General features: G+C 41.3%; 1 protein-coding gene across 3 annotated transcripts; it reads right to left on the minus strand.

Moving 5' to 3' along the window:
• Positions 1-12,240: 12,240 nt before the first annotated feature.
• On the minus strand, positions 12,241-50,608 carry XIAP (X-linked inhibitor of apoptosis). 3 transcript variants are annotated; one of them, XM_032789915.2, is made up of 7 exons: positions 50,523-50,608; positions 30,176-31,086; positions 27,990-28,089; positions 22,911-22,989; positions 20,542-20,575; positions 18,819-19,019; positions 12,241-16,382 (listed from the first exon to the last, which is right to left on the minus strand). In XM_032789915.2, the coding sequence occupies exons 2-7, from the start codon at positions 31,056-31,058 to the stop codon at positions 16,189-16,191; spliced, it is 1,491 nt and encodes a 496-aa protein (XP_032645806.1). In that variant the 5' UTR covers positions 31,059-31,086; positions 50,523-50,608; the 3' UTR covers positions 12,241-16,188. The 3 variants fall into 3 exon arrangements, with proteins under 3 accessions (XP_032645806.1, XP_032645805.1, XP_074924936.1); XM_032789914.2 differs by having other exon boundaries at positions 18,819-19,022; XM_075068835.1 differs by lacking the exon at positions 50,523-50,608 and adding an exon at positions 42,180-42,268 and having other exon boundaries at positions 18,819-19,022.
• Positions 50,609-72,089: the final 21,481 nt, after the last annotated feature.

Genomic DNA, 72,089 nt, shown 5'->3' on the forward strand with positions numbered 1-72,089 from the left:
GCATTAATTCCTGCTCAGCTATTCGTAATGTCCTGGTGGAGCAGCACTGCTAAGTGGCTGCGTCCTGGTTCTACTCTTCCACCCACTATTTCATATAGGCCAAATTCTGTGGTCTGAATGTGGAAGGGCTTCTTTCCCTGGAGAAGGTGAGAAGAGCATGCATGCTGCTGATAGGAAGCAAACATAAGAGCCATTGCCTTTAACCACTATTCATTACCATTTGAAGGAGAAAAACATAAGATCTAGGATTTGTCTTCATGGGGAAATTGACCAGGTTAGCTGTTCTGGAATAGCTCCCCATGTAGACAAAGCCTTAGTAAACTGAAAACAATTTTCTGCTTGCATTTATTAGAAGTATTTCTGTTTTCCTCACACCACTTCTGTTGCCTTCTGCAACAGCTTATGTATCACAGGTTATTCCTAGTGCACAACTTATTAAAATGTACATACATGTTAAAACATTACAGCATTACAGACACTCACATTAGCTTGTAATATTTTAATATACTAAAAACATGTTAGAACAGATGTAGGAAAATCCATGTGCAGCACTAACAAAATATTTTATATACAATAAAATTATTATAGACAAGGCCTGACTGTTTTCTGTGATAGGATAACCAAATTCTGCAGCAAATATTTACATTCTGTGACAAATCTCTACAATTTCTTCTCTCCCCATTCACCTCCTTTACAAAAACTATAGGTTTTGGATGTTTATTTTCATTATGTTCGGCACAGCTAGTGTCCAGGCAGACCTGCTCAGAAATTTTCCCCCCACCCACCGGGTACTAGAGAAGTGGGGGACTTGGAGGCATCTCCACTGTCTCTTCTCCATAGATCTCTGGGCCATGGCCATGGCGGTAGTCTACAGGCAGCCTAGTCTATGCTTTTGGTTCACTCCATTCCCTAGCTGCAAGCAGGACTACGGTTCTGGCTCCCCCATCTTCAGCTGATTGGCTCCCTGGAACTGTCCTGGAAGCATGTGTTGTAAACCAATTAACTCCTGCATCTGGGGAAAGCTGGACAGCAAGAGGCAGCTATAAGCAGGTCCCAGATGGACAGGGAAACAAACCAAAAACATCAGGCACAAATGACAAATTCTGTAGCAAAAGTGCTGTACTGTGTAGCATCTTGGGAAAATGCCAGAATCCATAGCTGCAGAATAGAGTCCATAGGGGCCTGACTGAGTTAAATGGGGCAGTTAACATAGCAGAACTATTGTTTCAGGCTGTCTGCAAGCTCATGAAGATGCCACCATATCAGTTTATATTAGATTCACATTTTAAAAGTTATCTTTGCTAGAAACAATGTTTTTTAAATGAAAGGATTCTGGAACACATTCTGCTGTAAAGCCTGAATTATTTGGCTAATTCCACAGTTGTGGGTACATGGAATACATGGGGCCCTGATTAATGCATTGTTGTCCCTATGGAAACAAACTTCCATTTTCAGCTCACAGTTAGTCCAATTTCCTGCCCAAAATGTTCTTTGAACCTCCATTCAATATTAAGACAGAACTAGATTCCTTTGTAACGTTTTCTATGAAGAAACATTTTTAAACTAAAGTTTGCTATAAAAAGTTACACCAACTCCTTTTGAATGGTTTCTTCTAGATTCACTCACAATTGTTTTTGTGAAGTGGGAAGGTGGGGTTTTGTTAGTTAATTTGTGGCAGGATATGATTTAACTTAAATATGCAGACTAAATCTGTATATATTCAAGACACTCCCTTTAATTGTGAAATGTTTACAGGTACATGTATGCATTTCCAGTAAACTTGGATTTCCAGTCATTACAATCCTCTTTTTGTAAACCAGATTTTCCATGGTGTTTTCAGTGGACTCTTCAAAAGTTTTTGATCTCCACTTTTGATTTTGTAGACCTCACTAACTAAACTGAGAGTAGTCCAAGTCCTCCTCAACACATTTCCAGTAGTTTCAACAGCCAGTAGCCAAGTTATCCATGCCTCCAGTTCCTGTCGTCACTCCTATTATAGGCTGGGTCAGTATAAAGCAGTGTTGTTACCCTCGGAAGGCAGAAGATTTTCACTTACCTTATCATTCTTGGTACATCACATATTCCCAATGTACCCCCAACTATCTTATCATTGTATTTTTTACACAGACTACTTTTTAAGCGACATGTCCAAAGCATTTAAAAACAAGTACTTTCCTTATCTCCTTACGTAGGCAACGCTAATGTCTCTGACACATCACATTCCCATAGTAGTATCAATAGCACTGATCATACATCTTACCTTACTTTAATTTTGATGCCATCATTGTTTAAATTGGGAATATTCACACCGTCTTGCAGGAATGCTACTGTATCTTTCTGCTGTGTGGCTGTGGAGAATATTCTCTATTATAAGGGGGTGTTTCCTCACCACAGGTAACCAAACAATGCTAATTTTGGCCTTATGAAACCACAGAGCTCTGTCCTCTTCCCAGGGGCACAATGTGACATGTATAATGGCAATTAAGTTCATGGCGAAAATTTGGAGGGATTCTGAGGTGTTCTCAACAATCTGAAGTGCAGGGGAATGGTGGCAAAGTTTGTCCTCTGTCAGACGGATTTTCAGGCTACCCATGGAACTGTGTAAAGGAGATACATGGAATAAAGTCACTTATCCATATTTCAGCTCCATCAATGGAACTCCGCTAAAAGGAGAAGAGGTTAGGCCCATTTGACCAACTGGTCCCCCAACTCCCTGCCTCCCCTCCCCCTTCGCCATCAAAAATAATAATAAAAATGGTAAATGAAGAAAAGGAGATTGGAACCATTTCACATTGAACAGGTACAAGAACAAATGGACACCCAACTATTTTTTCTTCAATAATCTGGGTGGAAAAGCCAGCACCACAGTAATGCAAGATGTATTTTAACACAAAACTGTTCAGCACCTAGCCCTGGTTGGATACAGGGGTTAATCCTGTACATAATGGGAGAGGTGGGGTAGAAGAGACTGGCTTTGAATCATTATTTGCAGCCATGTAGGGTTTCCACATACACGCCCAGTAGCTCTGCAGCTACACAATCTAAGGGGGTTTGGAGATTTGGAGGATTTAGTCTTATACATGCTGGATAGGCTGGCTTTATATATAGTCCACATGTGTGGCAACCATGAGTTTGCATGCCCCAAAGGCAACATATATTTTCTTCTGAATAGTCTTTACTCTAGTACTATGGTGATATATTTCACTGCTTTAGTTTAACTTTCCTGTCAGGACAAAATCATTTCCCTTTGGATTGAAGCTTAGCATATGTTATTAGCAAATGGTAATCACATTTTAGTGTTAACCTCCTACAGTTATATTTCAATTGTAGCAGATCATTCAAACACTTTCCCTATTTCTGGTTACAATATAAATAAAAACCATTTTAAAAACTAGCAGTTATATGGTTTAGTATCCTCTCTGAAAACTAGTGGGCAAGCATAGTGGAAATATACTGGGAATGTTGGCAGTAACTGCAAGATCTTTGTCCAAAAATGCAGGATTGCAGTACTTATTTTTGTTGACTACTTTTGGCCCTACTTTACTGTCAGACCTAATGTATAACACAAAGAAAGTCTTTAAAGTATTTTATTTGTTAAAAGGGCCTTATTCAAAACCACTGAGGTTAATGGAAGTCTTGCCATTGTGTCCAATGGGCTTTGGATCAGGCCCAAAATGAATAAGTTACTAAGAGAAATCTGCCAAACTGAGTATTTGTGAGCTTTTCTCCCAACCTCCAGAATCATCTGGAATAAATGAACACCACATTTTGAACCTAATTTAAAAGGCATTAAGTAGGAATTAAAACAAATATCTAAACCCATGAACTACAGACTGATAAATAAATGGAGGTTTCTTACCTGTAACTGAAGGTTCTTCTAGATGTGCAGTCACTATCTGTATTCCACACGCAGCTATGCCTGAGGACCATATGCCTGAGATTGGAGATTTCTAGCAAGTAGAGTCATTTGCACTGTGTAGTTGTTCTCCTCGTGCTCCGAACCAAGCATATAAGGGGTGGTGTGGACTGACGCCTCTCCAGTTCCTTCTTACCACAAATCCAGTCATGATCTGCAGCAGAGGGGAAGAAGGGCAGGTAGTGGAATACAGATAGGGACCACACGTCTCGAAGAACCTCCAGGTAAGTAAACCTTAATTTCTTCTTCAAGTGCATTTTACACATGGGTAACTAATAAGCAGTAATCAAACAGGATATATAGATGTCAGCAATACTGCTGTCCCCACAGCTGCATCTGCAGAAAAGGTCTGGACTAATGTGTAATGTTTTGGGAAAGTACTTTGTTCAGTATAGGTACATCTTGAAGAGCACCAAGTTGCTTGTGCTGTAGTGGAGTGAGCTTTCACACCATCCAGAGGAGGAATATGCACTAGCTGATAAAGAATGATACAGTTAGAGGGTATCTGAGCAGAAAACACTTGTACTTTTGATTGTGCCACTAAAGGAACAAATAATCTAGGCATTTTTCTATTGGGTTTCATCCTCTGCAGATGAGTGAGTCAAGTCTTCCCTCCTCATCGGAAGTCTGAAGTGCTGAGAAAGAATACCCATAAGCAAATAGGTTGATTCGTGTGAAATTCAGTTACCTTAAGAATGAATTTCAGAAGAAAGTGAAGGGAAACCTCCTCCTTATGAAATGTGTTTTATGTCAGAACTGCCCTAAGCGCTCCCAGTTCACTCACCCTTCTGGCTGATGTGATGGTGACTACAAAGGTGACTTTCATGGAGAAGTAGGACCTATAGCAGGTGGCTAGCAGTTCATAGGGAGGTCTGGTAAGAATTAAAAGACAAAGATTGAGGCCTTGTCTACACTACAGGGGAAATTCGATCTAAGCTACACAATTTGAGTTACATGAATAGTGTAACTCAAATAGACATAGCTTAGACCTACTTACTGCGGGGTCCACACTACGCGATGTCGATGAGAGACGCTCTCCCATTGACTCCCCCTTCTCTTCTCGATCTGGTGGAGTACAGGAGTCGACGGGAGGGCAATCTGTGGTAAATTTAGCAGGTCTTCACTACACCTGCTAAATTGACTGCCGATGCATCGATCCCCTGGTAAGTGTAGACAAACCCTTAGATCCCACTGCAATGTTGGTTTCACCAATGATGGTAAAGTTTTAATGAGGCCCTTCCAGAATCTGGAGTTAGCTGAGTAAAAACAGCATAGCCCTCAAATGGAGGATGGCAGGTGTTGATTGCTGCAAGGTGGACCCACAGCAAGCTAATGAAAAGGCCCACCTAGCAGCAATCAACACCTGCCCTTGAGTGAGCGTAGATAATCTAAAATAACAGGAATTTCCACAGATCCTGGGAATATTTGGTTCTGTTGTGTCCAGCTGGAGAAATGTCTCCATTTGGCTAGATAGCATATTCTGGTGTAGACCTTTCTGCTTTGATTGAAAATAGACTGAATGGCCTCTAAATATGAATGCTCTAGATTTGACACCCATCCAAATAGCAGGCTCTCAGAATAAAAGAGGGCATGGATTGAGATGTCTGGCCTTGCCAGTCTCTTGAGTCAATAGATCCAGAAAGGGTCAGATGCTGATAGGAGGTCTGACATGCACAGAAAGACTGAAAACCATCACTGTCTGGGAAAGTTGAGCAATGAGAATGACCTGAGCTTTATCATGGAAAATATCTGCATAACTTGGGGTATCAGTGAGTTGGGAAGAAAGGCATACCTGAGGTATCTGTCCAAGGAACCAGGAGGGCATCACCGTTGGACCCTCAGCCCAGAAGTGCTCTAGAGCAGTATGAAAGAAATTTCTTTTCCATCTGGGAAGCAAACAGGTCCCAGGATGGCATTTCCCACTAGGTGAAGCTCTTGTTCAGGATGGAATTGTGTATCTCCCATTTGTGGTCTGTGGAGAAGTGTCTGCTGAGACTGTTTGCCAGAGAGAGTTCTGCACACCTGGTAAGTATGTTCCCAAGAGTGTTACATGGTTTCGGATGCACCAGTTCTGTAAGTTGACTGCTTCTATGCAGAGATGAAGGGATTTTGCTCCACTCTGTTTGTTTACATAGAAAATAGTTGTCATGTTGTCTGACATTATCTGGATATAGCGGGACCAAAGTGGAAGGAAAGACTCCCACACGCACTCGTTCCAGGTTCACCCACCAAACAAGAGAAGCCATGATCTTGGTGCGAATTGTACCTCTGATATTCATTTTCTGTCTGATGAGATAATCACACTGAAGCCAGGCCTGTAGGCAACAGATGTGGCAATTGGGGTTACTCAGGTACATGAGGCCAAATCACTTAATAGGGAAAGGCAGACCGTGCCTGTGGTCTGAGGATGACTCGTCTTATCAAGTTGTTCATGGCTTGGAATTTTTCCCATAGAGAGGTAGGTCTTTTCTAGTCAAGTCTAGGGTTGTTTCTATGACTTAATGGGTCTCAAAGTACGCTTCTCTGTGTTGCAAGGAAGATAAAGGTAGGATTAAAGATAGGGTTGCTGACTCTGCCTGTCAGGAGCCAGTTGGCCAGATATGGAAAGATGGTGTAGCTGTTTCATCTCATTTGGACCACCACCATTGAGAAGACCTTTGTGAAGAGTTTGGGTGCTGAATCTAGTCCAAATGGGAATACTCTGAACTGGTAGTGCTCTTGTCCATTCCAATCAGGTGTGCACACGCCACATGCATGGATGTCGGAAAGCTTTTCCTTAGCAGCTCCCGTCGGGTTAGCTGTGGAGCCCCCTGGAGTGGCACCTTCATGGCGTTCAATATATGATCCTGCCGACCTGACCCCCCTTCAGTTTCTTCTTGCCAGCTACTCTGATGGAGGGGAAGAAGGATAAGTATTGGAATGGACGTGAACAATACGCCCCCTTTTGTCTTGGGGATTAGGAAATAACAGCAGAATCCCTTGCCCCTTAGTTCTTGAGGAACCTCCTCCACTGCTCCTATCTCGATGATGGCAGACAATTCAGCTCTAGAATCTGCAGGGATCAGCTCTTCGAACTTCAACATGGAAGTCCATGATTTGAAGTTATACCTACTGAGACTATCTTGCTGGTTAGCTATCCTCAGCTGGAGGCCCTCAGTGGCATAGAACTTCCTACCGAAGAGGTCCATCCTTTTTATGCCTTAGATTTGGGAGCCGTCCCTTGCTGACCCTGACACTCTTTCTTGTTAACTATGAACATGACCAGAGAGCATGGCTGTGGGTGTGAGAATAAGTATTCACATCCCTTAGAAGGGACAAAGTATTTGCATTCCATACCTCTGGCAGCTGGCGGAATCAAGGCCTGGGTCTGCCACAGCGTCTTTATGGTGTTTTGAACCATCTTGATCAAAGGCAGAGCTACCAATGATGGACTTGCAGGAGTGAGAATGTCCACCATGGGATCCTCAGCCTCGACCACTTCCTCTGCTTGCCACCCCATGTTGCAGGTAATCCACCTAAGGAGATCCTGGTGTGCCCTATGGTCATCCCTGTCAGAGTCACCTCGACCACGACCCGAGCCTGAGGGGGCGGTTGCGACAGAGTGGCCTAGGATCCCCGAGGCATAGGCCTGTCCCTGGAACAGTGAGGTGGCTGGTGTTCTGAGGCTACCAATCTTAATCTCCTTCAAAAGGGGCTCTGGGCCTGATGGTAAGCCCAGAGGTTCCAAAAGGGCCATTGTGCTGGGGGCTGTCACTGTGGTTGCCAGGTCAGCGGCACTTTTCCTTTGTCACCTTTCGGACCTATGTCAACTGTGCCTTGAGTAGTACAAGTTGCCATCAGACCCCAAGGAAGCAGAGCCTGATCGTGATGACCACAGTGGTGCTGAGAGCCCATGCACTAACACTCAGTGCCAAGATAAGGAGGGCGACTGGGATCCGGCGATGTCCAGTGCTGGCTATCGAGGACGAGGGCCCTGGTGCCATGGGACAGTGCCAGTCCTCTGTCGTCGGTGCCGGTCCTCTGTCGGTGCCAGGGATCAGTGCCAATGAGAGGGAGTGTTGCATCGCTGGTGCTGGAGGTGTTTTCATGGGGGTTGGTGCTGGGGAGCAGTGTCGCAGCAAAGGTGACTGAGAGTGCCAGGTATTGTGCTGCATCATAGTGGCCTTGCCTCTAGATGGTACCGGTCTTATTGACACCGGACACTTGTCCCTGAGAACCAGGGGCTTTGCCACCGTCATCTTGATCAGGTCTCTGGCAGCTTCAAAAGTGTCTGGAGCGGAGGGTGGCTCTAACACCTTCACCGAGCACTGCCCTGCCTGAGAGTTGCTATGTGCCAGACTCAACAGTCATTTCTGGGGCACTGAAGACAACAGCACTGACTCATGCTCATTTGGCACCAGATCCTTTCTGGGGTGCGCCCATGCATCCCCTGACGCTCCCTCAGCTTTCGGGGCCCGTGAGCACCCCCTTTCGCCCTTCTTGTGTCACTTGTGCAGCATCAGGGAAGTCGAGTGGTGCCGGGCCGCTATTCCTGGCTGCAGTGCCAGGGAGCATCAGTGCAGAGGGTCTCTTGCGCTAGAGTCCTTCCTTGGCACTATGTCACATATGAATGCCGGAGCACTCCACAGAGACATGCTCTGCCAGGTCCTGGCGAGCCACAGCCAACTGTAGGCGGAGAGTGGAGTCCATTAAAAGTTGTTTTAGGCAGAAATCATGCTCCTACTTGGTTCTTGGCTGAAAAGCCCTGCAGATTTTGCACCTCTCCATTTGGTGTGCCTCCCCCTGATGCTTTAAGCAAGAGTCGTGGGGGTCACCGATTGGCATAGGCTTATTGCAAGCCCTGCAGGGCTTAAAGCCTTGGGCTCGTGACATGCCCCGGAGACCAAGGGGGGAGGAGGCTAGCGATTGGGAAGAGACCCTGCTCCCAATAGATAGTATCTAAACTATCTATACAACTATGTACTAAATTAACTATAACACTAACTTGAAACTCGAATGGCTAACAGGAGAATGCTAAGGGAGCACTTGCTGAGTAAGTGAGCGCGGTTCCAATGTCCCAAACAGACAGTAAGAAGAAACTGAAGGGGGGGAGGTTGGCAGGGTCATATATTGAGTGCCATGAAGGCACCACACCAGGGACTCCACAGCTGACCCAACAGGAGCTGCTAAGGAAAAACTTTCTGATGACTGGGCACACGGCGCATGCACTCCTGATTAGAATCGAGGTGAACAAGCACTCAAAGAAGAATCATACTTTGCTAACAGGGCCTATTAGTTAGCAATTCAAAACTGAAGTCTAATGGAAGAAAATAGCTTCCCTGCCTAAACAGACAAGGCATTTAGCACCCTTGCTAGTGGGTGTTGTCTTGGGATGTTATAGCCTAGACCTCAGTGGTTGCTTGTACCACCAGGGAATTGAGTGCTGGGTGTGTAAACAGAAAATCTGCTTCCTTGGCTGGTACATAATAATGCCTCTAAGCCCTTTTTTAAGTGGTGGTGCAGGAAGCAGGAGTATGCCAGATTAGCCTGGTTGATTACATAATGGCCTCATTGACAGGAAAGGCCACCCAAACAGGACCAGAAGACTGCAGAATGTCCAGGAGCCCATACTGAGTATCCTGTCCCTCCTTGGGTTGGATGTAGTGCTCTGGCCATCATCTGGGGATGGCGAAGACGGGGCAACCACCTCATCTGGTGAGAATAAACCCATCAGAATCATCAGCTGCGGCTCAATTCCTTCTCCCTTGTAGTCTGATGGAGCCAGCAAGTATCAGCTAGGAGAGGGTGGGTGGGATGCATGCATGCATGGTTCAGAGTAGAGGTGGGCCACATCCAGCCCACAGAACCGTCATGCCGGACCCTGAGCTCCTGGCCCGGGAGGCTAGGCCTGGCCCCTCCCCTGCTGTCCCCCGTCCCCTGCAGCCTCAGCTTGCTTGGCCACCGACACATTGCTCTGGGTCCAGGGCTGTGAATTCATGGGGCAGCGCAGCTGCAGAGCCAGGCCTGACCCAGTGCTCTGAACTGCGTGATGGCAGCAGTGTGGCCTGGCTCCAGGGGGCTGAATGGAGGAAGGGATCCCCAGGGGGTAATCAGGGAGGGAGGGGTGGACGGGACAGCAGGAGACAGTGGTTCTGGGTGTGGTCAGGGGACAGGGTGTGTGGATAGGGCAGGGATCCCAGGCCCCCCCCCCCCCCATCAGGGAACAGGGGGGTAGATAGGAGGTGGGGGCCAGGCTGACACCCTCCCCTAACTGGCCCTCCATACAATTTACAAAAGCCGATGTGGCCCACCAAAAAGTTTGCCTGCCCCTGGTCCAGAAACTCTAGCATAGGGATAATCCCACTATGAAGGGTCAAATGGTGATGGGTACTCCATAATATTGGGTACCATTAGTCCCTTAGCTGGTCATATCTAAGCTGAGGACAGATCACAGACTTTCAGGAGCGCCGTCTGGGCTAACCTCTCTGTGTTGAGATTCTCCGTCTGGAGCCTCTAATTTGACAGATGAGAAGGTAGGGTCCAGTTCAACTGTTGGAGCTGTCAGACAAATACTATGGCTGGGTGGGCTAGGGGAGTATTCTTGTCTCCTCAAGTTTTCTTTCTCTGGAGTTGTAATGTACCTGAATAGGGTCAGACCTGAAAGGAGAGGAGATTGTGGATAAGGTTCTCCTAACCTAAATATGTATTTCCAGTGTTTTCTAGTAAAATATTTCTAAATATCTAAAATTCTAGTATACATAATTACTTAATACCTGTGAAATACCTGCTATAATAGCAGTGAATGGTTCTGCCCTAACTCAATGGAAGCTATCATTCCTAGAAACTAGAATGAGTGTTAGACTCATTCTTCAGAAATGAGTGGAGAAAGCGCCAGACTTTGAATATTAAATATTTCAAATAGGTTAAATGTAAACTGCTGTGTAAATTAATTTACTGGCAGTTGGGGGCCAGAAGGCATCTGTGGTCTTCCCTCCAATGCCTTTCCCCAAATATCTGTGCTCCTTCAGACTTCCTTGCATCCTTCATTCTTGTTATTTCCCTAAATCCTTCGTGCTGGTCTCCAAGGAATTTTGCTGCTTATTTCAATGACACTGAAAATCACAATAATTTAAATAATAAAAAAACTCCTTAATTCAATCAGTCACAATTTGATGGCTGTTAATTGCATTCTCACATTTAGTTTAAATGCAGCACTGATTACAATTTTTAAAATTGCATCTATAGAGCAGCTCTACTGCAATCTTTTTAAAAAATTAGGTTTTTAACCCATTATTGTCCCTGACAACAAATTAAATTTTGAAACATTTATTGCAAAAAATGATTCTTCAAAATAAAAAAATTCTGAAATAGATGAGACCCACTGTGCCTTTCAATAGTTAGCCTTAGCATGAGTTTAAAATGAGGTTCTTCTGCATTTAATGTATCTGAATAATATTTCAGTAATTCACTTGCTTTACATTTCAGGATTTTAAAAGATTGTAAGGCAATAAATATTAAAAAGTCTCTGTCACTCCCAACCTGCTCTCAACACAGTTCACATACTGTGTAATCCAAATACGCCCCCTTGCTGGGCTTTGGATAAACTAACTGAGAAACTTAATAGTTTTGATAACATTCAGCAAAAACCATCTCCCCAGACTTGGCTGGTCTGAAGGTTCTTCCTTCTGTACCATTCCTAGGTTTGATCCCCTCTCTAGAGAGCCCCTCCTGCATGCCTTTACGTCTTATGCCAAACAACTTCTTCAGCACAACGCATTTCACGTGTTGGCCCTACTGGAGAATATTAAATGAGCCATTTTAAACAAAAGCTACCAATCTATTTGCAAACACTTATTTTTCGTCATTGCAACTTAAACATAATGGGAAAATTTTTCAAAGGCACAAATGGCAGTTTAGTGTTGAACCCCCAGTGACTTTCGACAGGAGTTGGGCACCTACCTGCCCATTGCACCTCTGATCATCTCCCATGATAAAGAATTGTCTATAAACATTTACATTACTAATTAAACTTTCTGCAAAAATAGAGAATAAAAATGGTAAATTAAAACCTAAACAGATGTAGGGAAAAAACCAACACATTAACCAACACAGTTTTCAAGAAGCAGTTTAGTAATTAAAACTAGACCCTGAATTCCTTAGAAGTTGTCATCTACTTCAATGGGCCAAACTCTACTCTCCTCACTCAAAAAAAATTTTTGAGCGTCAACAGGACTAGTATAAGTAAGGTAAGTAAGATCTAACTGTATATGGACAATGAATACTGTGTTTCTTATTTGCAGTGTTGTTGTAGCCATGCTGGTCCCATGATAGGAAGACAAGATAGGTGAGGTAATATCTTTTATTTAACCAATGTCTGTTGGTGAAGGAAACAAGCTTTTGGGCTACACAGAATTCTTCTTCAGGTCAGTTATATTCATATTTACCATGTTTATTAAAATTAATTAGCAATATCCTGTTCTATTACATGTACAAAGCCAAGAAATTACAAATAGTTCCATTTTATGATTGCTCTTTGCATGTATAATCAAAGACTATAACACAAACAATTTAAATTCACTTGATCTATTTAAAAAAACTAACTATAAAGTCAGACTAGAATCACAAAAAACAGTTCTGTGAATTTTATACGATCACAACAAATTAAAAAAATAACCTTAAATTTCAGTCCCTTGGACTATATTTCATGAAAGTTTTAAGACAATGAAAAATCATATTCAGTATTAGGTATCACTAATCAGTGTTCCACGTCAAATACATCATTCAGTTCAAAAGATTTGAAATATATCAACATGTGCAAACACAGTCCAATTATTTTCACAAATTTGGAGCTTACATTGTTTAAGAGAGGCATCAGCTAAGTCTTACTTAAATCCAAAATTCAGGTTTTTAAAACAAGATGGAAAAAGGGGAGGAAAACAACACTTAATATCAACTGAAATGTTATGAGCTCAAACAGATATCTTGAGAGCCAGAAATGGAAACTGACTAGAAGCAAAAATGAATTTTTTATAAAATGAATTTTTTATAAAATGATTTACTGTCAAATTGAGTGAAATACATAAAATAAAGCTGTATAAATGGAGACATGTAAGTTTAAACTTCTTGATTACAGATCCTTCAGCTTTCATAAAGTATTAACAGAAAAAGATAATTTTATGTTGATGCTATATCCCATTATGCCCATGACAAAAATCTTAACGTTAACCACAAAAAAATTCTATTTAATTTTTTAAGATGAGACAACATTGTTAGTGTTCTGAAAACAAAAAGTATATGAAGTGTATTAGTGTCTGTTGATGTATATAGTGAACTTTTAAAAGAAAAAAGGAACATATTTAAATATAGAAACTCTAAGACTGATAATCGTGAAGTAAACAGGGAACACGCAATCTTGGATAGATTTTCCAAATTAAAAACAAAAGAAGAAATGGGCAAAGAAAAACGTAAAACACGAACATCCAGCACTGACACTGATGTGACAAACTAAGACTCCTGTCTGAATTACATCACAACCTAAATTGCAAAAATAAGGGCATTACACCATTTTCAATTATACATAGTGCCTTTGTGAAACCAAAAGCAGAATATTCATTTTTATATATGTACATAAATAGGGCAATTTCTAAATTTACAAGTAGGCACTATATGGGGCCTAATCCTGAAAACACTTTTGCATGTGCCTAATTTTACTCACATGAGGAGTCCCACTGAAGCAAAGCTTTGGAACAGAAGGACTCAGCAATGAGGTCAATGGAACTACTCACATGAGTAAAGTTTTGTATGTGCATAAGAGTTTGCAGCATCATGCCCATTGTCTTAAATTAATCATGATATATCTTTCCCTCTTTTACCAGTTTATATACAAAAATTGGATTGTTAGAAGAATATATTTTAATAATTCTTATTTAAAAATGTATTTGACTTTGAAAGCAGAGACTGAAGATCATCTTATTACATCCTGGGAATACATCAAATATTGAGTATGTACAAATGGGATTATAAAAATAGGTTTGGAAATGGATGTTTGATTATCTAGGAATTCCAAACAAACAATGTCATACCTGAACTATAATTCTCTAACCAGAGTTTGTTAGCCACAGGATCCAAAAACAAGATGAAAATTCTCATCAAGGTACAATAGAAATGAACAAATTTTAAGTACAAATGGCTTTAATGTCCTGAGGCACCTAGGGCCAGCAGGTTTCATTCTCCAGCTATCTGATCAGTTTTCCTGCTGTTGGCAGTTCACCCAAAACTCTCATGACTTGGGGAAAAACTCCAGATTAAATACAATAGTTTTTCAAACAAATGATTTTGTAAAACCCTGAAAAGCAAATTTATCTAGTAAAGGAGTAATACTTTGAAAATTTCTCTCTCTCCAAAAAAACCCCTATGCAACAGTTCTTTAGACTGGAAGCAGATGCTGAATCCTTATCTTCCAAAACTTTAGTAGCATACTACATTGGAGCATTTTAAAATTACCACCTACAGCGTGGCAGGGAAGCCCTGCATAAGATATTGTGTTCTCTTAGGAGATCCGTTAAAAGCATTAATTGTATTTGCTCTTTATTTTTCACATTTGTAATTGCAATAAATCTCTCCCCAAAATGTGATCATGCAAGATGCTGAGAATCTTCAATTTATTCTAATAATAAATGTGAATTATTTGATCTTGTAAGGTGCTGAGAGTTCTCATCGGACTCTGTGGCCAGGTCTATAGTTCTACTGGAAAACCTGGTCGAGAGACAGCTCAAACAATGCCAAGAGAGTTATTTCAGTATAATATGTCATTACAATACTGCTTTAAACAATGTCATTTGATACTATGTATAAGCAATGTTATTTAAAATCTCTCTTATATACAAGTTGACTATGATTCTTCAAAAGGCAATGTAAATGGTTTAGAGTTTATATTCATTTTCAAGGAATTTCCTATGCGTCAATCTAGCAAAAAAGTTCTGGACGACAGGTATCTCTTGCTACACAGTGTTTATATTTGTTTTGGCTTTTTGAAATAGGACCAAGCTTACTCCCTGTTTGGGAGTGGGTTATAGAAAGGACAGGTTACAACTGTGAGTCTGCAAGATGGGAGTGGGGTGGGGGATACTTCTGTGATAGTTTAAGGATCCTTTGAGTTTTGGGGCTAGAAAAGATCAGCCTTAAGGCAGTCAGAGATGGAGAAATAAATGGACCTAGTGTAACTTAAACATGGCTGCTGGAATGTAACTATGATATGTAAACGACAAGAATATAATTAATTGAAATGAAAGGTGGAAGTGAAATTAGTCAATTTTTAAAATACATACTGTACTGGACTAGGGAAGACTAATGTATGCTTGGAAGGGGAAACTGTTTAAAAGAGAAGAGAAACATATGGATGATGTTTTTGTAATTTTTCTGTCGTGAATAATTTTTAAATAATTTGTACATTTTAGTGGTTTAGAAAAGGTCAGGAGATTTTAAAAATGCCATTTTCCCTATAAGAAAAGGAATTTGTATAACTAATCAATATTTTACTCAATTAGAAAGGGGCTTAACCTGTTTCAGAGATTAGATAGTCACTAAAATAATTAACAGAAAAACAAAACTACATAAACTTTTAGCCTAAAATGTCACCATTCCTGAACCCACAAACATCTGCCTTCTTCAGAAACGCTAACCCTTACTATTCTAGTTTTGAATAATATTAAATCTTGCTAAAATTTTATTTAACAAAAACATGGCTGGATTTTTTGTCACCTCCATTTAATAGTTTATTACCCATACCCTTTCTGAAAACTTGTCAGGGACAGAACTAAAGAGTGAGATCAGATGACAAATTCCAATCTACGTTGTTATTAGCAGCGCAGCTTGTACTCGGGCTGATCACTCAGTTTGCCCATGCTATTGTATATGAGTGAATAATATACTTCATTTATGCACTTTACAAGTTAGAAAGGTGTGCATACTCAGACATATACAAAATAGGAGAATGTCATAGTGAAGAATTTCTAATCTGTCACGTCAATTAAAGTGAAGGGACAAACTGGAGAGGAATAAAGAGGTTGCAGTTGAATGTGAGAGCTATAAGTACAAATTTAGCAGCTTCCAATTGTCAGTTCATGAGCTTTTAGGGCACTGACTAAAGCTTTGTTTTTATTAACCCAAAACTTTAGACTCTCCATAAATATATTTGTGTGCTACAGTGCTGAACATCCCAAGTGTTTGCTGTTGCATTACAGTGATTTTAAACAATGGAACAACAAACATTTGCACAAACACTGTACATATGACTAATACATAAATATTTTCTGTCTTTTTGTAATAACCATGCAACACACAGGGCATTTATCAACTGCTTCAGCACATTCTTTACAAGCAACCAGATGGCCACAGGGAATAAAAACAACTGAGATGTCTTTATCCATACAGATTTTACACATCTTTTCCTCCTGTAAACGTCTTAACTTCTCTTCAGTACTCAGATCTGAGGAAAAGGGAAACACATGGAGCAAGTTAACATACTTAATAAAAGCAGCTACTCTCTCAAACTACCGTCCCCATACAAACTAAGTTTTCTTGGTATGACAGGAATAAATCATCCCCTAAACAAGAAAAACCCGTGTTAAAGACTACAAACACTACAATCTGGATTCTCTCCATCATTCCACATGGTGGGAGAGAGATTATGCCCCCGACAGTGGAGCAAGCTGGGAGTTTAACCTTCTCTATATACAGATCTAGAACTATCTGCAGAAGCTTTTCACATGGGTTTCCCATTGGCAGCTGCCCCCAAACACTTGTCAGGGGTGGAAAGAGAGACACTCGTTATGTAGAGGGGGGCCCCCCATCAGCATTGCTGACAGGATAAATTGCCATGAACTGTAGGTCATCATATCATAACACAAAAGAGCCAGATCCCTAGCCATGTTGTGTCCATTCTATAACCTTTTTGTTGTGGTGAACTGGCACAAACTCAGTGGATCAGAGCAGAAGGAGATTCTCTGCATAGGGGGAATCTTCCATGACACACGACTGGCATTTTGGTTTCTACACCACTCTGCTCCTGGCTGATGATTAGAGTCTACGGTTGGGATGCTGCTATTACCTGACTGATTCCCAGCATCGGCCCTGGGTACCAGTCCTAAGCCACAGTGACCATTAGGCCTCCTTAAGGTCACCGTTGCTCTCCTTACTCCCAGACACTAAGCTAGCCTAAAATGTTTAAGTCTTTAAATGTAGGTCTGTATGTGTATGTATTCATGTATCAGACCTTACAACATGTGTCTAGAGTTGTAGAAAAATTATATTCTGTTGCGTTATTTGAGAAATATTATGTAAGACTACATTGTAATGCTATGCATAGGCACCAGGATGATGCTTCCAGATGCAGAAGTTACATACACATTACCCAAATCCGAAAGCTTAACTTTCATTAACCTTTTTTGTTCTGTTTTTGCATTTAACATACTTTCTGAAGTGTGCGTGGGTGCTGGGAATGGAGAAGTAGGTGGAGATGGGAAGGAAGTATTACTGAGATAGGGACAGAAAAGGGCAGTACCTAACTTCAGACTGTGGCAGAGAGCCGAAGTCCTGTGTGCCCTACCATTGCTCACACTAGAAGATTCAGCCATGAGATGGTAAATTCTGAGCTCTGAACTCCAATTCACAAAAAGAGAGAATACAGAGTTCTGAATAATGCTAACAGATCTCAGTGACACCTCTTTCCCCCCCCCGCGAAAAAGTGAAATAGGAAAAAAGGTGTGTGTTATCTAAAAGTTCCTAAGTAGAACTTTTTATTCAACTAAAGATAGGCAGAGAAAATTGTTTTTATTTGGTTTTATAGGCACCAAAGAGTGACTGTTTTAAGAGTTAATTAAAAAACTTGTACTGCCTCAAAGACTGACTATACATGCTATTTTAGTTCTGTATCATAAAATTATGCCCTACTTGAAAAAAAATATCTGCTTTTGTCTGGAATGCTGTCTCCATGCTTGGGAGAAGCTCCCCATAAATGTCCACAAAACTAATGCATTATCCTTAATGGAAAATGCTCCTTAAAACTCCTTTGTTGCGATGGCTACAAAGAGACCTGACAGCACCTAGGCCACGCGTGCACTAATAAAACAGCCTATCATGCTGACCACTATTGTTTCATTGTTTCCTCCGTGTGTCTGAATCCATCTGTTCTCTATTTTTTTGCCCTTTATTTATACTGGACATTTGACAGCACCTCGTGTATACAGATGCCCCCTGTCTTACACAATCGTTCCATTCCAGAAAGCCTTGCGTAACTTAAATTTGGTGTAAGTCGGAAACGTATACCAATACGTTATGCAAAAATTTCCGCAACTCGAAAATCCTATTTCTGGCTTATGGAACTTTTTCCGTAAGTGCAAATTTGCATAAGTCAGGTTTTGTATAACTCGGGGAGTGGCTGTAGTCTAGTTCATAGTTTCTCCCGTACAGTTTCCTGTCTACTGTGAGAAATACTCACCCCAGCAGGAGAGGGAGGGGATGAAGACTTCAGACCCACACACAAAATAATAAAAGCACAAATATTAGCAAAGGAATTTGGGAGTAGGGATGGGATCTGAAACTACTTCTAATACATTTTTCAAAGTGGCTGGATTTCAGGTAGTGTGTCTAATAGTATACATTATTGTAGCATCAGTGGTCGGCTGCTCTTTTCTAACAAAAACCAGTATATTCTTAAACGTGCTGGTTAAATAAAACGTAAAAAAAATAAATTATTTATAGTTGTATATATGATTACCCTATTGAATTATCTAATGATGACACATATTACATGCATTTCTTTTGTGTTGCACAAAGATGGTAACAGAAATATACCAATAAGATATTTAATACAATCTGTTATAATCTTTTGCATCCATGTCTTGTAATTATAAAAAAAATTCACCTTTCGGTACCGAGCTCCCACTGGATACTTCTTCTTGTATGTTTTCTTTTTGAGCATGTATTATATCTGAAACTAGAAGCTCAACAGATGTATAGTTTTCTCCATATGTCCGCAGTTTCTTCTCCATAATGTTTTTAATCTCAGACAAACTGAAACCCATATGCATGGCATTCTGTACCAACTGGTTTTGTAGGAGATCATCATCTTTAACAAACATTGAGGGAAAAAAATCAGTTTAACCAAGAGCAAATTAGAAATAGTCAACAGTGTTCACTGTAATTTTTTGAAGAACTTCATAACATTTAACCAAAAGTTAGGACAATTAAATTTCTCTGACTAGTGATTTTGCACTGTGAAATATAAATCATCAAACAAGTAGGACGCCTCCCAGATTTGCTATATTTCCAACCCTTCCACAGGCCACCCTACTTATATTACAGACTCCTAGATTTTAATCCATTCAGATCCCTCAGTCAATGCAAATTTTCACCATATCTTTTTACACAGAATGTCTCCTTGTGTAGCAGTAATCATAGATCTTATCACACTTGGAGCCAAATTATCTTTATAATTTAGCTTAAATCCCTAAGTACAAGTAATGTTTAATATACTTTCTTTCAATTTATAAAAAAAATATAACCCACTCATACCTAGGCTATAAGCAACTTGCCAATTTATTAAAAGGTTACAAAACCAAAATGCAGTGCAATCAATAGTACTGTAATGTATGCCTCCCTGTCTTATCACATATTAACAGTAGGAGATTATTTTTCTACCATTATATCTCCCCTTTCCTTCCCAGTGGAGGTCTTTGGATAGGTTTATTAGCAAGGCATCTGCTATTTTCACTCATTTTGACTACGTTTAAGGGTTACTCAGTTATTTTCCTTGGCAAAACTGCTTGCAATGAAACTAGAGCTCTCTCTCATACGTGAATATACTTACAGACACTTATCCCCCAGAATATTTTATAACTGTAGGTTGTTGTGGAATCACTGCATAGCAATGGTAGATATCTTTTCCTACCAACTAAATATTTTTAAGTAGCTGTAAGATAATCCTGCTGCTATACTCATCACTATTTTCTCACTTTTTTGTTGAATGTTTAAAAGAAAGAGTGCTAGAACCTCTCATGCAGGTATGACACACAATCAGGCTCTTATTTAAGCCTTCCCAATTATTTTTGTGACATTTTCATTCAAGAAGAGACCCAAACAATTTCAGCATTCCCTGATATTCTTCCTATAGTCTTAACAACTCAGTAAAGTATCTTTATGGTCAGTAAATATATAGAGGTGTAACTATACATTAAATTTACTTCTACTGTGGTCTAAACCTTTTAACACACCCATCCACCCTCCCACCCCGTATTGGCCACTCGCAAAACACTAATTTTTTTTTCCCTAATGAGGTTAGAATTTATTCATTGATTTTTTTAACCTTCAGGTTAATGAAGTGATAAATTTACACTCTAGCTCCCAAATTACATTATCTGTTCAGCAGTTCATCCATGTGTTGTGCTTCTTATTTAATTGTTCAGAAGCAAGGACGTAAAAAAAGCATAATTTAATGGGTTAGCTTCCTTTTTCCTCTATAAAGCATAGCAGGGTCACCTTCAAAATGAGCCATTTCCTTCATTCTCCCCACATACATAAGCCACAACAACAGAACCTGGTGAGGAAGGCATACTAAGAACACATAAATGTAACTGTTTTACTGATACCTATAAGTAGCGATGTCTTCTCAGAAGCTTCTATCTAAAACAGAAATATAAACGTAGATTAAGTCCCCTGCAAACAAAAACATTTCTAAATATTGTTAAGGAAACGGTAAGAAAAAGGCTGTTGCTATTCATCATGCTGACTGTGTGACCATGACTCAGATGAGAATCAATAGGAATCCCATCTTTTATTATTCCATCTCCTTCAACAGGATTGGGCATACATAAATAAATACCTAGTTCTTATACAGCACTTTTCATCAACCAACCTCAGAGCACTTTATAAAGGAGGTCACTATCATAATTCCTGTTTTACACATGAAGAAACTGAGCCACAGAGAGCTGAAGTAATTTGCCTAAGCAGCCAGTGGTGGCAGAACCAAGACATCCTGTCATAAACAAGATGTACAAATCTCAAACCGTCCTGTAATAGGCCACATGTATATGATCACCTCAACATTCGTAAATGATCTTGAAGAAGGGGTCAATAGTGAGTTAGTAAAGTTTGCGGATGATACAAAGTTACTAAAGATAGCTAAATCCAAAGCAGACTGTGAGGAGTTACAAAGGGATCTCACAAAACTGGGCAACAAAATGGCATTTATCGGTGTTGATAAATGTGAAGTAATACATATTTGAAAATATAATTCCCACTATACATACCTAACGATGGGGTCTAAATTAGCTGTAACCACTCAAGAAAAAGATTGTGGAATCACTGTGGATAGTTCTCTGAAAACATCTGCTCAATGTGCAGCAGCAGCCAAAAAAGCTAAGAGAATGTTAGGAACTATTAGGAAAGGAATAGCTAATCAGACAGTCAGTATCATAATGCCACTACACAAATCCATGGTATGCCCACACTTTTGAATACTGTGCAGTTGTCGTCACCCGTCTCAAAAAAAGATATATTAGAATTGGAAAAGGCAACAGAGAAGGGCAAAAAAATTAAAAAGATTAAGGATATTAAAAAGAGAGGGACTATTCAGCTTGAAAAAGAGACAACCAAGTGCGGGATATGATAGAGGTCCTTCACACCACTCATGCTTTGATCTAAGTGCATAAGGAAGTGTTATTTACCCCTTCTCATAACATAAGATCTAGAGGGTCACCCAATAAAATTAATAGGTTGCAGGTTTAATACAAAGAAAAGGAATTCTTTCACCACACAACAGTCATCCTTGTAGAACCCATTGCCAGGTGATGATGTGAAAGCCAAAAGTATAACTGGGTTAAAAAGATTAAAAAGCTCATGGAAATAAGTCCATTGATGGCTATTAGCCAAGACGGTGAGGAATGGAACCCCATGCTTTGGGGGTTTGTGTCAGGGGGCTGCTGCAAACACACCTAATCAGCCCTGTTACAATCAAGAGATAGATTGGGGCTGGCTGAAAAGTCTTGTATCTGCCTAGTGACTGGAAACACCTGCCAGCCTGATAGGCAGGAGCTACAAATGCTGGGAAGGTGCTAAAAGGAGGGAGGCAGCCAGAGAAGAGTGGTTACTGACCCAGACTGCGGTAGTGAGAAATCTGTAAGGACTGTATTTATTTGGACACTGGTGGTGGGAAAACAAAACACTTATAGAATAAAGGACACAGATGTTGTATAGGAGCCGACATTCTCCCTGGACTGCCTGTGGCCCGGGCCGCTTCCAGTAGCTCCCATTTGCCCGGAACAGCGACCACGGCCACTGGGAGCTGCGGGCCCCACGTGTCTGTGGATGGTCAGTGTAAACACTGTCTTCATGGTCTGCCAGTGGATTACCTGACAGGCCGCAGGTTGCCCACAACTGCTCTAAAAAGCCTGCACCACTTCCAGCGCAGAAGTGAATGTTGCAGGATTTGGGGGTGGATTGCCATATGCCCAGTGCTCATGGGCTTTTTGCAGCCAGGGAAGTGTCCCAGAGGTGGGTCTGACGTGGCTTCGGGAGCAGCCTCTGCAGGCGAAAAATAAGTCCTTGTCCCTCTCCCAACCTGGCCAGGCCTAGCACAGCGGGAGCTTGGCATGTAGAAGCCGCGCTGGGGCGCCCCAGCCCTGCCCTTTCCTACAATAAGCCAGATTTCACAGGGAGAGATCAGATTTCACAGTCTGTGATGCTTTTTCACGGCCATGAATTGGTAGTGCCTAATCATATTGCTACACTGTACTATGGCATCCCTCCACTTCCTGTTGATGATCAAAGCAGTGTTAAAAAAACAAAAACAAAAAAAACAGCATAATATATCTAGTGACCTGTATATAGTTGTATTTACATGATAATGATTTCACAAAATTTAAGTTATACAATGTTATCTGTAATTAAAAAGTTATTTCTCTAGGGAAACCAAAACAGAGATGGTGGGGAAAAAAAAAAAAAAAAAAAGACAACTTACTGTGGAATCCCTCCGTAAAGGTGTTAACTGAACACTGTTTACAAATTCTTGGCCCTTTTCTTGTAGCAGATATTTGCATCTATAGTCACAAAAGATTATAATTATAAAGAGCATTGTACACATGGGAAAATAAACAAAGCTGAACACAATTTTCAAAAGAATTTGGGAAATTCTGCATTTCAAAAAATATTTCTGCTCTTGAAGTTCTCTCTCTGAAAATGTAACTGAAATCATAGATGTCATTTAAACATTTTTAAAACATTCTGATAGTGAAAGGAAGGAGCTTTGTCAACAATGCTTATTTGTCACGGACTCCTAACAACTGGAATCACAAAACTTTACATTCACTGATCATGGCAGCCACAATCACTGGTTTATAAAAGAAAAACAAACTTTGCAAACAAAGAAATACAATAACTTTTAAATATCAACTCTTAACCTTTTTGTAAGCAATAAACCACAGTCATGGATAAACAGACATTTTCCTTACCTGTTCTATCCCTCTTTTCAATATCTTCTATGCCACTCCAAGCACTTGGAAAAGACTCTCGGGGCTGATGATAGTCAGAAGTAGAGTACCCTGTACTGGTTGTGGTCTTAATCCAGAGTGAATCTGAGGAATAGTCTGAGAGTCGGTAGGACTGAGATATGAAAACAGACGTCCTAAAGGTCGAGGGCCAAAAAACAGTCACCCTATTCCAATGCTGGAACGATTGTTGTGAGAGTGACCATCTTGAATTTTTGAGCTTTGACAAACATATTGGAACGCTGAGGTCTAGTATAGGTCTCCAACCTCCCTTCCTCTTGGGAATTAGAAAACAGCAAGAGTAGAACCTTTGCCTTGTAGATGTTGAGGTACTGGTTCTATGGCTCCTAACCAGAGAAGATGATCTACCTCTTGTCATAGTAAACAATCATGAGAAGGGTCCCTGAAGAGGGATGGGGAAGGGTGTTGTGGAGAGGGCAGAAAAGTAAAACGAATAGAGTACCCATTACAATGTTATATACTCCCAAGTGCTGGGGAATGCTGCCAGCTCGTAGCCAAACGGATGGATAGCATGAGTCAGCTGTAGCAGTTGGTGGGAGTGGTCTATTGATGCCTCAACCAACAAGTCAAAATTGATGCTTGGACATGAACGTCTTGGATGAGGAAGATTGCAGGCCAGATGGTTTATGCCTTGAAAATTTCTCTTTCTGTGGCTTACAGTAACGCTGAGTCGGTTATTGGTACGTGAGTGGTTTGTGCTAGGGTGGTGGACTGCATTTTTTATTTTGTCCTGGCATGTAGATGCCCAGCAAATGGAGAGCGGCCCTAGAATCCTTCAGGGTATGAAGAGAGGCATCAGTCTTCTCAGTGGAGAACTCTTGTTTTCTCCAAGGGAAGGTCTTCAGTGGTTGATTGTATCTCCTTCAGGAAGCCTGACAGGTGGAGCCATGACATGTTGCATCACCACAGCAAGGATATGGACCTTGCCACTGAACTGGGTGTGTCGAGGGCAGACTGTAGTGTTGTCTTGGCCATTAACTTTCCCTCTTTCCATCTTCTTAAAATGGTTGTGGTGCGACTCAGGCAGCTACTCAATAATAATAAAAAAAACAAAAAAACAAACACTCTGTTCCAAATAGGTTACATAGTCTTATTTTGCCATCAGAGCTTGGTAATTAGCTATTCAAAATCAAAGCATAGCCAAGGAGTATGCCTTACTCCCAAAAAAGTCTGAACACTTCCAGTTCTTATCGCTGAGAGTGGACCTCCTTTGGTGCTGACGGCCACGGGAATTAATAAGGTGGGAGAAGAGTAATTCAGTCTCTCAGACGGTATGGGCGGTCTGGCTTGTTGACCACTCTGCTAAATCTAATTGTGCATGGACTAACTCCAAGGAGGTAACCTGTGTACGTAGTAGGCTGATACTGCTGATGAATGCACCATGTCCAGATCATTTTGAAGAAATTTCAGTATATCAACATTAAGCTCGTGGGTCATCTGTCAAAAGAGTGAGAAAACCTTCCCCCAAATCCTAGCATCCTAACTTGAGCGGGACTATCTGCAAGAGCATATTGTAGTTGTGATGATCTTTACCAAAAGACATTTCTTCTACGGACCTGCATTTTCAAAGTTCATAAAAAAATGAAATACAAGCAAAGTCCTGCATCGACAGATCACTTGTTGTTAGAAGGTGGATCAGCTCTTCTGTTGATCTCTGTCAGTTCTGGGTACTAGGGCAATGTTGGTCAATTCTAGACACAAATGATGAACAATCTGGCTATTGTTTATAGCCCTGTGATGAGGCCTCCACTCCATACTGGCGTGTAAATTGTTAATGGAGCCCTAGGGAGGCTGCACGGAGCAGCCAAATAGAGCCAGGCACGCCCATATAAGAAGAGCTGCAGGAAAGAGCAGGTTCAGTTTCTCCCTGGAGCTCAAGGAGGGAGAACTGGCTGCCTTGTAGGCAGAAGAAAGCCAGCACCCTGGACAGAGCAGTGCTGCTAGTAGGGAAGAGCTCCTGGCTGGGAGTTGCAGACTGAGGCCCTGAGGCAAGGACAAAGAAGGTACTGGAGCTGCGGGGAAGGGCCCAGGGAAATAGACAGATTGGAGAGGATGCAGTGTGGGGCTGTTATTTACAAGGTCCCTGGGCTAGGACCCAAAGTAGTAGGTAGGTCCCCCCACTGAGGAAGTGGCTGGACCATTGGACTGTGGTATTGTCCCCCGGAAAGGGGGAGCACAGAGTGTGGCACAGCCAGAGGGCTGTGTCCTAAAGAGGAAGCCATGGTCCTTAGAACAACACAGGTCCAGGACCATAAGTGATGCGAGCAAGACACCACCGGGAGTCAAGCGTACCGACCTGTGAAGCTGATCCGCAAGACAACCAGCAGAAGGTGGTAGCATGGTGAGTCGCACCCTGTCACAAGCACCTTACCCATCACAAGCCAGAAAGGAAAAATGTATTTGAACAATGGTCTGGGAACCAGGGGTGCAAAACAAAGAAAGCAGGAAGGAAAGCATAAGACTGACATATGGAGATAGATCCAATGAATAAAGGAATTCAACCTGAGTTAACTCCTCAAAGACTCCATTGGGAAACAATCCTTTGAGGAATGAATTACTTTTCTAAAACCAGGACTGGTGTAAGAAAAATAAATTGTTGAAAAGTCAAACTAAATTTTCTTCTATAACCGCGGCTACTGCCACTGATATTGTATGGGCTTCTTCACTGAAGAAGCAGCATGGTCTTCTTCCAATTAAGTCCAGAAGACTGGGGGCAAGCATGTTGAAGGAAGCAGTAGCGTTCAGCTCTGTATGTGCTCTGAGACGCAAACGGATTTATCCTTGTTGAAGGATCCTCTCTTGACAAACTGTGGCCATTCTCCCCAGCAATATGATCTGAGCTGTATAAATCTATTTCTAGGAACAGACACTGAAACTGTAGCCTAGATAGTTTATGGTGAAGATGCCTGAAGTTCTTTCTATTTGCAGGAACTGTTGAATTCCCTGGTGCTCTAGTCTAATGAAAGAAAAGGCTGAGAGGCTTTGATGTTTGGCAAACCAACCATTACTTCAAACCTTAGTGACTTTCTGGTTGCAACTGAGACTGCCGTAGGTCTAGAAGTCTTAAGCAGCATCACACAAAAGTGGCAGGACCAAAACTAGACAAGATAACATCTGGATCCCTCTTATCTTTGTTTTTTTTTTGTTTTGTTTTTTTTAAAATCACTTAGTCCTTTAATTCATCATGAGAAGGCTGAGAAGGAACCCCTCCGAAGGAGTCCCCTTGGAGTGTGAAATTCTGGTGGCAGAGCATATTTCCTAGAATGTGTGAGAGACACAGCCATGCTGTCTTACTGCGAGGTTTGGGGTGTTGGTACCTGGGACCGAGGCTCTGGCTACACTAGCACTTTTGTTGGCAAAACTTTTGTCGGCCAGGGGTGTGAAAAAACACACACCCAACTGATATAAATTTCACTGACAAAAGCATCATGTGGACTGCGCTATGTCGGCAAGAGACACTCTCCCGCTGACATAGCTACCGCTGCTCATTGAGGGTGGTTTAATTATACTGGTGGCATAGAACAGTTACATGAGAGACCTTACAGCAGCGCAGCTGCAGCGGTACAGCTCTGCTGCTCTAAGGTCCATAACACAGACATAGCCTGAGAGACCACAGTCTGTTAGTGTTTCACATGCTGCTGCAGAAGCTAAACATCCTCCTAGAGCTGCTCTGTTCTGTCTGTTGCAAAGGCTGCTGCACACCAATGATCAGGCCTATACTTCTTTCTCCATTGGTTAGGCGTCTCTCCTCAGCCAGAAGGAGCAGGATGCTCATAATGGAGATCAAAACAAGTGAACTCTGGAAGCCAGCAAATTGGGGATCACATCAACATCTCAATGAACATTGGTCTATTTGCCAGCAGGGAGGAACTATATCCAAGCACATGGACTACTGGAGAGAGAAATATATTTTATATTCTTCAAGACATCTTAAGAGGGCTTCATTTTCAGAAAGAAAAAATAATGTGCTCTTTAAAAAAAAAAAAAGAAAGAGGTCCCTTTAAGGTATCACGTTGCCCACCAAAAAATTAGGACACCCAAAATTGCTACTCACTTTTGAAAATGTAGGCCTTTATTTTTAAGTGTAATTGTACTGCATAAACAGCAGTTTTTGTCTTCTCTTGAGACTTCTACATAGCTCACTCCCAATATAATATCACATTTGCACATAATGTTTATAACATAAGCAAAGACTCTTCTCTATATAGAATATGCTGCAAGTGGAGTGGGAGCAAATGGGCCTCACTATAGGGCACCTTGAAAGCCATGCTTCCTACTGATGAGAAGAAACACAGCCACCTATGAAGACTCTTGCTCCTGCTGTAAGAGAGTTGCCTTGCCGCAACAAAGTCAGTGAGGACACGGAGGTGATGGTGAGAAGGGCATCTCACCCATTTCAAATTATTTGGATAAGCATCCAAACCACTGAATGCTTAGCCAAACTAAGTCATGTTAATACATTCTCCCTTTGCTGCAGATGCAACATACTGTAAATGGAAGTGTGCATAACAATATAGTAAAAAGTACCTTACCCTGGAAACCATTTAGCATGTTGCTCCCAAGGGTCTTCATTCTGCTGCCAGTCTTGTAGTCCTCCACCACAGTGAAAGCACAAAACATGATCACCATTACCTAACGGGACACATAAGTGTGATGTTGTATACTTGTAAGAACAAATATTTGCATATTCAGCCTTTTATTTGACAACTGAGAAAAAAAGCTTCAGCAAGTCTTGTTACTGATAAAAGCACAAAAAATGTGTCAATTTAATAATGAGCATCTAAGAATAAAGAGGATTATTTTAAACTAGATGTCAATGTAATCTGTGATAACATATGGTAAGAAAAATGAAGTAGCTTCTTGGACTATTTCCACTTAAACAAAAAATTACAAAACAAAGCTTACACAAATACTGCTTTACTCAATTTTATTTGGCATTAGAAGCATTTGATATTGCTATATTTGTTTACAAGTCTATTACCAATAACTTCTTGTTAGTGTGTTCAACTGTTAAGTAGGCTGTAAAAACCACTACCACAAAAAGTTTTTAAGGCAAAAGCATTTGACACAATTTCTTCTATGTCTTTGATCAGTCTTTTCTGTATTAAGTCTCAGTTCCCCTTAAACGAGAATGAAATTAATTAATAGAAACCTAATTCACAAGGACATTTACTTATTTGCCTTTTTGGTCATTGGTTTCACCAGTCAAGACTAACGGGCTCTGAACAGCAGTGAAAGAGACTAAGAGGATGCGGAAGGAAATTAAATGTCTGAGCTCTAGCACCACAGTGCACATTACAATCAAAGACTATATCAGAAGCTGCTTACATATTAAATATATTGCAATGAGAGGAGATATGGATAGATTTCTCCCACTGAATTAAATCCTTCTCAGCCAATAGGAAGGACACAGCTGTTGGAATCTACTCTAACAGTTAACCAGCTGGTTGGATAAGCTACCTATTTTGCATGTCTTCCCAATACAGATCTCATTTGGCTGTTGAGCAGCTAGATTTTTTTGGGATCCCACAGATGATATAAGATGTCACCACTAGTTATGAATGTATTCATTTTGTGCAAGAATGTACAAGAAAAAAAGTTTTATTTCGAGGCCAGAGAGGATGGGAAGAAACCAAGAGAAAACAAATTAGAAAGTCAGTGCTCTAAGAGCACAAAAGAGAAAATCAAATATGGTAAGAAAACTAGAAATTACCCTCAGTAATCCCTTTTCTTCCTGAACTAACAATAGTACTACTTTGCATTTACCTTCCATCCAAGGATTTTGAAGTGATTTTCCAATATTGATAAATTAAAGCCTAGGGTGACCAGATTTTATAGGGACAGTCCCGATTTTTGGGTCTCTCTTATATAGGCTCTGATTACCCCCCATTCTGAATCCTGATTTTTCACATTTGCTGTCTGGTCACTCTACTTAAGACTAATATGTAATTAGTCTTATTATACAGATGGGGAAAATGATGCAGAGAGGTTAAGCAGCTTGATCAAGTTTTTAAGATTGGAAGCTTTTTGGGGCATGGACAACATATTCCATGAGTTTGTACAGCAGCTAGCACAACGGATCCTTGATCTTGACTAGAGCCGCTGGGTGCTACCATAATTTCAGCTCTCACACAAATAAAAAATAATGGCAGAGCTAGGAATAGAACCCAGATTTCCTGGCTCCTAGCACTGTGTGTGAATCACAAGACCACAATTCCTCTTTTTAGGACAGGTCAGACAAGCTGTGGGGCAGTGTTCAATTCTTTCTAATATGACAAGATAACTCTTTAATGATGCCAATCATTGTCTAAGAGCCAAAATCTGAACTGGCATACATCCTAAAATGAGCTTAAAAGACAAAGGTCATTACCTAAGATATTCTCTTTATTTAATGTTCTGCTGCTAGAAAGGAAAATCATGTGACATTTCAGATTATGTGATCATTCAGAAAGAATGCTTGATATTTTGCATGCCATCTTATAATAATAAACCAGGAAAACATACTGTATTAGCTAGTCTTAACAACTAATTTGAATTAAGTGAACGTAGAATTAAAAAGCATTTGAAGACTCAGGTGTTGAACAAACGTAAAGCCTTTAAATAAAAGATTTGTTTTGGCAAGTCATTCAGTGTAAAATTAATAGAGATTCTGTTCAAAATCGTGTCATGCACAAATTCTGCTGCAAACAGACAGACGTGAAAGCCCCGTCTAGCTTACCTATACTATAGAACCCGGCTTCAGCAAGTTGCTCTTTAACAACCGAGTATCTCCAAGTCACAAATGTCTTGATCCGTGCTTCATATTCTGCCATAGATGGGTTTCTGGGGTGATCTGCATTGTTTAAGCTACTCCTGCCAACCTCAGCAAAATTAGATTCATTTGGGAAACTTCCAACATTTCCAACATCATGGCCCAGAACAAAAAAGCACCTAGGAAAATGCCTCTTATGTTCTGACCAAGCGCGATCAAAAGGTTCCCAGTTTTTCAGTTTTCCACCACAACAAAAGCACTCCACTTGATCATCAGCACCTGAGTAATACAGCCCAGCACTGGCTAATTCCTTCGGTGTTAATGGAGCATAAGCTGGCCAGTTGTGAAAAGATCTTAGCCTAGCTTCTTCACTGCACATAGCAGGGTTCCTGGGGTACATGCTATCTGACATGTCCACAACCTGCCCAGTTCTCAAAAGGTAATCTGGACTGAGATCAGATGATCTGTCAAAAGAGCACTGGAGGGCTGAATTTCCAGAACAATTTTCAACTCTGCATTGACAGTTTTGGAGAATAGGATGTGTATCTTTTTTTAAAAAATTAAATCGAGCAATAAATTTGCATTTTGGAGAAATTTTTCTATGTCTTCCAACTGCTGAGTCTCCATGCTCCCACCCTTCAAAAGTTGCATGACAGCTGAAGCACTTCACTTTGTCTCCCTCTCCTGTATAAAAGAAGCCAGCTCGTGCTAGTGTTGATGCTGAAATAGGACAACAATTTGGAAAGTTGGCAAAAGTCCTCAGTCTGGAGTACTCTTCACCCATCTCTTGGTCATGGTCAGAATCTGGAATGGCACAAGCTTCAGAGTTCTCTGGACTGTTACATGTCATCTCTTCAAGAGTGGAGCTCTCAGATTTCCTTAAAAAAAAAAAAAAAGTTTTTTAATTTCATAGACAAAGCAGAAAAACAACAGATCAAACACACTCCTTATGCAACCCCTATGCAAACTGTGGGAATTAGTGGGATCAAAATTTTCATCCTATTAAAGTAGTAAGGAAGAAAGACTTTTTTTTTTTTTGTTAATAACATTTTCAAGCACAGGAACATTCCAAAAGGAATTATATGAAGCAACACAAGGAGTATTATCATATATGGAATTTTCTAGTAACATGTTACGGATATTTCTTAATTGTCATCTGAAAAAACAGTAAAAAGTTAACTGGAAAGCACATGTGAATAAAAAAGTGTATAGACTAATAAGAACATTCTTTTTATTAATAAAGCAAACATTACGAGACTAGGTCTGATTCAAAAAAAAATAACAGGAATGTAAAGGGCCTCACAAAAGATATGAACGAAAATCTAAGAAAAGGCCTCAAATCATGTTTGTACGTATCATACAATGATTGCTGCTTTCCTGCATAGATTAACCCATGCCACACTCACAATGTATTTTACTGCTCCAGTCTGGAAGGATCCATGTTCAAAAATCAGCCTATTATGTTACTCTTGTATAAGCAGCTTTACTTTTCTTTTTTAATAAAAAAAGTGCCCATCACACCAGCGCCTAACTGCATACCATAAATAAATGTAAAAATGTCAAAATAAAAACAATACCCTAGGATCTGAAATTTAACCGTGAGGAAATAAACCCCAATTTTCCTTCAGGTAAAGGCCTTAGCAAACAGACTTTACATTATTTCAGTGAAGGACAAACAAGACCAAGTTCTTTCATAACCATGAGAAAAAGGAATTCTACTCCCAAGAGCCAGACCTCTCCTGGTGGTGTCCAGTCTGCCTCTCGCCCTCCATTGGCGCCTGGACCTGTGTTGCTCCCTTCTGCTCATGGCATCCTTTTCAGGACACTGCCCTCCAGCAGTGCCCCCTAATCCATTCTCACCCTCTTCGGCGGGGGTGACGGGAGGAGCACCAACAGCAGCCTTTCACCTGCTGCGCTGTGGCCAGCTTCTCCCAAAGTCTAACCCCTTTCCTCGGGGGGTATGGTGCACTCCAATATGGCCACTTCCCACAGCCAGTTGCAATATAAGGAAGGGGACCCAGGCCCACCCACTACTCTGGGTCCCAACCCAGGTTCCCTCTAGCAGCAGCCTCCCTGCCCTCCTCCTCTCTCCTCGGGTCTCTTCCTCTCTGACCCTTTGCACCCATTAGGCCCTTCCCTCAGGGCCTGCAGCCTGGCAGGTACAGGCTGGAATTCCCTTCGACTCCCCTGAGCCTGCCCAGCACTCCACTGTCCCAGGTGCTGGGCAGCCTTTATATAGGGCTGAACCTTGCCCTGATTGGCCACCTCCTGCTCAGCCCTGATTGTCTCTCTAACAGGCCCTCCCTGATTGGCTTCCACTTTGCGTGGCCTCTCTGGCCTGTCTTAGCCCACTTTCACAGGGGAGTGGGGCACTTGCCCCACCACACAGACCCAGTCTTCACCAGCTGTGGGTTCTCACCACTTGTGTTAAATTATACACAAGTTATCTTTAATCCCTGCAATTTTGTAGTAAAAAGACCAGACCTGCAAATACTTAGAGGAGTGTGCTGAACTTCACTATATTCAGTAGTCCCATTAAAATCAATGAGGCTTCTTACAGTAGTAAAGTTAATCATGAGTATGGCTATAAGCACCAACAATGCTAGACAATGAGTTTTAATTCATTTCTTACTTCAGCTGTGTACTGAAATATTTTCTAGCACCTTACAGTGGAGTTGCATCATAGGCACATTTAACTTACATGAATTCAACTATACGCGCTCAGCAAAAAAAAAAACAACAAAAAAAACCACCAACGATTCCACCCACCATTCCACTCAATGAGCATATGCCCTGGAATGAGTGAGAGATGGGAGAGGTGAATCTGCTGTTCCCTCAGTCTGTCTCAGTTCCCAGGTGCCTCATAGTGTGAGCATCTTGCCGCACTGAGTGTGATTCTAGTGTTTAAAGATACTGTCAGAGGTGAAAGTAAGCTGGTACTGAATACCGACAAGAGCTGGTATGCTGTGCCGTGCCGGACTGGCTTCCCCAGGCTGGCAATTTAAAGGGCCTGGGGCTCCCTGCAATGGCTGGACCCCCGGGCCCTTTAAAGCGCTACCCGAGCCCAGCTGCCAGAGTCCCAGAGTAGCAGCAGCAGGGTTTTTGCAGTGATTTAAAGGGCCCAGGGCTCCAGCCACTGCAGGGGGCCCTTTAAATCACCAGCCTGGGGAAACTGGTCCAGTCCAGCACGGCGTACCAGCCCTTGCCGGTATGCCGTACTGGCTTACTTTCACCTCTGAGTATACTGTACTTTGGGCGATTTAAGGGATTTTCAAAGGTAATTTTGACTATATGCAATTTTCGTCTTACGCGCTATTTTAGATTCTAACCCCTGCGTAAGATGTGACTCCACTGTGTAGATCACTGTTCATTAGCACTAACCATTAAAATGCGTAAGAAAAAAAATTACCAGGTTGCCACAATAAAAATGGCACATTTTGAGGATGAAAAAATAAAGCCAAACTTATAAAAGTCCACAAGTATTCCTGTACTTTGACAAGCCAACCACAAATACAGGAGGCCTACTTCTACTCTTTTGGCCACATCCTACCTTTACAAGAGTCACCAAATTATTAGACACTGTACTTAGAGGATTTTTTTTGTTTTGTTTTTTGCAATGAGTAGATAGTTCTCAACTCCTACTGATGAGGGTTCTCAGCATGACCCAAGATTGGGTACAAAGTTAGGGCCTAATTCTGAGAACTCTTACCAGAGAAGTCACTATTCAAACAGTCTCAGACCATCACTTACATAAGCTTTTGCAGGATCTGGCCCCTACTGCAAAGAGAAATGCTTTAGCTCAGTGGTTTGAGTATTGCCCTGGTAACCCCAGGGTTGTGAATTCAATCCTTGAGGAGGCCATTTAGGGATCTGGGGCAAAAGTCTGTTTGGGGACTGGTCCTGCTTTGAGCACGGGGCTGGACTAGATAATCTCCTGAAGTCAATTACAACCCTGATATTGTATGAAGTGAATGAATAAATACTAAATTATTCGTGTGTTTTTATAAAGGTCAACAAAATATTTAAAACTCTCAAAGTGAATTAGTTTGGTCTGAATTGGACAGAGGAAAAAGTATAGAACTCTTCTTCCTAGGACACCAATTTACCATCTGGCATTGCCCTGTTATGTCAATGTGTTCTATACCAATAAGATACACAATGCAAAACAAAAGGATGGCAATTAATATTATATATATAGTGAATACTTACTGTGCTCAAACTTTTTTTAAAAAAACATTTCTCTATACTGCCAGCAGTTACTGGCATGAAAGATTTTGGTTCAATGCTACATAAAACCCACAAACTTTTATACCTGATGCATGCACTGAAGAAGCAGCTTTCACTCTGGAGACTAAGATTAGAAAAACTTCTAAAAACTAACTCAAAAGACATCTAACAAAAATGTGCCTTTAGCTGTCAGTTTTGTTTTCTCCCCTTCTGTATTAATATTCATTACATTTTTAAAGGACAAAATAGATTTTATCATTTCACTTGGTTATAGACTATTGTACTTAATCAAAGGATGAGGAAGAATCTTTCAGAAAGTTCAGAGGAGGAAAAAAATATTATTTTTGCACCCAGAGATTACCATTTGCATTGTCAAAAAGACACAGGTAGGTGCCCAATGAGCACATTAAGAAAATAAAAGGAGTGGAAGACCAGTTCTGTGTTTACAAAGTGTCACAGAAACAAGACAATTTGAGTATATCAGTCCAGTTCTAAACCCTAGATTTAATCAGCGGTAATTTTATACATAGTGTAATGACCTCTAAGGTTAATAATATGGATATTTTATACCTTACAGAGTTGTGGCTCTTTAAAGACAAATAGAAAGATAACATCAGCTGATTTACAGATCTGACCTAGATAATTGTTTAGATGTTTGAAAGGCAAGGGCTTTCAGTAATTATGCAGAGCATCTGTGGAATCTATTACCTACAGCCGAAGGTGGCACGCGAGATGATTTTCAGTGGCATTCACACTGCCTGGGTCCTGGCCACTGGTCTGCGGGGGCTCTGCATTTTAATTTTAAATGAAGCTTCTTAAACATTTTGAAACCTTATTTACTTTTACAACAACAGTTTAGTTATATATTATAGACTTATAGAAAGAGACCTTCTAAAAACATTAAAATGTATTATTGGCATACAAAACCTTAAATTAGAGTGAATAAATGAAAACTCATTTCTGGAAGGTTGTCGACCCCTGACCTACAGATAGAGAGCCAACCATCCCTTTTTTTAAATAATTAAATGTGATAAAAAAAAAAAAAAAAGGCAATCAACACAAATCTTAAGTACTACTTGAATTTTAAAGTGCTTGAGAATCGTTACTGTGAAGAACTCTATAAAAAAAACTTATCATTCCTACTACTAGAATGCATTCATAGAATGCATTATTTATTTTTACTACAGTAGCTTCAGATATATGCAGGCAAGAAAAATATTATTCATAAAAGGCTTTCCAAGAGAGTATAGTTTAAGGTGGAAACCTCAGAAATACTGAAAAATTTGGACCTTAACACACATGATGCTGGCAAACAAACATATCTAGAGACTACATTTTCAAGATCTCAACTTTATAAATAAAAGGATCTTGTTTTATTTAAATGGAAGGTGAAATGGGATACAATAAATTAAAGGTAAGTATTCACTCAGAGGGTATTGGTGTCTTCCTGACAAATTGTAAAGCTTTCATATACAGTTCCTTTGGTATCAGAGTAGCGGTTCTAAAATCCTTTTTCTGGACTGCCTCACACAAAATGGCTAAAAGATCATTTCACAATCACCAGAGGGCTTAAGGCACAGGATGATTTTTTTCAGCCATTTTGTGGTAAGCAAATCAAGAAATGGTGGGGCTGCTGTTGGGTTGAGCAGGGCTTCTTCTTAATTTACCGTTTCCCCGTCTCTGGCATTGGCTCAGAACCAGGGTGGGGAAACTGTCATTTCAAGGTGCTGCATTGCCACTTCTAAGGCCTTACTGCTTCCTCTGCTCCAGAGCCGAACCCTGGGTAGGAGTTGCAGGTGTACAGAAACGAGCTGTTCTAAACTAAAAGGAGAATGGGAGAAGTAGCAGCAGGATCTCCTTCCCATCCGTGCTCAGGCTCCCACTGAATCTTAGAAGTACACGGATATCACAGCTCTGAATCAGTGGGGTGCAATCCCCATCAGGCAGCCTTTCACAATCCGCCAGTTGAGCAGTATGGTCATAAAGCATGTCTTTTTTAACCTTATTACTATTAAACTCATTTACTATTTTATAGTACAAAGCAACACATTTAATTATATAGGTTTAAGTAATATCACTTCCTATACAGCAATCTCTCCTCTCTGAAAGAAAAACCATCATCCTTCCCCAGTAAGGGCTAGCTTTATATATGTGGTTCTAAAATGAAAGCTCCAACTCTGCTATGAACAAGCAGATCAGGAAATTAAAGGAAACAAGACCCTGTTTACACTCTAAAGATCCACTGGAGGGCAGGAGCCAGCACTAGAAGTTACATGGTTCAAATCCACTATATTTATTAAGTACATTGGAGAGGGGATCACCACCTCCTACGGAAACACTTTTGGGAGATTACTAGGGTGGGGAGAAGAATGCTCTGGCAGTTCCTTTGCAGTTTCCTTCCTTTTGGGGGAGGGGGCCTCAGGGAAGTGGGTTTTGTCCCCTCCCTAGTGGCAGCAGTGGGGTTGGGTCCCAAATCTCATAGATCTCATTAATCCACAAAAGGACCTTTACACTGGTTTGTAGATCCTTGCCTCACACTCCATCTATAGGTGTTCAGATACCACAGTGATGGGCATATGGCCATGTTGCCAGGTGCCCCCATGTCAGCAGCTGCCTGTGGAGCCCTTTGATGAAGGGCTCCATAATGCAGAAACAGTTATAGGATGTTTTGCACAGAATCGCCTCCTGATGCCAGGGGAGAGTGGGAAGAAAACATGACACACTGAACAGTGACTCAGTGTCTGCATTAACCTTGTTTCACTTTCATTTACATTCAGTTTCCAGTCAATTTCATGTTCTGATTCTCATACTAGCCCAACACCGCAATGAGGCAGCTTCTAATACAAGGCAATGTTTAAATCCAAACAAAATGAAAAAAAATATATTTAAAAAATTTTTTTTAAAAGCATTAGGGCTAATAGTTTTTTAGAACAGAATATGACTGTTACCCCTAAACTACCTAGTAGTGTCATCTTAAAAACAATTCTACTTTTGTAAAGTGACGTTTTATTGCAAGTTAATTGATTCCAAGGTATCCCACTTCTAAAAATAGTTTTAATATAAAAATAAACATTTTTAAGTAGCCAATGTTTCTGTACCATTATACTAACATTGTTATGTGACAACTATAGGTTCATATATCTTTCCTCCCCAAATCTCTCTCCTCACAAAATGTCCCAAATACAATTTTAAATAGAAGGCAAAGTGATTGAGGGATACAATTCCCATAATGCAACATTTTTAAAGCTCCAACCATAGATGTTCTGAAGTACAAAAGCCTTATCCAGCTAATCTTGATTTATTAATCAGACCGTGGAAACCTTTTATCACTATGATTCCAGTCAGCTGCATCTTTTCAAGCTCAGCATTTTCTTCATGATATGCTGATCAGTACCAGACACAAAGAGATAAATACAAAGCTGGTGTAATTGAATGCAACTTCACTGATGTTAATGTACTTGCTTACACTAAGACTGAATTTGTCCTAATAATCTAAATATAGTATTATTAGTAAGGCACTAACTAATTTGGCAAAGAAACATGGGTTCCTGAAAAAGGTCTAGGCTCTCCAATGAGCTCTGTGCAAGTAGACCCCTGTGCCTGTACACTCATTACAGAATCAAAACCTAGTTCTGTTAGCACCTTTCTAGATTCTTCTGCTGAAAATCTAGTCTTCACAAAAACAAGATATGGATGAGAGCTGACAACATATTTTCTCCTTTTACAAACTCAGAATACTGAGAAAGCAGGGTTTAAATAACTGGCAAAAAAATGTTACAATTCTATAGAAAGGTTGTCAATGAACTTTACATTCCAAGGACCTCAAATGTTTTCCAAACTATACACCACACAGGTTTGATTTTAGCAGTGGCTTGCAAGTATCCAAAAACGGACTGGCACTTCCCCTCCTCCCAGTCACTTCTGACATTTTAAAAATGTGGATTGGACAAGGCAAAGTATCACATAGGTGATGCTACAACTGGCACACAATGCCTCCCTGTAAGAGCAATAACATTGGATTTATGTTATTAAGCCCAGTCAGGCTTATGGCAATTTTACTCTAGTGATGTGGCTGTTACTGCTTCTACGGAAGAGACATGTAACAACAGACACGCTGAAGAGCTGAGAAGGAAAAAATGGGGGAGAAGGACACAAAGAGAAGGTGATCAAAACACAGCTGAAGTGCTACATTTTAGGATGGAGACTGTATTTTATTCTCTTTTGTCTATCAATTAGACTGGTAGTCAAAATAAACAAAGGTATTTAAATCTAAAATTTGTATTTCTCTCTATCTGAATGTGCGTGCAGGGGAAATGCTCTCTAACACAATTTAATTCAGGCACAATATGCACAGAAGAATCACTTTACTCACCTTGGCAAGGGAGCAAGCAGTAGCTGTTTAAATAGTTCCAATAATACTTAAACAGTAACAGAGGAAAAAATATATGTAAATACATTTTAGGAAGGGAAGTGGGCAAATTGCAATTCGTTAACTGATTTAGAATTTTAGCCAGAGCATCAAGGCTCACACTCCCACTTTCACTGAAAGCGTAACAGGAACTTTAATGATAAGTTATCAGGATCTTAGTTTTCTCTCATCCAAAAGCATCTCAAAACAAGTGTCTCACCACCACAATGATGGGACACTGATTCCGTATTAATGCACAGAGAAGAATGCTACTAATTTAATCACCAATATTATCTGCAGCATCAAGCTTTTCCTTGGAAATATACCCTCTTAATATCTCATATTGCCAAAATAATATTCCTATATTATTCAATGTTTTATACAATTATTATTACTGATAAAATGGTCCAGACTTCAATCAACATAAGCAGAATGCTCTATCACATAATAATTGTTAATTACACTAGCTGCCTGTTGCTTCACACCTTGCTAAGTAATGTTTCAAGGAACAGAGGAGAGTCTCTCTCTGTGAAGGAAACCATCTTCCATCTGCAACCTTCCAACTGCCCCACCCCCAACAAAACCAATCACTGCCACCTAACAGCAATGGAGACATTAAAATCTCTCATATTTGGGTGGAATACAGTACAGTGTATATGACTCAATAAGACACCCTATTTAAACAGACTGTCCTTTTATCTTTCTTTGTATTTTTATCCAACAGAGAAGACAGTCACAACTTAACACAAATTCCCTCAATTTCAAAACATACCAAGTGTCATTATAGTAGTTTCCCAGATATACAGAGCACTCACTTTGAGCCTAGTACTTATGGAATATAAAGTTCAGTGCATTCTATAAGACTGTCATTCAAATTACTCAAAAAAATCATCTTTCTACATGGAAAATTAAAATTGTATTGTTAAAAAATTTCTATAAGAGCTATCCATTCTAATATGTAATAAATAATTCTGTATTATTCAAACTAAACAAGATATATTTCTCTATCGTGCTACAATAGCATAACAGTATTCAAAGAAGCACAAATAGTGAAAAGTCAATTTAAAACATTAGTTTTTGTTGAGACTCAGATTAAAAAAGAAAACAGACAAAAGATACTCATCTAACAGGTATGTCATAATACTTTGCAATACATAAACATTAACCAACTTGAGTTCAGTGAGTGCAGTATATATGCACAAGATAGCTAGACTTATTTTAAAATTCTGCAAGATATCATCACATATTTATTAAAATTCACAGTAATGAAGATGTTTAAAGTCTGTACCTATATGCTATCTAAATGGTTTTTCACAACTTGCGAATAAAATATCTTCTTTGTATGCTAAAATAGACTTTGTTCAGTGCATGAAGCATTTCCAGGAGCAATCATGATTAATCCTGTTTTTAACTAATTTACAGTATTAATCTGAAGATACCTCATCCTTTTACAATAATCTAGCAATTTGCAGAGCCAACTTGACAACATTTCGTTCATATCAGGTCACAGAAGACAAGAACTCAATAGAGGATCATGATGCCAGCAAATGTGAAAGTATAAAAAGAAAAGAATTATTTAAACTGCAGGACTATAAACTCTGGTTATTCATATGAAACAATGTCAGTATGCTTTAAAAGTAGCAACAGATATGACTGAAGGCAACAGGAATGACATCATCACACTGCCACTTTTCTTTGAGACACCTGAATACAAAGACTGGAACCCACTTTTTGTTCCAAGTAACTTCTATTGAGATTAAGGATGGAAAATAATCATAAATCCAGGACAGATGGGCATAAGGAAGGAGTTATTTGTATTTCTTTTCCTCTTCCATGGGACAAGCACCAGGGTGAAAAAATGTATCACTTATGTCAGACGGATAATTGTATATCCTCATGCTTCTGACACAGGGGAGTATTAAATGTAGTGCTCGACAGATTAACTACAAGAGCAATGTTGGTGCTTAATATGCCCTTGATCTTGAAATGTGAGTGCCTGCAGTGAGTCAACGAACAGAACATACTGTACCAGCTGACACACAAATTGTGCATGTGTCACTTATGTCACTTTGCTGAAGTTCACTCTGCAACTCCAAAGCTGCAGCTAGATCAAGCAGGACACTGTTTACTAACTGAAATGGTACTTCAAAGGCTTAATAAAATGACAAAGCATGGGATTTTTTTTTTTTTAAAACCTAGTTTTTAAAAAAAAATCTGCCCCCCTCCCCGCACCCAGTCAGTGGCCATTTGAAAAAGCTGTATTTTATCTGGACTGTTTATTTCCTTTGTGTTATTTTATAAAGATGGCAACACAGATTAAACAAAGTCCTTTGATGTATTAGTAGAAAAAGTAGGTGCAGAGTCAGTATTGTGACTTATCTGTAAATTATTTCACCAGGAAAACTGAGCTCTACTCAACTTTATTCATCTGATTTTCAGTCAGGTCCTGCTTAATTTTCTGGACGGATTTATTGAGGTACAAGGAAATCAGCTGATTTGCTCAAGGTCACAGAAAGACTCTGCTTAGGAGACAGTAGGATCCTGCTGACTTCTATGCTTGGTTCTAGTCATAAGGATTTTTATTCTTTCACCCTCAACTCTAAAGTCAGGTGCCTTCAGTCTAAGAGGAACATCATAAAGATTCCCTGAATGCAAACTTTTATTTGGAGTATTTTATTTCTCTCCTTAAAGAAAGCTGTGTCTTTTTATGGATTCAGTTTTCAGAGTTTCCTTCTGCTCTCTTATTGCAGAGTCTAGAAACAAAAATAAGTGGAACCATTAAGCAACTATATTATACAGCAGATTACAAAATGGTTCCTAGCACAATTAGTAGGGAATAACTTCAATTACTACAATAATACTGCTTATTTCACTCATTTACTTAGAATCTTACAAACAAAAAAACCTGTGTTTCCAAATGTAGTTATGGTTGCTAAGTGACAATCACAGTCATCTATCGCATCATTTAGAAGACATAAGCATCCAAGAAAATTAATAGTCATAGGTCTTACACTACCCACATAATAAGCATCTTATGTTTAAGGTGTTTCATCACAACACAACAACCTTAACACTAATTATTATTAGTGTATACTACCATAGTACGTACGAGTCAGGTTAGTTCAGGCTAGAGGTTGGCAGGGCAGACTTTGCTACGGGCCCCTGACCAAAGGTCAGAGATGGAGGAGAGTGAAGCATGGCAAGAATCTACAACCATATCAAAGAAAGAGAGAGGAAATATGAACAAATGAAAATATGGAAAATTGTTTAACGCAATTGAAAATGTTAGTGTCAGCCCCCTACCCACACCCATTGCAACTCACACGCAATACTCACCATGGCTGGGGCTGGAGAATGGTGCTATGCAGAGGTGTTCCACAGCCAAAGTGTCCATAAGCATATCATTAAAAAGCGTTATGGGAAAGAGGGAAAGGAGTTATGAAACTTACTTTCACTTTCTGTTGCGATTGTAAATACAATGGATACATCTGTTTTATCCACAGCTGCTGCTATTGCAGCCTTGAGGGGTGTCCCCTCCACACCTGTAGAACGCCTGACTGACGCAGAGGAGAAAGAAGAGGACTAGGGAAGATACATTCACTGAGATCCTGCTAGCCCATGTTGTTTTTGTTGTGAACTCAGGGCCTGGTGGGCCAACATGGTAGACAGCATGAAGAGGGATAAAAAGGAGAGGAGAAAATGTATAAAGATCCAAGAATCCCATGAGAAGAGGGAGTGGGAGATGCATCAGGACATAATGGAACTTCTCAGGCAGCAAAACACAAATGCTGCAGATTCTAGTTGACCTACAGGTTCAACAATCACATGTCCGACTTGCCACCCTTGGAGTTCTCCAGGGACTGCATGGTGGTAGCTCGCTATGACTCAACAATCCACTTGGCATCATGGGTTACATCCCTGACCGGTGGACAGTAAGGTCAACCACAGCTTCACATACACCAACCTATGAGAATCACAGTTGATGTCCTTGTAACCAAAATGAATTGCACTTCTGCATTGAAAGGGACAGAACCATTTGCTGCCTTTCTAAATTTAAAGTTCTGTTAATTTGTTTTTTGAAGTTTGTATTGTCCTTTTTTATTTACATATTTGGGTTTCCCCTTCCCACCCCCCCACCTGATTTTGTCATTCGGTAAAATTCTTTTTTTAAATAATCTTGATTAGTTTACCACACATATTGCAGTATGCACAGCGGTACTCAAAGCACCCAGTGCTTGTAAAGTGTCCAGCACAAACAAAACTCAGAGGTTCAAAACACCCAATAACGTGTAAATGTACAACAAGCAAATGTACACTACATAATTCATAGTTTCAGTTAAAAATAAAGTAACAGTTATAAATGTACAGCAAAATACAATAATAATTCATAGGTTCACTATATGACAATGTATAAATGTACACAAAGTACTACACCGTTACTAAAAAACCACAAACTTTCAGGGACAGAGCACAGTCAAGCACAGCACATTAATGTGGCTGAGAATGTTAAAGTACGCTTTCAAAGCCTCTCCCATGACCACACAGCTCCACATTGGGCTCTTGTAATGGCCCTTGTGTCTGGTTGGTCAAACTCAGCAGACAGCCACTCCGCCTCCACCCGAGCAACACCTCCCTCCCCCACAGCTACCATTGTATCAGTGGTTCTCAAACTTTTGTACTGGTGAGTCCTTTCACATAGCAAGCCTATGAATGTGACCGCCCTTATAAATATAGATAAAAAAGTGTTTTTAATTTAACACCATTATAAATGCTGAACGCAGGGTTTGGGGTACAGGGTGACAGCTCGTGACACCCCATATAATCTCATGACCTCCTGAGGAGTCCCGACCCCCAGTTTGAGAACCCCTGCATTATATAATAAAATGTAATTAGCAGAAATTTAGTTCATTTGTTTCATAGCAGGTTATGAATACGCATTATATTTTTCAGTGGCAGCATACTAAGTCAGGTTGCCAGACACTGCAAAATAGATAGAAGTAGTTACAGTGCACCACGACGTGCCTATGTTAAATCTAAGTAGTACTGTGGGTGAACAGGCTTTATGAATTTGAGACATCCTGTAGAGGGACAAAGGAACTTTCTGCTTTGCATAAAATGCACATAATGTTTCAACTTCAGAAATCACAGATGAATGAATGGGATAGTGAGCTGGAACCAGTAATGCCAAAAAAGAAACAAATGAGCCATGTTAACAAGTTAAGTGAGAAAGGGACTGATTTGCTTTCAAATTTTTCCTATGGACTGTGAATCAGCTTTTAATTAGAGCAACTCAAGACAGACTGGCTTCATAAAGGGCTCAGTCCTGCAAAGGGTTACATGAATAAGCACAAAGCAAAAAGAGATTAGTCTGAATTTTACTTCTTTCAATAAAGCTGCCACTCTTGGGTTAATATTTAAATCCTACTAAAGTAGCTTTAATAACAAAGGTCAATTTTATTTAACCCTTAAAATCATTTTTGTATCTAGGGATCACAAACAGAGATTGCTAGTCATGAATATATTTAAATAGAACTCGTTATAATTTGAGAGAGAGCTATATTCATTGCAAAACTTTAAAAGATTACAGTATACCCATCAGCCTCTACAAATTACTGATTGACCCTAATTAGGACATAGTATATAACTTCATGTACAAAAACTGCAACTGTTAAGTACTCAAACTGCAGTTTCCTTTCCTGGTTAACAGAATATTGTCCAGAACATGCCACGCAGAAGTAAGATGATTAATTGCCAAGAAATATGCACCTTCAGCTCATATCCATCAATGTCATCAACACGAGACAGAATTATGACTTCAGTATCTAGATCTCATTAAATACATTTTTATAAAATATATGTTGTTGCTCCAGTTAAGAAAATTTTGGATAGTTTTCAACTCCAAAACTAATTTGGAGCCTCCCAGGTTCTCTTATAACAGTTTAATATAAGTGGTACATACCCTGTGTTAACAATCTTCACTTCTAAAAGAGAGATTTGCTCCCAAATTTAGATTTGCAAAATTCTCATTTAATAAAAAGAGCTAAAATGCTAAGGACCTTCCTCACCCACTGAGGGTGCACTGCTGGGTGATGACCAGCAATCATCAATAAATCCCACTGGACAGTTATGCAATGATAAAAGAGAGAGAACAGAAATATCCTAGATCATACTATTGTTGCTGTGACTTCTCATCTTATACGATGTAATCCCTGATCATCATCCAATCATTGCAACTATTAGGGCCCTGCGCAGATGCAAAATTTGTTTCTGTATCGAAACTGCGATCTGCAAAAATTGTGGATATATAGCGGATATCTGCAGATTTGCAGGGCTCTACCAGTCATCATCCAGTCACTTATCCATAATCAAATTCAGAATTAGGTTAATTAATTGAGGACAAATTCTAGTCTCTTCTCCTATCTTCCACTAATCCCTAAAACAGGTTGTAATTTTTAAATTCTTATTGATAGGAAAGGAAACTTTACAATCTTTCCTCTATTTTTCTATCTTCAACAGATCGGAGCTACAGAACTAATTTACTATCAGCAACCCTTTTCAGATCACATCTACTGGACAAGAAACCTGAGTCAAAAGTACATTCTATTCCCCTCCCCAAAATACCAATTAAAAAGTAATCTAATTAATAATAGTTTCCACATTAATTTTGAATATTAAAGCAAATATTTTCAAAACTGACTTGTAATTTTAGGTGCCCAATTTAAGGCTAATTAAAGAGATCTGGTTTTCAGAAAGTGGTGTATATTCACTGTGACAATCAGGGCCAGACACCAAGGGCAGAACAGAAGGTTTAAACCAAAAATGAATACTTCAATCAACTGATTCCATACTGTACTATAAATGTATAAAAAGAGTAAGGTCTTAGGAAAGCTTGTAATGCTCTGAACTTGATGGTCATAATGAGATATGTTTACAGTCCCTGGTTATGAATCTATGTATTTATGTATATAGAAAACTGGTCATAATTTCAAGTATCAGAGGGGTAGCTGTTAGTTTGTATCCACACAAACAAGTCCACTTCTAGTTTATGCCCAAATAAATCTGTTAGTTTTTAAGGTGCCACCAGACGACTCATTGTTTTTTGTACAACTACCCCTCAGAATGGTTAGCAGTCAAGCAGGGAGGGGCACTTCTCAAGTCAGGTATTTACGTAAAACAAGTTTCAAGTAACCATCCATTGTTCCACCCAGGAAAAAAGGCCTTAAAGGCTTGATAGCCAGGGTGTCTCTTTCTAAGAGGGAATTTCCCTACTCTGAATAACCATGAGTCACCAGGGATTTAACACACTCAGCACTTCAGTGTGAATACTACCTATATACTGAGAGGTAATCCACCTCCCTGAGAGGCACTAACTAGATCTATGGAAGAATCCTTCCTTCAACCTAGTGCTGTCTACACCAAGGGTTAAGCCAGTTTAAGCTATGCCACTCAAACCCCTGGATTTTTCACACCCCTAAGCAACATAGTTAATCTGACCTAATATTCTACCATAGCCCATGTGTGTCGGGGGTGGGTGGTGGGGAAATACTAATACTTTAAAAACAGGCTTCAGACTGCAAATTTTCATCCAGAACCTGAGGGACAGTCTGTACACAGACTGTGAATGCTGGATCGCTCTTATAATTAACGGGTACACTGTGAACCTAACTTTATTAGAAAAGGGATTTTATCTAATACGAAGGTGTAAAACCTGAGGTTGCCTTTTACGTTTATTTTCTGTGTAATTTATGTTTGCTTCCACTTACTATTTCATCAGCTTTTTTCTATTCAATCAGCTTTATTTTTTCATCCAAACACATCTCTGGTGTGCAGCATGTGCGCCAAAGTACCTGTATCAGGAGGGTGGTTTCACCTCCAGGGTTATGATAAGGCTGTGTTTATCACGGGTATTTTAAGTACAAGTATGACAGGTCACTTGGCAGATGACAAAATTCCACGGCCGATTGCTGTCAATCGACATTTACTATTACCCTGACTAAACTTGGAGAGGGGTTCTGGGTGAGGAATGGTTTGGTGCTGGGGGTGGGTGGGATGGATGGGGGGGGCTGCGGTGTTTCGAGCACACGGCCCGTGGTGCTGGGATGGGTGCATGTTTGCAGCATGCAGCCTGGAACCCCACTGGTTGTCTGGTGGGGGGGGTGGCGGCAGCCTACTTGTCTTCGCCTCCGCCAGCATGCGCTGCCGCCACAGTCTCCATTTGACCGCGGTTCTGGCCAATGGGAACCACAAGCATGCTCTGGCGGAACGCGTGCAGAGTGACTGCCACACATCTGCTTACCAGCTGAGTGAAGAAATGTTCACTGCTTCCAGGGAGCACATCTGGTAAGCACCACCATAGCCATCTCACACATCCATGCCTCCACCCCTACAACCCAACTCTGGCTGCTTGGGAGAGGGGGACACGGTGGCCTGAGACTGCCCAGCATGCTGGTGGTGCGACTTGAGCAGGGGCTGTCTGAGTTGCCCTGAGCATGGCACTGGCTGATGCCAGAAGTAGCTGAATCCGTAACTTTCCATGACAACTTTGCAGCCTTAGTATTATGAGCCAGAGGGGAAAACTTCCTAAGTGTATGGTAGTTCAGAATTAGGTAGGTATCCATGTAAGAAGACTAGGCTGTTGATGTCATCCTGCAAAGAGTAACTGGGGGCTGGTGAGACCTACACTTGTTGAACTAGCTATTTGGTGTCAGAGATCGAACATACTGCACAGCCTTAAGGCCCCAGGTTACAACGCAGGCAGAGTTACAGAACCTCTTAGCGGACACACTACATTCTGTACTATCAGCCCTTCTCTGCATCCAAAAATCCATATATCTTTTCTGAAATGTGCCGAAGTCACAGCTCTGTTATTAAGTAATTGTAAACTTTTACATCAATCAATAAGCTAAAGTGAACTAATTGTGGTCTGGAACTTCTCTCAGTTTACTATATCATGTCAATTTCAATATTAATGGCTTTACCTTATCCACAGGCACCCAAACCACACTGTTAAGGGACATATACAAGTGGGCTATTTCCAACAGTCTACGTATGTAAATTAGTAATTTGCTTGATATAACTACTCCTATTTCAGTGAGCATGTTGGTTTCTCATAGGATGAGACTTTCACAGACGTTGAAGTGTCTGACTTTTGGTCAGAAAACAGCATAGGAGCTGATAGATCTGTTTCCATTCCTCAATGATAACATATGACAGTTTCAACAAGATTTTAAACCAGGGCGGGCTCCAGGGTTTTTGCCACCAGCGCAAAAAAAAAAAAAAAAAAAAAAAAAAAAAAGGCAAGCTGCGATCGGCACCTGCTCCACTTTTTTCTTTGGTGGCAATTCGGCAGCCGGTCCTTCCCTTGAGACGGACTGAGGGACCCGCTGCCAAATTGCCAAAGAGCTCAACGTGTTGACCCTTCCCCTTGGCCACCCCAAGCATCTGCTTGCTGAACTGGTTAGACAGTGCCGGCACATTATATGTTGGCTTCTATACCGGCAAATTATAGTACAACTAAACAAAGTACTTCTGGATATTTATAAAGTAAAAGCCACCTATTTTAATTTGCACTACAGCACTACTCACACAGACTTTTCCCCCTGTATGCTATCCCAAGTTTTCTAAGGGACCACACACCCTGAGATCCCATTAACTGGTAAACAGTTTGTAGCTTCTTTTACAGAAAAATCTACTACACATGAAGGTCAGGAGGACAAGTTTTAGGTTACCCATTGGCAGAGAGCTACATTTAGACAAACTTGCAAAACCTGAAATTTCAGTTACCATGTTAAATAAAAGTAAAGTTGTGCAATTGACTCCAATGGGAGTTGAGGGTTTCATTGCAGATTCTTTGCAGCTTGCTAAGAAAATGATTAAAACAATCCCCTCTGTTTCAGATTTTTCTTTGTATAGAAACATCTTTTTTATGAATAACTAAAAAAATTATTCAAACCTGAAAACCTTTATCGGAATTTAGTTTATTCAAAGATTTTTATTATTACCCTATGAAAATAAATTATGTGTCAAAAAAAAATAGCATGATTATTTAGGAGCCAGTTGCTCTGTAATTTCCATTGACCAGTACTTTAACAGAAAACATCCTTCTGATCTTACTATCTGAGGGTACGTCAACACTATCCACCGGATCAGCAGGTAGCGATCGATCTATCGGGGACCAATTTATCACTTCTAGTGTAGACGTGATAAAATCGATCCCTAATCGCTCTGCCATCGACTCTGGAACTCCACCGTGGCGAGAGGCAGAAGTGGAGTTGACGGGGGAGCGGCAACAGTTGACTCGCCGCCATCCTCACAGCCAGGTACATCGACCTAAGATACGCTGACTTAAGCTACGCAAATAACGTAGCTGAAGTCGGCGTATCTTAGGTCGACCCCCTGTCCCCAGTATAGACCTAGCCTGAGACTGCTAAAGCCTCTATTTGAGGCTGCTAAAGCCACTAGAAAGGCAGGTTCATCAAGAAAAGCAGTCCTGTCCTTGCACTGTAGAAATATCAGTACCCTTAGAACTGGATTTCAAAAAAGCAATCCTCTAATTTATTTTCTTGTGATCTGTAAAACATCAGTTCGGACACTTTATAGAAGCAGACCTTTTCAAAGTGAACTTTGACTTTGTTGGTTAAGTCTTTGATATAGCAGTATCTTGAAAACACTTCCTCATTTCAAAGAGACTTTGACTTATGACACACACCAGTTTGCTCATGATTTCATATTAATTTACTCGCTGCTTTAATCCTCTACATTTTTAGTGATTTAATAAATATCCATAATATTTGATAAACAGCTACATATACAGAAGTATCACTGTTATAACTCTTCTATCTTTCAGGTCCAGAAAATTAATGAGAAGAAAAGCAACTCTTTAAATGATCTTACCCTTAAATGAGCTAATAGGGAGACACACAAGTACAGATAAACCAGAGGCACAAATGAAGTTGAAAAGTCAGCTGTACTCCAGACGGGTGGATAAATGGCATACAATGCATTATGTGCAGGTTAATGCAGCAAAGTCATAGGTGGGACGTGCCAACACAGCACTACAATTTTGGATGGAGATAAATTCAGAGGGTGCTACACCGGTGTGCCACAATTGGAATTGGGGGAATTAGAAGTGAATGAACCTTAGGATGTGTCCAGTTTATCAAGATACCAGAACTCCCTGGTGGACTCAAGCTGGATCTTAGGGGCTGCCTATAAATCAAGTAATGCCCTAAGATTTGTGGGTCCTTTAATTGTACGTTTGTTTCCATATTACAAAGTATTACCGGGGTGGGGCGGGGGGGGTCCTGAAAAGTCACCAGTAAATGTGTTATGTGATTTATACGGCACTAGCAGTAGGAGAAATGGGAGTCCCTGTCCCCCCCCCCCGGGGAAACCCACTAAAAAGGGGGGTGGGGATCAGAGTCTCTGCCCCGCCCTCCCGGGCGCGCCCTGCTCAGGAGGGGCTGGGGGGAGTGGGGAGGAGTGAAGCCCCCGCCCAGGACACCCCCGGAAGGGCGGGAACAGTCCTGCCCGCCCCAGGCACTGTCCCGAAGGGGGGTGAGTCGTGTCCCGCCCCCTGTAGTGGGAGCCCAGAGACCCTCCCCCGCGTCTCCGCCGCTGGCCAAGCTGCCCTGTCGGGGCTAGCGGGGGGCAGCGGCCCCTTCCCCTGGTAAAACTTACCGCACGGGCTCCGCTAACCCGCCGCCGGCAGCCCCGCACGCCGCTCGCTTAAATAAGCCTGCGAGAAGATGGCGGCTCGTAACCACCTATCTGCCGGTGGGCGGGGGCGGAGGCTGAGTCCTTGAGCCCGTTGGCGTGGGTCGACATCTAGCGGCGGCAGGGGGTCATGCAAGCGTAGAGCCTGGCACTGGCCCAGAGTCAGAAGGGGCCGCAGCCCCACGCTGCCTCTTCACCAAAACCACCTCCAGCCCTGCCATCACCCCGCCACAGCAGCCGTCAGGTGACCCAAATGAGCCCAGCTATTCTAGGGCACACAGAGGAGAAGTGACTTTCCCAAGGCTAAGCAGGGAGTCTGTGGCAGAGCAGAGAACCAAACCCAGAACACCTCCCCCTGCCCCCCCCCGCCTGTGCCTTAACCACTAGGCAACCCTTCCTACCTCAAGAGGGGGAGCCTCTTCTGTGCTTTGAGTGCATGGGTGGGCCAGGCACTAGACCAAGCCACCAGAAGGGGGATTAGAGAGAGATGGGGAAAGGGACATGAGTGAGAAGCAGGAAGGGGAAAACATCAGAAAGGGGAGCAAGGACTTAGAGAAAAAACAAGAGAGGGGGAAAGGGGCAGGGAGAGGGGAAAGATGCCTCACTGCGTGTCCCTCGCAGCTGCCACCTTTCCACTGCCATCAGTGGTCTGCAGCTCCCAAAGAGGCCCCACGCAGGTGTGAAGCAGAGTGAACGTAATGTCTATAAACTGGGCTGTTAGTGAAGACAGCTCGTAGCTGAGTGGGATGATTTTAATACACTGTAATTCATGATAATGTAATTATGTAGTTCATTATTATTTTAATGAGGAGGTTAAGATAACAATGATAGACACACATTCAATAAGTAGAATATGAAAAGTGTATAAATATGCTGAAAATTGCCAGTTGGGGGGAGCTGAGTGCCCCCAAACACATACACCTGGCCTAAAAGCAGGAAGAGGCAGAAAGGAGTGAGCTGGAGGCCCTCAGGGGAGGCAACCAAGGGGGAGGGGGCACAGCCGGGGCAGGAAAGAGTGGGGCTGGGGCCATAGGGGAGAGGGTGGAATCTGGATGTGGCACCCACTGACAAAACCAAACGTCAGCACCTATGATGGGATGGGGAAGAGTAGGGGATAGGGGAAGCGAGGGCACAGCATGTGGATCCCCTTAGTAACAGCTGGGGTTCCCCAGTTGAGCAGGCCCATTAAACCCTCACCCTGACAAGCCCCATCTCCCCTGCATCTGTTCTACTCTGATGAGCCCCCCAGACACCCTCCCCGCTGAGCCCCAACCACCTACACTCCCCCCCAAGCTCCAACCACTTTCACTTGGTCCCCCCTGCAGACTCCCATTGCACCTGGAGCGTCCCTGTGCATCCAGATCCCCCACTGAGCTGCCTGCACCCAGACTGCCCCACACAGAACCTTCTTACCCCCATCTCGATCCCGCCACATTAAGTCCCTCTGCACTTGGATCCTGCTGCCAGGCTGAGCCTCTCTGCCCACATCTGGTGTCCCTAGCACAAAAGGGGCAGGGCCCTAGGGTGTTTCTGTGGCAAGCATGGCCTTTGTGCTGTGTCAGGGTCGGGTTCAGCCTCACTGCCAAGTCCCTGTCCCAGGGGGGTGGGGGAGGCTGCAGGGTATTCTCCCATCTCAGTGATCTGTGCTCCCCGCTGCCATGGTGGAGCTTCCATGTTTATTTATTGTAAAAAAAAATGCAGAATTTTAAAATATTATGTACAGAATTTGATGCCGAATTCCCTCAGGAATATGGGGTGCTGTACAACAGTGATGGTGGGACTGTGAAGGGGATGTTGGACAGTAGGGGATCTGTGGGTGGGGGAGCTGGGCAGGGTGTATGGTGTGCATGGTGCTGTGCAATTGTGGTAGGAGGTCAGTGGGCGGGGTCTCTGTGCAGGGATTGCTGGGCATAGCTGGTCCGGGGGTATTGAGCATAGGAATCTGTGTGGGAGGTCTCTGGGCGAGGGGGCGCTGGGTATAGGGATCTGTGGGGAAGTCTCTGGGCGAGGGGGTGTTGGGCATATGGGCAAGGAACTGAGCGGGGGGCAGCGTGGAAGGGGCAGGCTGGCAGTGCAGAGCTGGGCAAGCCAGTGTGCATCTAGCAATTGTGGGTTTGTAAACAGTGCCCTTGTGCTGGGCTAAGTGGGGCCACTCCCGCTGCGCTGCGCCTCATTGCCCCCAACCAGCCCCTTGCTCTGTGGACCGCCCCCCATCACATGCCCTATTTCCCCAATGGGGGCCCACAAATATGTTTGGTGCCAGGCCCACAAAAAGTTAATTCAGCTCTGGCTGGAAGGAGTGGGCAGGCCAGCAGGCCCACAGCAATTCTGGGCCCCAGGGCAGAACAGCCAATGGGCTGCCACTGCGCATTTTACAGGGCAGGCGGAAGCTGGCCCCCATGCTGGCCCAGTGTGGCCTCACCACATGGGTGCAGAGCTGGATCACGTGCAGCAGCTGGTGCATACGCTCACAAGCAGCGCAGATGCGGTCCGGCTTACATTTGGGTGGTGCTGTGCCTGCACTGGCTGGTGCCCAGTGAGCTGCCGGCTGCGCTGCTGGGCATGCTCTTCTGGCACAGCCAGGGCTTCCACATGCCCGCCTGGCTGCCTTCACCGCTGCTGATACCAACCTGTGCACGCTAGGGCAATTTAAAAGGGCAAGGGGCTCCCAGCCGCCACCGTTACCATGGGAGTGGTGGCGGCCAGGGGCCCACAGGCAATTGTTCCCTTTACCCCCCCACATCAGCTAGTGTGTGTTGTGGAGACTGGGAGCTCCTTTCCTGCTCTGACCTTTCCTCTCTGTATCTTGGGCCAAGCCCCTGTGCCTGGACATCCCAATGGGACCACAGCAGATTAGGGTTACCATCTGGCCAGTATTTGACCAACCTGGCCGGTGATTTGTTTTTTTAATGGATTTGCTAGTTGCCAAAACATAATTTAACCTGCTGTGGTTTTGCATTATCACAATACACTGGGATCTCTTACCTTAAAAGTTTCTGTGTCCAGCTAAAGATGCTACAGTGTTCCCATTCCACAATTTAAGCAATAACATCAAAAATGTTGATAATACAGCAGCTGTCTGCCCACCAACACAAACGCTGTGCATGTGTGTGAGAGAGGGTTTAAGTCACGCAAGAGTGAGGAGACATGCAATTTTATCAATCTTATCTATATGTATTATCTATCTAGATCAGCGTTTCTCATATGCGGCCACCAGGGACTTTTCTTGCAGCCACAGCCTCCTGGGCTGTGATGTGGGGCGGGGGGGTGATAGCAGCCCCTCTGACTCTCTGTTGCTCCCCAGATGCACTGCCTTAGTGTTGATTGCTGGAGCTGCCAGCAGCGGTTGGGCCCTGTCCCACTCTGGAGACACCTGGGGTACAATGACGAAGGAGAAGGCAGCCAGTGAATTCCTCATCTTCCCAGGGGCAGTGGCCCTCAGGCTTTGGGCTCCAGCCCTGGGCTGTAGCTGCTCAGCGGCAGGGCCCAGGCTTTAGCTGCGAGGCTTTGGGCTCCAGCTCCTGCTGCCTCCCCGACCCTCGATCCAGGGCTTAATTTGTCTCCAGGCGTGGCAGGGCTGAGTAAGTCTTTTGTGAAAAGTGATACTTCTATGTTTGTTAATATCATTTTTCACAACAGACTTACTAGTTAGCAATAAATAAATTACAATAATTTGGATGTGTATACATGCATATTTATTTGTTTTTCCTAAAGCTAATTAAGTATATTAGGAAAAAGTGTGAGAGTGGCCACCAGCAAGAGTTGGTGGCTGCACTGTGAGGGCACCAAAATTTTTTTCCTGAGAACAACTGCTTCTAGATACTATGTGACTGTTGAATTGGGGGTTGCAGAGTTGCCTTGTGGTTGGGGGTTTGCCTTGTGAGGGGTGCCTTTTTTTTGCTTTTCAAAGGTGGTAACCCTACAGCAGATGACCTCAACCCACCTAGCTTCTTGCATGCTTCCTGCCTTCATTTAGCACCTTCTTCCTCATAGAACCTCCCCACTGATGGCACAAGAACCTTCTCCTCTGCAGTCCCTGCAATCTGGAGGAGTCTCTCCCCACAGCTCCTGTTTTCAAATTTCACCTGAAAACATCTCTGGCCTCACTTTCTCTCTCCCTTCACTTTTGTTTTTTTTATATTATAGTGTTGCATCTTCTTCATTTCATTATGTAAGGCATCTGGGGATACAGGTGGTGCGCAAAATGCTCTCCCAAATAAAGTTGAATTGTATTGTATGGTAGAGTATTAGGGTCTGCTTGGTTGTCCAAACCATTACTAATACTAACACGTCATCTTCATTCCCATGAATACTCCTACATGAGTAAAGGCTTGGGTATAGGGACCTTAGTTACCATTCTCAAAGGTGTTATAATAGTGCAAAGTGTTATTATGTATTTATGTATTTATTATGAAATTCATATGCCTGTCTTAAATTGCCACATAAGGATTCTGCAAAAGTCAGTGGGCTAGTAGAAGAAGGTCTTTAATAAAAATTCACATAAAATTATTCTGGAAACACTTCTTAAGTGGTCGCTGAAAACATGAGGTTGTCTGTTGGAGGTGGTTCTTAGTGTAGTTTTGTCTGTATTAACACCAAATTTCCTTATCTCTAATACAGGATTCTGTTATTATTATAGGCACAGATGGTAGCACCCTCTATTATTAAGGTTGCCTGACATTTCCTATTAAGAGATCCTGTTTTCCAGTGGTGCTGGAACAATTTTTATAGTGGGGGTGCTGAGAGCCATTGAACCAAACTGTAAATGCCGTATATGATGGAAACCGCTTCAAGCCAGGGGGTATGGCAGTACACCTAGTTCCAGCACCTATGCTGTTTTCAGTTGCTTATAACTTTGCCAAGTTTTAACATTAGGGCTGACATTTTTACAGCTGGGTGTATGTCTCACACTGAATTATTCTGGAAAGTTTCAGGCAAAACAATTTAGGAATTTCCTGAGAATGAGGGTATGGAAAATAGAATTTTTTAACAAAGCAAAAGAATGTAACCAACTTTTATTTGGGAAGCTTGAGGGCTCTCATGCTTTGATATGGAGACTTGAAATTTGGCAGGGGAATTGGCTTTTTGTGGGGATGTGGCTTTTGCTATCCAGATGAAAATTCGCCCAAATTTGGTCAAGTTATAAGCCTCTGAACAGTCTGTTTGCACATGCTCAGCAGAGACTTGCTGGAGCTTTGACGCTAAATTTCCCAAAGATTCTGGCTGTGCAGGGAGATTGGGACCAGGATCTGGGGGGAGTCTATAGGACTACTCACATGTAAGATTATACAAATGTCTAAGTATTTCAGGCTCAGGGCCTTACATTGAAAGCTCTTCAACATGGGAACTGTCTCTCATTATGGCTAAGTCAACATTTGAGCTGGGAGATTTGATTGTCAGCTCACATAGACATATCTGTGCTAGTTCTGCTCAAGCTAGCATGCTAAAAATAGTGGTGTAGCCAGAGTAGTACAGGCAATGGTTTGGGCTATCTGCCTGACTATGTACCTAGGGGCCAGGATGGTATGTATTCAGGTGGCCAGCCCGAGCTGCCTCCTGTGCTATCCCAACTACACTGTTATTTTTAGTGAGCTAGCTTGAGCAAAGCTAGTGTATGTATGTCTACACAAGCTGGGAATCACACCTCCCAGCTCAAATGTAGACATAGCCTATGTGTTTGTACAGCAACTAGCATAATGGGGTACCAGTCTTGGTTGGAGCCTCCAGGTGCTACTATAATAGAAATAATAAATTTCCTGACATCATTCACCAGGTTAATTACAGGAATTTTAAAATGTAAATACAAATCTGTTTTTTAAAAATTAATTTCAAGGTTCTTCAGAACAAAAGAAAAAAACCTTGTGTCACATACCAGATATGGACTAGTTACAGAGCTTCCACCCAGAAAGATACATGACAATGTGTTGCCTTTAGATATCTTTAATACACTGCCAGCTATGGCTGTTCTCAGCTCAGACAAGATGTATTACAAATGGCGCTAACTAGTGGCTAAACATAATAATACAGTTTAACATTCCATTGCATCTCCCCCTTTAAGTTTTACATTCCTACCATTTACCAAATTTACACTATCAAACTCTTATTAAAGTTCAGTACAGATCAGTCTGTTAAGCATCTCTGAATCATACTGGTTTTCAAAGTATATGACGTGCACACATAACAACTTTGTCATCTGGCTGTCCATTAGTTGCAATGACTAGCTGTGGTTGATTTGGAATCTGAGTCTTCTTCTTGGTCTGCATCCACCACCTGTAGAGTTTGCTATATTGATTATTCTTTCTAATGAATGTCTTATAGATGTTGACAGTTTCTGTTGAACACTCCACTGTTGGTCTCAATCACATATGATCTGGGCAATGAATTCTTTTTCTTTACAATAGCTGGAGTCCTCCAACCTTTTTCTCCATCCAGTTTGTCACATACACGGTCATCAGATCTGGCAAATCCATTTCTTGGTTTTCTCAGCTACAGATCAACAGCACAACTCCTGATGGGAAGACAGGATTCTTTTCCAAAGTCAGAACAGTAATTTTATCTACAAAGTGGCCCGATATGAAGAAATTAGCCATATCAGATCAAAAGGCAAAAAGAGCTTATAAACATCAACTATAAAACATTTGCATCCATTATGCCTAGTTCACATTTGGAAGGCTCATCTCTGCAGCCATGAGGGCTAGAACTAATTATAATTTTTTTTTTAAATGAAAGCTGCTATTCTACACAGTCTGTGGATCACATAAGTACACCTTTCAGGCCATTTGTTTCACACCCTTGCACTAAGGAAGGAAAAATGGTGCAAGTCCAAGAGTCAGATTCTGAGAACTGCTGAACACTCTCAACTCCCTTTGACTTCAGCATCTCTCAGAAGTTGGCCCTAAATCAGTTAACATTGCAAATGATTACGACCAAGGCTGTAAACATCTCCGTGAATTAGAAACACAAAATGAAATCCTTTGTTTCAAGCATGAGTTCTAATAGTTCATGGATTAGGGACCCAATCTTATGGGGTTCCACTTGATTCTGTATAGATTATTTAGGTTAATCTTTCTATCTACCCAACAGGACTCAGTACTCAGTCTAGAAGATACCATCAGAGATGCTTAGTTTTGCAGTCCTCAAACTTTGGATTTGTGTCTCCAGAGATAACATGCTTGTTAACAGCAAAAATGTTTTTAAATAAATATATAGAGGTGAAAAATAACAGATCTCAACTCTATTGTCCCTCTGCAAATTTGTGTACACAGAGTCAATCCCTTACCTCTCTTTAAAAGTGAAAAGTTTCAAAAAGTTCAGTGAATAGAAGATGGTTGGGGCGGAATAGATCTGGAGAAGAAGTCTGCAGATAAATGTGAGAAGCGAGGGACATATGCTTTTTTGTGAAAATATTATGTTTTCTGTTGAATAAAAAAATCCAGAATACTTAATGTTGTTTTAGTTAAATAAAACAATTTAAATGTCTGTCTGGTGATGTTCTCCTTCTAATACAGCCTGGCAAGAAAATCCTTCAAATATTAATGATTAACCTGTTGTATTGGAGATAGTTCACCTCCCAATGACTTCCTAAATATCTGCGTCAATTATCTTTGGTAAATGAAATAACCAAACAATCATTCCTTTTCTGATATAGTTGTAAAACTCATCTGAAAAGTTTTCAAGATAAATCACTGTTTAAAAATGTATGGTGTGTACCTTCTAAAAATGAAATCTACATCTATCTCTGAGTTTGTGAAGAATATGTATTAAGGCTATAACAACCACCAAAAATGCACTTTTATGTAAAAACCATGATTAAATCGAGTCTTCCTGACTAGTGATTTCAATCAATTTCACCCTGCCCGCTGTGCTCTTGCTCCTGGCCCCTTCATTCCCCAGGGGAGCCCACAAATACGTTTGGTGCCGGGCCCACAAAAAGTTAATCTGGCCCTGGTCCTGACTAGTCCAGGCCAGAGACAGGGACCCAGATAACACTGGCACCTCCACCAGCTCTGTCTGAATTCCAGACACCAGCTAGGACGGGTTGGCAACCTTTCAGAAGTGGTGTGCTGAGTCTTGATTTATTCACTCTAATTTAAGGTTTTGTGTGCCAGTCATACATTTTAACGTTTTTAGAAGGTCTCTTTCTATAAGTCTATAATATATAACTAAACTATTGTTGTATGTAAAGTAAATAAGGTTTTTAAAATGTTTAAGAAGCTACATTTAAAATTAAATTAAAACGCAGAGCCCCCCAGGCCAGTGGCCAGAACCCAGGCAGTGTGAGTGTCACTGAAAATCAGCTCGCGTGCTGCCTTCGGCACCCGTGCCATAGGTTGTCTACCCCTGATCTTTGGCTGTATCTACACTAGAGAGCACACAGTGGCACAGCGGTACTGATGCAGCTGCACCGCTGTAAGATCTCTCATGTAGCCTCTTTATGCTGTCGGAAGAGAGCTCTCCTATCAACATAATTAAACCGTCCCCAACATTATGCCAGCGTACATTATGTCGCTCAGGGATGTTTTTTTTCACACCCTGTGTGACATAAATTTTGCCAACATAAGTAGTAGGGTAGGTATGGCTTTAGTCTATGCTCTCCCAAGCCCCCATGCGTGTCCTTTTCCTTCCCAATCTTATTTCTTCTCTTTCCTATCGCTCTTCTGTTTCCTTCTGTCTAATAAGAATCTGGTTTACCTGGCCAATACTGTGTATTTTGCAACACGGCAATATGTCTGTGACCATAACGATCGAGCTAAAGCAATGACCTAAGCAGCTGATGCTGGTAGGATTTTACCAGGTCTTGTAGTGACTGACAAAACCATGTGCTGTGCCTGTATTTTTCAGATGCGAAGTTGCAGGCGAAAGTCAACACCAGAGACAGAAGCTGTTAGACTATCTTTGTTGTTCTGTTCTCTACCCTTCTGTATGTGTTTGTCTTGTTTTGTCTTCTGGAAAATGGGATCAGACTTTAACAACAACAGCAATTACAACAGCTCCAGCCCATCTCTACTAGCTTCCCCTCCTTTCCCGCTAAGGGCAGTTATTCCCATATTAAATACCATCTAAAAACTGTCAAACAATGAGGTTTTCCCTTCTAAAAAGCTCTCTCCAGCTAAAGGGAAAGGGAACAAGTTAAAATGAAAAAAGGGGTTTAATCCTACTTTAACTGCTTTTCTTTCTTTTCTTTTTCAATAAAAGATTAAAAGGATTTTTATGGTGTTTGCCACGATACTAAGCAGGCTGAAATCTCTGTATACCAAACCCCAAACTTTGTTTAAAACTGTTTGATGTTGCACATTAACAGGGTTTTGTTAACATTTTTGATTTTTTTGGGGCCTATATATTTCATCTCAATTAATACAACAAACCCCACTGCAATGGCAACGATGAATGAGTTCTAGAACTTATACTTGAATTTATTGCATTACACTTCACATTAATATGAAAAGATGTTTCTTTCTCTGTTCAGAATTAGGTGCAATATATATAGCTGCTTTCAATAAGTGGGAATGAACTTCCATATGACCCACTGGTTATTTTGCTGGGACTTCTGATCAAAAGAGAGAATAGCTTGAAAACTGCAATATTAATCTCTCATTTACTAGTTAAAGGCCTTAAGGTGAAATCACAGCCAGTCGGAAGCAAAAAGGTTTACTGGATTAGAAAAAAAAAATGCTCAAAAGAATCTGAGGTATGTTACAAATTGAAAAATTAACTGATGAGAAATAACTACAGGCAGTTCCATTTAGTATGTTTGTTTTCATAAGATTTTACTGAAGAAAACAAGACAAGAAACATTATTCCTTTGCACTTCTATAAACATGTTGATAATCTGCTACCTCCTGGAAATATTCGCCTGAAATTAAATTTTTCTTTAATTTTTGTCATTTTGATTATAATTATTTGTTTAAAATGTGAAGTCCTAATCCCGCAAAGACTTATACACTAAAGTTGTAATCTGCCCATTCCTCTTGGTGCCGTACTACTAATATTCTTCTTGTTCTGCAAAAATAAAAAATATTTTTTTTATAGTGGCAGCATTGGACCTGATCCTCATTTAGTACTTAAACAGAACAGTTAATTCCTCTAGCCTCTTTGGGTCTAATCCTGATTTTTTTTTATTTTGTAATTGGAGATATACCAATCTCCTAGAACTGGAAGGGATCTTGAAAGGTCATGGAGTCCAGTCGCCTGCCTTCACTAGCAGGACCACTTTTTTACCCTGATCCCTAAATGGCCCCTTCAAGGATTGAACTCCTAATTTTGGATTTAGTAGGCTAATGCTCAAACCACTGAGCTATCCCTCTTCCAAATTCAGAGAACCTCCCTCGATTTGAAGACTTCTGAGCCACATGTACAAAAGAATTGCAGGAAATGGAATAGCATTGTTCTGGCAAACACAAAAAATAGTTTTAAAGTTTGTTGTGTGCGCTCTGTTCCAAACTGAAATGGCCCCAGGACGTGTTACATGAGGAGCTACGTGCTTATAGGACTTACATACACACACAACTCAATGAAATTTTAAAGTATGGTCAGAAATGAAGCTCTTAATTAATTAATTAGTCTTCTCTCTCTCATGCACCAAACCCTTTTTACTTTTGTGCTTATATTTTATATTTCCCTAAAATAAACAAATTAATAAAAACTGAAAAGACTGAAATGTCTTATTCTAAGTAGCGTTTAACTGACAGACTTTAAGGCCAGAAGGGACCATCATGATCATCTAATCCAGTGATACTCAGGCCTCAGTGGTACAGGAATCAAATTAGCAATCAAGATTACCCAAAGAGCCACAGTAGTGTGAATTCACTGTTTCATTTACTATAGTATTATATATTCATATTTAAACAGTATGACGGAAAATACAGTATATCTATATAATTCTCCCAGGAAAATGACTGATGAAGTATTATTTTCTCAACTACAATTGGTTAATAAGTAAAAGCATCCTGATTGGTTAATAATTTAGGCTGGTTAATAATTAAATCACAGTGTTTTACTATCATGTGTTGCAAAGAGCTTCAGGAGATACGTTAAAGAGCTATCTATGGCCGTCAAGCCTCAGTTTGAATAGCTCTGATCTCTTGCACAGTGCAGGCCATACAACCCCCTTCTCCTATAATAGACCCATACCTCTGGCTGAACTACTGAAGTCCAAAACTCATGATTTAAAGACTTCAAGTTATAGAACTCCACCATTTAGAGTAAATCCACCATTTACTCTAGTTTAAACCTGCAAGTGACCTATGCTGCAAAGGAAGGCAAAAAAAACCAAACCCCAGAGTCTCTTCCAATCTGACCCAGAGGAAAATTCCTTCCTGACCCCAAATATGGTGATCAGTTGAACCCTGGGCATTTTGAGTTTATCTGAACCAACTGGAAATATAATTGAAGAACGAGCTTTTAGGTCCAAAACTGGCATAAGACAGAAAGAGAATATTGCTTCTAAGTAATTACTAGAACAAATCAGAGATAATTAATAAACTGCTGTTCAAACTCAATCCTGAGGTATTTTTAGCCACAGATTTCCTGCCCTTTAATGCACCCTCATGTTTTCATGAATGGCTCTGTAGAGATATGTTACTATTATCTTCTGAAAATTCCAAGAGAATGAGCACACACTGTTCAATATCTGACGAATACTGCTGGTCCAACAGTGGTGTTGTAAGTTGAACAAAATATCTTTGAAGCTGGTGAGTGTAATTGCCTCTGCTCATTTAAGACAGCTGTAAGAAACAGGAGGTAAGTTCCTTTATGAAACAAGTATCAGAGGGGTAGCTGTGTTAGTCTGAATCTGTAAAAGCAACAGAGAATCCTGTGGCACCTTATAGACTAACAGACATTTTGGATCATGAGCTTTCGTGGGTGAATCCCACTTCGTCAGATGAATGTAGTGGAATTTCCAGGGGCAGGTATATATATGCTAACAGGCAAGCTAGAATAACGAGGTTAGTTCAATCGGAGGATGAGGCCCTGTTCTAGCAGTTGAGGTGTGAAAACCAAGGGAGAGAAAACTGTTCTGTAGTTGGCAAGCATTCACATCCTTTGTTCACCCTAGCTGATGTATCAAATTTGCAGATGAATTGAAGCCAGCAGTTTCTCTTGTGAAGTCTGGTCCTGAAGTTTTTGTTGCAGGATGGCCACCTAAGGTCTGCTATAGTGTGGCCAGGGAGGTTGAAGTGCTCTCCTACAGGTTTTGTATATGCCATTCCTAATATCTGAATTTGTGTCCATTTATCGCCTTTCCGTAGAGACTGTCCAGTTTGGCCGATGTACATAGCAGAGGGGCATTGCTGTGCATATAATGGCGTATATAGTGATGGTCACATTAACACCACCCTGTATTGAAAACCTACTGACCCTATGCCTACCTCAGCCTCCACTTCCATCCCGCACATCAACTGATCCATTTGCTACCAGCCAAGCTACTGAGGTACAACCGCAATCTGTCTATAACAACCTCAGCGACAAGAAGACCAACAACCTACAAAATCTCCACAAGCATTCTCAAACTACAATACCGCCACAAGGAATATAGAAAAACAGATCAAACAGACAGACGTGTACCAGCAGCCTCCTACTGCAGAACAACAAGAAAGAAACCAACAGGACCCACCCGCCAACAATCAGCCCCCAGCTAAAACCTCTCCAACCGCCACAATCAAAGGGATCTACAACCCATCCTCGGACAATGATCCGCACACTTCACAAGGTCCTTGGAGGCCAATCCTTGCCACAGATCAAACCTGCCAACTAATGTCTCTCAACCACAACATGCAACACCGCACCAATAGTAGCTCAGCCTCAGGAACCAATCCATGCATACAAACCCCGATGGCCAACTTGGCCCCACATATCTCATCCGAAACCCATCACAGGACCTAACCAGATCAAGCCAACACCATCACCGGCTTCATCACCTGCACGCCCGACTTCAATGTAAAAAACCGTGACCTAGAGACGCCTCCTGAAAAGCACGGCGAGCATTTTTATTTAAATCGGGAACTTAAACTGTATGAAAATTATTACAAACTGTCATAAATGGTGCCCACGCAAATCGATGATGGACATTGAAGTTTACAATGCATACCAGCAAACTTGTTGACATACTATCCTAATGTTACATTGCAACTCGTAATTCTACTGACAAATTCTGTAACAGTCATGCAGAGAACGGAGTTGTTCTCAAAAACTAAAGCTCAAATAAAAACTATGCTCCGCTCTACCAAGGAGTCAGAAACACTTGATTGGTCTGCTATCTTGCAATCAAACAAGGACATTACTTTGTCTTGTCATACAATGACATTATTACGAGTGTTTGCAGCCAAACAGCCAGAAAGATTGCTTTGTAATTAAAAACGAATCTTGGTTTCAATACTCTCATATCAATTTCCATAAAATGTTGACAAATTAAAAAAAAAATTATATTATTTTGCAATCATTCTGTCAATAGAATTTTCTATAATGCTACCTCTTTATGCTAGTGCGCATCGTAATTACAGTGTGCTTAAATTAAGTTAAAACTGGTTTTTAATAACAGCGAATGTGCAATATTTTCCAATAGTGTAAGCTAGGTTGTGGTTGCTGCAGAGCAAGACAGGCAACAGGGGCACCAGCTATATAATCCCCTAGGGACCATAAATCCTAAGGAAGGCCCTGGAGGGCGAGGGCTGCATGAAGGGTGGGTGGTGGTCTGCCTGTGGGGGGCATGACTTTGGGATGGCCAAACCTTAAAATTGTGTCCCTCCCTACTATCAACAGTTATGTGTTGCCTCTGGTTAATAACATTTTATCCAATCAGAAGCAATCTGAAAGGGGAATTGTGAAGCCATTTTATAGTTCATTCCACAGCAAAGTAAGGTTTCTGATTTGATAAAATTAATTTTATGTCCTGAGCATAAGCTGACTTGTTCTATTAATTCCACCTCCCAGGGGCTTTGCTTCTTTTTTGTTAAATCTGCTGGAACTGTTAATGTTGACACTGAAGTATCATCACTGGGCTTTAGAGCGGGCACTCTGAAAAGCTTAATAGGGGACAAAAGAGTTCATCACCCTGAAACATTGTTTCAGGCTGTCTGCAGACTAAAACAGACATCATGACATGAGTTTACAGTTGGTTCGGGTTTGGAATGCTATAGCCGCAGTCACAGACAAGGAGAGAACATTACACAAAAAAAAAATCAACGTTAGATTCTGCACAACTTAAGCCTGTCATACAGGCCACATAGATACATCATGCAGGGTGGATCCAGCCTTCTGACCCTTGACATCCCTGCTTGATTCTATGCTATGGTACACCAGCTACATTTTATCTACAGAACATGGAAAGTTATATTCCATAGTGTAAACATGATTCTGTGCAGAGGGATAAATTACATATTAAATTATGAACTGTGGACTGTGGCTTTGTGGAAGCTTGGAAGCTTGAAGAATTGTTAGCTGTGGTTAACTATGTCTTAAAACTGCAAAATACTGAGAAAAGGTAAAGACTATTAATCTGGTGTTTGCTGGTGTTCCAATGTATCAAATCTGTCATTTGGTCCCACTGATGTGAGAACTTGAGAAACATGCTGTAATTCTTGTTGCGTATATGTCAGCTGTTGTTGCTATATTCAGTGTTGTGGGTACTCTGTATAACGGTCTGCAATTTATCAATAAATTCCTAGCTCTATTAGGAGTCTGAGAGGGCTTTCCAGGCAGGGGATATGTGCATGTCCCAGTCCCTTCATGTGGTAGATTCTAAATCCATCCCCTGCCCAGTGCTTAATTTGTAATGAAAGAGGTGCCAGCGCTCAAGCAAATGTTTACAGTCAGAACAGATGCAGCAAGGCCAGAGGTGCTGGGGCTAAACTAACAAGCCTAGACGTGTCGGGGCTCAGTCCTGGCACAAATTAAGCATTTCCCCTGCCCCCATCTAGGTTTGGTGATAAAGGAATAACTCATGTTAACAAGTTATTTTTTAGTAAGTGACTCTACCACAAGGTTACGTAGATGGGTTGGTTGCCAGTTCTGGAGCTAGGATGACATACACAGATTTAGTATGACAAAAAAAGAAAGACAGAAGTATTTGGCAATCATTTGTCTGGGAGTGACTCTCCTTCATCTCGTAAGCTTCACAGCAATAGTCTGTACTCACCAATGTTAAAGATTCCATATTTTACCTTTACAGACAGTATTGGCCAAATAGAGACAATTTTGATGGGAAAATTAAGAAGCTTTCTCTATTTGCACTATCCTTCATATAACTATCATTGTGAGCTAATGGAATGACTCAGCAGAAAGAACAGACACAGTCACCAAGGCTTTTTCTTTAAAGAATAACATTTGTAGCAAGAAATCCAAATTTAATTCTTCCGCCTGTGGTTCAACCCAGACCTACGACCCTAGGTATAGAATTCAACCTGTATGAGGACATTTTTTCCCAAACACCCGCTCTGGTAGCCTTTCTCCTGAACATCTGTACCAGGGAAGGAAAAAAACTCTGCTGGTGTTTACCCTTGTTCACTGGAGACAAGTTAGTGTCCCTGCATCCTGCCACAACATCAGCATCAGTTTAGTAAATCAAGAATAAATACTTATTCTGTTCATAAAATGAACTAGCACAAGAACATCAATTTTCTATTGCTCATCCTTTCTTTGCTGGATGATATATGATAGCAGGAACCCTGGATCCTAGCAGCTGAGGCTTGGGTAATATATCTTTGTCTGTAAGGCATAGATTTTAATAAGGAAATGTGTTGCAAAGGTTGAAACTAAACAGATTCCTACTCTTATCCAAGTGTTACCATAGTGCCTAAGACCATTTTTTTTTTTTTACTGTAGTCAATAGAGAATATTCAGATTGTTTCATTATTCATAGACTTAACATAGGAGGGAAGCACAGCAGGTGACACAAAACTGCAATATAGTATTCTGTGGCTTTCTACCAGAATCAAGGTTTTTCTCTCATGTCAGTGTTTAATTTTATCCAAATATTTAGGAAGCTAAAGGTCAATTTCTAAAAATATCAGAAGGCAACAAAAATCTAAAAGTTCTGGTTTTAATTTTTCTGAAGAGAATAAGTGGTTTTTATTGAAATGGAAATATTTCTGTTAATTTTGGATACAAGGGAAGCTTCCTATTGCTTAACCAGGGTCTTTGATTCATTTACATGAGTCCTAGGGTGCCCATGACATCTTCTTCAAGCACACAAATACTTCATCAGGAGATGGGGAATTAACTATAAAAGCTCCTGTGTAGGACAAAAATACAAAGCTTCCTTAGAACTCAGTAGTTTGTCACATTTCAACCAACGATAGTTCCTACGGCCACAGATGTGCACCACACGAGCAAGTGAAAAACAAAATTAAATATGATTGTGACTGCTGGGATGAGAGGATGATTTTTGTGTCCATAATATATTTATTTCAAGATGTACTTGGTGCATTATTCTATATTAAAGCATTTTCCTTTGCTAGTAAGTTTTGACATATTAAAATAGTTGAGTATCTACATCTAAAGAGCCATGTGCTGTACATCTTTACTGAGTAGAACATTTCACAAAAAATGTATCTCAAAATTATTTATAGAATAATACAGTACAATTGCAGAGTTAATGAATACTAGAAGAGAGTGAGAAAAATTAAGATGTGTAGGCCATGATGGTTCTTTAGGTACTTCTGAATCACCATGTTACTCTCTGCCTCTAGCGTGAGTCAATCTGGCCTGTGCCTAGCTGGGTGTCAGGTTCCCAGTAGGTGCACCCCAATCCCCAAGTCCCTTTGAAGTAATCCCCTGAGATAACCAGCCTCTGACACTAGGCCACTCACTGAAACCCCAAATCATCTACCCCTAAAGGAGCAGCGTACCCCAGTTTACCATTTTACCTTAAATCTCCTGCTCCTGTATAACACTGCGCACTTGTAATAAAACAAATGAAAGTTTATTTAAGAAAGGTTAGAGATTCTACTAGAAACAAGAGAGAGTGATAGAAACAAATAGTTACAACACAATACAAAGTTCAATAATAAAAACATTGGTTCAGTTTGTTGCAGAGCTGTCTGGCTTCACAGGACTCAGGATCCAATTTTTCATGAGAACACTCCTGCTGCTGGGGATATCTTCTCAGAAAAAGAATACAGGGTGCCTTTCCCCACCCTGTGTTATACTGAAACTGTCTTTTGTCTTTATTCATAGGCAGGACGATTCTCTGTATGTTATAATGTCTTTGTTATGCCCAAGTGATTTTGATTGATTGCATTTGTCTCTGATAGTTTTTCACAGAAAGTCTTGGAATGGATCAATGTTAGACAACTGAGCCTCTCACATCACTGGCTAGCCAGGGGAGCGTGACAACTCCCTCCTGCTTAAATGGACCATCTCCAAGATATTTTATCCCCTTGTGACTAACTTTTACTCCAAATTTATAAAGCATACTTTCAATGTAAATACATTATTCCTTAAACATTATGCATGCATACATCTCACAATGATTATGAATCTTGATAAATTACAAGCTTTCTGGTGATACCTTACACTTTACTCTTTATGGATAAATATTCTGTGAGATATTTTGCCAAAAGCTGGGAATGAGCAACTAGGGATGATCACTCGATGATTACTCTTTCTTGTTCATTCCCTCTGGGGCACCTGCACGGTCTACTTTTGAAGACAGGTACTGGGCTAGAGGGACCTTGGTCTGATGCAGTAGGGCATTCCTTATGTTCTTCTGTTTGGTGTAGTGAGTTTGTCGGTCTGAGGTGCAGTTGTTTGCAAAGAACAGGTCCTTTTCAAAGAACCTCTCTGTCACATCAGCGATAGAGAAATTCATGTGACTAATAGAGTACAGGAAGGCCTTCTAGATAGAGGGAGCAGTGGAAAAGTGACTTTTATACCAGCAGTTTGAGATTAGTGAAGGGCAGTGGAGGCTGGTGTCAGATAAGCGAGATGGAAGACGAAAGAGGCTGGAGCAAATGTTAGTCAGTTTTTCAAAGAGGGATATTTTTAACTGGATTTATAAGTGAAGGAGCCAAATTTTTGTGAGGATAGGTCATGTGGCTTATATTTTAAATATTGCGTGGAGATGGGCAGAGGAATTCAGCACATTTTAAAGACTGGGAGCTGGAATGCCCATAGAGAGAGAAATGCAATGGTCAGAATGAAGATGAAATTACGTATGAGATTTGAGCAAAGGTAGTGATCTATAGGCAATATTTGAGAAGGTGAGAAACAGATCTTAGACAAAGGAAATGGAAGAGGAGGAGCAGAATAGAAAACAATCAAGGATTAACATTAACTATATAGAGATAGAGACAAAGGAAGGGCTGAGCTGAAGAGGAAGAGAGGCGATTTAGTTGTGTTTGGCAGAGTGTTGTGAAAAGAACATTATATAAAATTGTTCAGTCCTTAGAAATAAATCTTATCTTTAATATTTTTGTTCGGTGTCTGCTCAGAGAAATGGTCCCTGTGAGAGGGCAGCTGCTTCCCAAGCACTCCTCTTAGGGCTTAGGGTGTTCTATGCTGCACAGTAAATTCGGGTTCAGACTGAGGTTTTATAGCCAACACCTACCATCCACACACAAAACCTCCTGATTTGCACATAACCTTTCAGGACCTGGCTCAGACTGCCTAGTATGACAAAGGTCCCTGCTCTTTTTAAACATTCTCACTTCGACCTGACACACTCATTACACCAAATACAATTTACAGGATATTATCAACAGAGGATATCATGTAGATGTCTACAGCTAGCTCATAATTGTCAAGATCATAATCATTGTGAGATGTAATATATGGGTAATATTTAAGGAATAACTATTTATATTGAAAGAAGGCGGAGTAGAAAATAATCACCAACAGGTTAATGGCCTTGGATGCACTCCCAAGCAAGAGGGGGAGTTGTCATTCCTTCCTAATCACCGGTGAGGTAATGCAAGGCTCAATTGAACAGCTTTGCTTCTTCCAAAACTATCGACAGAAGCCCATCAAAAGGCCTGGTCACACTACGCGTTAAAATCGATTTAAACAGCGTTAAATCGATTTAACGCTGTACCCGTCCACACACACGCCCTTTATTGATATAAAGGCTCTTATATATCGATTTCGTACCTCCAGACGAGAGGAGTAGCACTAAAATCGATATAAACATATCGGATTAGGTTAGTAGGACGAATCGACGTTATTGGCCACGCAGACAGTATCACAACGTGCACCCAGTGCACCACTTGACCGTCTGATAGCAATCGAACTCGATGCAGTGGGCAGGTAAACAGGAAACCCGCGAATCTTTGAATACATTTCTGTTGCCCAGCGTGGACTCTGATCAGCAAGGGTGCGATGCAGTCCCAAATCCATAAAAGAGCTCAGCATGGACCGTACGGAGATAGTGGATCTGATCGCTGTATGGGAAGACAATCTGTTCTATCAAAAGCTCCGTTACAAAACATGAAATCAAAGCGTTCGAAAAAAATCTCCAGCTACACAGTGCTTGCGTGACAACGTAACGGAAGCCAGAGACTCAAATGGACGCCATGGAGGGAGAGGGACTGAGGACTCCACTATCACAGTCCACAGCAGTCCTGAAAAGTATTTGCATTTTTGGCTGAGCTCTCAATGTCTGTAGGTCAAACACGTGCCTGGCGTGGTTCAGGAATAGCTCCTCAGTTTTCTTTCCCCCCCACCACGTCGTGAAAGAAGAAGGAAAGAAATCATTTCTTGAATTCTTCTCAATGGTCACCTATGTGTACTGAATGCTGCTGTAGATGCTATGCTGTGAAGCAGTGAATGAGCAGTATCGCTCCTCTCCCTCTCTGGTGGCAGTATGGTGCAGTAGGACTGGTAACTGTCCTCTTGAAACCCCTGAGTGCTCCCAATTCTTTTAACTGAATATATGGGGCGCCTGGAAAAACAGGAGATTCCTGGTCACCTCCCAGTAGATAGGACAGAACGGCTATAACCGTCTTCATCATAGCAACTGGGGGCTGAGCTTCAATCAGCCCCCGTCCTGTCCTGTGTAAGAAAGATTCTGTACTGCCTGGACTGTCATAGCAGCGAGCATGCTGGGCTCCTCTCCCCCACACCGCTTATTGTCCTCCTGACTGTCATAGCCCCGGAAGCGCCTCCCCTTCATTTTATCTCACTAACAAGTCTCTGTTCTTCTCTGCATCTTCTAACTTCATGAACAAATGGGGGGGACACTGCCACGGTAGCCCAGGAAGTTGGGGAGAGGAAGGCAACGGTGGGTTGTTGCAGGGCACCCCTGTGAATACTGACACGGAGCAGCTGTGCTCTGATACACTGGTCCTATACACTTGCCCCATTCTAGGCAGAACGACTCTATTTTAGAACCATAAAGGGGATTGATCGGGGAGTCATTCCGTTTTGCTTTTGCGCCCCCGGCCGATCTCACCAGGCACTCATGATAGCAGCAGACAGTACAGAGGGGGAGAGATAACTGTCCATCTCATTGCCGTTACCCGGCAGTAAACGGTACAGACGACTGGTAACCATCTTGCTATCATGCAAAAAGCAAATGAATGCTGCTGTGTAGGCTGGAGTATCGCTCTGTCCGGGCATCCAGTACACATCGTGTGCAGGAAAAAAAAAAAGCTGAACGGGCTCCATGGTTGCCGTGCTTATGGCGTCTGCCAGGGCAATCCAGGGAAAAACCCCGGCGCCCCGAAAAAGGATTTGTTTTCCCGGAGGAAGGAATGACTGACGACATTTACCCAGAACCACCCGCGACAATGATTCAATCCAGAATTCCAAGGGGCGGGGGAGACTGCGGGAACTATGGGATAGCTACAGAATAGCTACCCACAATGCAACGCTTCAGAAATCGACGCTAGCCTCGGACCATAGATGCACAACACCAAATTACTGTGCCTAGTGTGGCTGCGTGAAATCGAATTTATAATATCAGTTTTATGAAACCGATTTTAGCTAATTCGATATTATCGCGTAGTGTAGACGTGGCCAAAGGCACCACCAAACAATTAAAACCTCTTAGAGGTGAAAAAGGAATATTGGAACAGACAGAGATTTGTCCTGGCTGTGAATAGAAACAAAAAACTATATCCAATATAGCAGAGGGTAGGAAAAGAAATTCTGCATCCATTCACTAATGAAACTCCTTGGGGAGGAAGTCTGCTCTTGTGACAATCAATGTATAAGCACTTGGAGCGTAATAGCGTAATAAGGAATGGCCAGTGTGGATTTGTCAATAGCAAATCATGCCAAACCAACCTAATTTCCTTCTTTGATAGAGTTACTGGCTTAATGGGTTGAGGGGAGCAGTTGATATGATATTTCTTGATTTTAGTATGACTTTTGACAAAATCCCCACATGACATTCTCATAAGCAAATTAGGGAAATGTGGTCTAAATGAAATTACTATAAAGTGGGTGAAAAACTGGTTTAAAGTCCATACTCCAAGAGTAGTTATCATTGGTTCAATGTCAAACTGTGGTTCCACAGGGGTCAGTCCTGGGTTTGGTACTATTCAATATTATCATGAATAACTTAGACAATGGGGTAGAGAGTACGCGATTAAATTT

This window comes from Chelonoidis abingdonii, chromosome 8 (assembly GCF_003597395.2).
Source record: "Chelonoidis abingdonii isolate Lonesome George chromosome 8, CheloAbing_2.0, whole genome shotgun sequence".
NCBI classification, from domain to species: domain Eukaryota; kingdom Metazoa; phylum Chordata; order Testudines; family Testudinidae; genus Chelonoidis; species Chelonoidis abingdonii.

What these genes read in the sequence shown, in the direction of transcription:
- XIAP (XM_032789914.2), bottom strand. Translation starts at nt 31,058, where the DNA reads ATGACATGTAACAGTCCAGAGAACTCTGAAGCTTGTGCCATTCCAGAT. An exon ending in CTTTACGGAGGGATTCCACA is followed by an intron (nt 20,576 to 22,910) that starts GTAAGTTGTCTT and finishes TTTCTGTTTTAG; the next exon opens with ATAGAAGCTTCTGAGAAGAC. An exon ending in GAAGACATCGCTACTTATAG is followed by an intron (nt 19,023 to 20,541) that starts GTATCAGTAAAA and finishes TGTTTGTTAAAG; the next exon opens with ATGATGATCTCCTACAAAAC.